At 47.5% G+C, this 64,356-nt stretch overlaps 2 protein-coding genes across 7 annotated transcripts in view; both read left to right on the forward strand.

Annotated features, from left to right (window-relative positions):
- EEF1D (eukaryotic translation elongation factor 1 delta) overlaps positions 1–11,906 on the forward strand; it is a 39,125-nt gene extending 27,219 nt beyond the window's left edge. For all 5 annotated transcript variants that reach the window (XM_063131204.1, XM_063131199.1, XM_063131200.1 and 2 more), the window contains 5 exons: positions 2,400–2,499; positions 3,074–3,177; positions 6,178–6,435; positions 9,568–9,762; positions 11,815–11,906. In XM_063131204.1, coding sequence (XP_062987274.1) covers positions 2,400–2,499; positions 3,074–3,177; positions 6,178–6,435; positions 9,568–9,762; positions 11,815–11,853 — 696 coding nt within the window. In that variant the 3' untranslated portion in view covers positions 11,854–11,906. The remainder of the gene's footprint in view (positions 1–2,399; positions 2,500–3,073; positions 3,178–6,177; positions 6,436–9,567; positions 9,763–11,814) is intronic.
- Positions 11,907–19,879: 7,973 nt separating this feature from the next.
- NAPRT (nicotinate phosphoribosyltransferase) lies at positions 19,880–58,232 on the forward strand. Of its 2 annotated transcripts, XM_063131207.1 has the most exons (13): positions 19,880–20,077; positions 31,676–31,803; positions 32,124–32,206; positions 33,851–33,981; positions 36,540–36,655; positions 37,359–37,552; positions 40,889–41,029; positions 42,224–42,308; positions 44,388–44,468; positions 47,006–47,108; positions 50,473–50,630; positions 52,638–52,745; positions 57,895–58,232. In XM_063131207.1, exons 1-13 carry the CDS (start codon positions 19,924–19,926, stop codon positions 57,952–57,954), a joined length of 1,542 nt encoding a protein of 513 aa, XP_062987277.1. In that variant the 5' UTR covers positions 19,880–19,923; the 3' UTR covers positions 57,955–58,232. The 2 variants fall into 2 exon arrangements, with proteins under 2 accessions (XP_062987277.1, XP_062987278.1); XM_063131208.1 differs by lacking the exon at positions 52,638–52,745.
- The last annotated feature ends 6,124 nt before the right edge of the window (positions 58,233–64,356 follow it).

Consider the following 64,356-nt stretch of genomic DNA (forward strand, 5'->3'; position numbering starts at 1 on the left):
TAGGTTTGGAGGTGTGTCAGCCAGTTCTGGATGGGGCTACACTCCCCCTGAAAGACTGTGTTCGCAGTTTGGGGGTGCTCCTGGATCCGTCGCTCCAAATGACAGCCCAGATAGATGCGACGGCCAAGAGTGCCTACTATCAGCTTCGGCTGATACGCCAGCTGCACCCCTTCTTAGAGTCAGAAGACCTAAAGACAGTAGTGCACACGCTGGTAACCTCAAGGCATGACTTCTGCAATGCGCTCTGCATAGGGCTACCATTGTACCTAGTTCGGAAACTTCAACTAGTTCAAAATATGGCAGCCAGGTTGGTCACCGGTACATCTAGGGGTGAGCATATTACCCCAACATTAAAATCACTCCACTGGCTGCCGATTAGTTTTGGGGCAAAGCACAAAGTGTTGGTCATTACCTTTAAAGCCCTAAATGGTTTGGGTCCAGGTTACCTGCCTTCTCCCATACAGTCCGCCCCGCACACTCAGGTCCTCTGGGGTGAACTTACTTCAGTCAGCTAAAACTAGGCTGGCATCAGTTTCCCAGAGGACCTTTTCTTCTGTCGCCCCCAGATTGTGGAACGGCCTGCCGGAGGAGATTTGTAAAATTAACTCTCTGTGTGATTTTAAGGCAGCTTTAAAGACTAGCCTTTTCCGGCAGGCCTATCCAGATCAATGTAAAATCCAGAATTTTTAAGATGTATTGATTCCTGTTCTAATGTTGTTCCCTGCCTCGATCCAAATGGAGAGGCGGGTAAGAAATAAAATTATTATTATTATTATTATTATTATTATTATTATTATTACATGTGGCAAGGCTGTGAATAGAATCCAGGACATAAGATTCCATAGTTTAGACAGCTGCTTAGGCTGATGTGAACCGCCCAGAGAGCTTCGGCTATTGGGCGGTATAAAAACGTAATAAATAAATACACAAAGGGCTTGTGTTAGCCCAGTGCATTTTTGATGCTTTTTTTCTTTGCATGATCTATATCACCATTTGCTTTTGAAACTTCCCTCGGTGGGCACGGCTGTTCAGGGGAAAGCAAGCCTAAAACTCCCTTAGGCTTGTGGCGCTGTTTGCGTGGCGGCGCTTTGGATCCTCGCCAAGTTCTTTAGAGAAGAATTGAAGCAGTCTGTGCTAGTCCTGTAAAGAAGTTGCCTCCTGTCGTGATTCTCAAAAGCTCCTGCCTTCTTGGGAATATTGTATTTGTATTTTTAACTTGTTGGTTGTTTTATGATGGTTTTAATTTTTGTGAACCGCCCAGAGAGCTTCGGCTATTGGGCGGTATAAAAATGTAATAAATAAATAAATAAATAAATAAATAAATTGGGAGACAGTAACGAGGCCTGCTAAGTAATCTACAAAGCTATATTTAAGCAATAAACATTCCTTCCCACCTGAAGGGAGTCTAATCTCTTGGAACTTTCCCCTAGGCAAAACTATGCAAGACAATTGCCCTTTCAAGGAGAATGGAAAGCCCTTTCCCAAGACGTGTTCAGAGAGACTAGTTCTGAGGCAGCTTCTGACAGGAGGCGAGCCGGGCTGACTTTCTCTTGCCTTCCTTTCACTCCGCCCATTTCAGTCTGTGGCATACTCTAGGATCGGCTAACCTGTCCATGCTCTCTCCTTCGGAAGAATGTTGGCTTCCCACTGACTGTGTATGATTTGCCCTTGACGAGATAAACTCTGGGGAGGGTTCACCACCAGCTGGTGTAGAGCCCGTGAGAGCTTTCTCCCCCACTGGTACAGGCTGGCCTGTGTCTGGCGCCGACTCCTCTACTTCAGAGTCTGATTCTGATTGATCACCTGAAACACCTTCTTCCAAACCAGGGGGAGCAGAGCTAGACATGACACCACCCCTCCCTGAATAGAAAAGTTAATCGGATCGGCCGCCATGCATGATGGTGTGATCCCAAAGCAGAATTCATAACATGCCAGGCACTTTTGCTTTGTTTCCCAAAGGGCAAAGTGAGTCCCTTTTCTGTGAAACACAAACACAGTCTCTCTCTTGACTCATACCTACATACACATCAGTTACAAAGATTGCCATGTTTAAGAGACTGAAAGCTGCCGCATAGCAGGGCTAATGAAGCAGGCACATTTTTATTTCTGTATTACGTTATGACTCTTATTTAAACACCTTTTTAAAAAACTGAGCGAACCCACCCTGCTGTGCACACCAGATCCATCGTCGGGCTTGCAGAAAATAAGGCTGCCGGGCCTCTTGTTCTCCTTGTCTCGTACCTCCTGTTTGAAAACGCTTTGCTCCCTGTTGCTGCCTGATGGTTTCCCCTGTTCGTTTCCCTTCTGTTGCTGCAGCTGTGTTAGGATGCTGCATCTCTTGTTTGACGCAGGTCAGCAATTGACTCGGCCTCACCTTCCTTCATGCTGTCTGTTTGCAGAGCGCGAGCAGCACCTCTTCAGCAGGACCTGCTGGGGATCAAAGTGAGCTGGTCACAAGGATCGCGAGCCTTGAGGTGGAGAATCATAGCCTTCATAGCGGTGAGTGGCCGCACTTTGTAATGAGTTGCATCTGTGCTGGCAGATCCTTTCCGCCCTCGTATAAAAGGAGAAGTCTGCATGTTTTCATAGAATCATAGAGTTGGAAGGGGCCTACAAAGCCATCGAGTCCAACCCCTGCTCAATGCAGGAATCCACCCTAAAGCATCCCCGACAGTTGGTTGTCCAGCTGCCTCTTGAAGGCCTCTAGTGTGGGAGAGGCCACAACCTCCATTGTCGTACTGCTCTAACAGTCAGGAAGTTTTTCCTGATGTCCAGCTGGAATCGGGCTTCCTGTAACTTGAGCCCATTATTCCGTGTCCTGCACTCTGGGAGGATCAAGAAGAGATCCTGGCCCTCCTCTGTGTGACAGCCTTTTAAGTATTTGAAGAGTGCTCTCATGTCTCCCCTCTTTGTGGTTGGACTGCAGCAAGGAGCTAGGTGGTCCTTCAGCTGAGGCCAATACAAAACCAGAAAGGAAGGCGGGGAGGGGGAAGGCAATTGCTGCATGCCTGCTTCTTTGATCCCATTCATTAACGTGTTTTTTCCCCCTCTCCTCTTCTCCCCACACCTCCAGTGGTTGCCGACCTCCAGCTTGCCATCTCCCGACTGGAATGTCGCCTGAGTGTGCTGGAAAGAGCATCTACTACTCACCACCCTTCCCCACCACCACCAACACAGGTAAAAACACAGGGCACAATTCAAAGTGCTGGTTATGACCTATAAAGCCCTATATGGTTCGGGTCCAGGTTATTTGAAAGACCGTATTCTCCCTTATGAGCCTGCCCGTGCTTTGAGATCTTCTGGAGAAGCCCTTCTTTCAGTCCCACCATCTTCACAGGCGCGCTTGGTGGCAACATGGGAGAGGGCCTTCTCGGTGGCTGCTCCGGTGCTCTGGAACTCTCTAGGCTGGCTCCCTCCTTGATGGGCTTTCGGAAGCAGGCAAAAACTTTTTTGTTCCAGCAGGCCTTTGGAGAATAGTCTGTCCCTCCATCTATGTTAATGTCTTATAATTTTGTTGTGTATTTTAAATGTTTATGGTTTTGTTTCCCCCCCCCCCCCATGTATATTTTAAACTTTGTAAGGCCGCCTTGAGGCCCAGCATTGGGCAAAAGGCGGGATATAAATAAATAAATAAATAAATAAATAAATAAATAAATATAATAATAATAATAATAATAATAATAATAATAATAATAATAATAATACCATTTCTAAAGGAGCCCTCCCACCTGTTACGTGTTTCATTCATACCTAGATAAAAATGCCCAGACTCTTTCCCCCGCCCAAGTTCTCCTGAATAGAGTACGCTCTAGCTGCTGTGTCTTCATTATCTGAAAGACCTTATTCTCCCTTATGAGCCTGCCCGTGCTTTGAGATCTTCTGGGGAAGCCCTTCTTTCAGTCCCACCATCCTCACAGGCGCGCTTGGTGGGAACGCGGGAGAGGGCCTTCTCGGTGGCTGCTCCAGTGCTCAGGAACTCTCTTCCCCGGGGAAGCTAGGCTGGCTCCCTCCTTGATGGGCTTTCGGAAGCAGGCAAAACTTCTTTGTCCCAGCAGGCCTTTGGTGAACAATCTGGGCCTCCGTCTGTGTTAAGGACTTGTAAAATTGTCTTGTATTTTAAATGTTTTAATATTGTAATATATTTAATTTTAAAAAAACTTTTGTATATTTATTTTCATAGGTTTTAAAATGTATTAAATTTTGTAAGGCTGCCTTGAGGCCCAGTATTGGGCAGAAGGCGGGATACAACAACAACAACAACAACAACAACAATAATAATAATAATAATAATCCCAAATGGGGCCACCTGTGCGGGATATTTGTATTTAAGTCTCCCAGATACATGGTTCAAGCCAGGTCCCCATGGCATAAATGGCTCATTGTCTATGGAGTCAGGTCACTTGCTTTCTATTGAGACCTATTTCTGCCAATATAAATGAGTCCAATGCAGATCAATTGCCATACTGTAATCCGAACATTTCCAAAATTTCTTCTTTCCTATGTTTACCGCCTTGAGTTGCTGGCCGCAGAGCGGTTGGCCTTTACAGAGCATGTTGCTGTATCGTTGCAACGCTCTCCTTTCGCGTCTCACGGTTTCCTCTTGTGAAATAAAGGATGCACCCTGGAACAGTTCCCGGTAGCTTCATATTGCAGGGAAAGATTGGTAATGGTGGATATGTGGCTTTTGGGAAGGTTCATCCTCCATTACTATCCTTCTCACTAATGAACCTAGGATTTCTCAGAAAGACATTTGCCTTGATTTGAAAACCATTGCCCTAATCTATAAATGGGAGTAATATATAGGGAAGGCTTGAGTCTTGAAGCTGCTTGCTGTAGAGAGGTTCTTCTAAAACTGGAATCCTCTTCTTGCTTCTAGTTATCAGGTCACATCATTTCCTAGAAGTAGATTAACAAATTTGTCTTATACTATGAATGGTTTTAATTTTTGTGAACTGCCCAGAGAGCTTAGGCTATTGGGCGGTATAGAAATGTAATCAATCAATAAATAAAAAGTTAGGAAGATGTCAGGGGAAATCCATTTAAGGAAACGCTAAGGTGCTGTATTGCAAGGCATCTCCGCTAACGTAGGTCTGGCTGTTGGAGAGATGCTAGATAATGCAAAACAGACCCATTCCTATATTTCTTGAGCTGGCAATGAATTTGGTAAGCATAAGAATATAAGAGCCCTGCTGGATCAGACCAGGGATCCATCTAGTCCAGCATTCTGTTCACACAGTGGCCAACTGGCTCCCACCCATGTTCCCCAACAGCTGGTGAAGACAGGTACGCTACGTCCAATACTGGAGGTATCATATAGCTATTTGGACTAGGAACCATTGATAGCCTGATGCTCCATGAATCTGTCTAATCCTATGAGGAGAGGAAGTTAAGTCTCTTGAATGCCTCTAGTGTGGGAGAGCCCACAACCTCCCTAGGTAACTGATTCCATTGTCGTACTGCTCTAACAGTCAGGAAGTTTTTCCTGATGTCCAGCTGGAATCTGGCTTCCTTTATCTCTTCTCGATCCTCCCAGAGTGCAGGACACAGAATAACGGGCTCAAGTTAAAGGAAGCCAGATTCCAGCTGGACATCAGGAAAAACTTCCTGACTGTTAGAGCAGTACGACAATGGAATCAGTTACCTATGGAGGTTGCACTAGAGGCCTTCAAGAGGCAGCTGGACAGCCATCTGTCAGGGATGCTTTAGGGTGGATTCCTGCCTTGAGCAGGGGGTTGGACTCAATGGCCTTGTAGGCCCCTTCCAACTCTGCTATTCTATGATTCTATGATTCTAAGTCAGCACAGTTTATTGCTTTATGCTAAACTATGCTCTTCCGCTGCTCTCATTCATTTCAGTGTGACTTGCTTAGGAGAACTATTTATTTATTTATTTATTTATTTATTTATTTCACTTATATACTGCTCCCATAGCCAGGGCTCTCTGGGCGGTTTACAGAAATTCTAAAATTGAGATAAAAACAAGTATACAAAATTTAAAACTCTAAAACACAATCATAGTGGATTGTGTCCCGTAGGTCCAGTTTGTGTCCACTACTCACTAGAACTGAAAACACACCATCTGCTTTCATTTCAACTCATGTTTGGGTCCCTCTGCTTCTAGGAATTGCTTTTGCTTTCCGTTCGCAGTAGGGCTGATTGTTTCATTTTCTCCCTGAAGAAGGTGGAACCGCTGACCATCACATCGAGGAAAGTTGAGCTGCCTTCTTCTTTGCCTGCCAAGAAAACAGAATCTCCCGCTGCCGCCGCTGCAGTTGAGGACGACGATGACGACATCGACCTGTTTGGCAGTGATGATGATGAGGAAGACCAGGAAGCTGCCCGGCTTCGAGAAGAGCGACTAAAGCAGTATGCAGAGAAGAAATCCAAGAAACCCGGCCTGATCGCCAAGTCCTCCATCCTCTTGGATGTCAAGCCTGTAAGCCTGTCTCATGCCCAGCTGGGGAGTGGATAATGTTGGGGTGATGCTCCAGGTGTTTCTCTCACCTGTACAAGTACATCTTGTTGGAAGTGGAAAGTGCTTCTCCCACCTTGTCTGAGGTTTTTTAATATGCCATCCCTGTTTTGCCTCTCTCCTCCCCACCCCAATCACCGATAAATGGGGCATTGGCAATTGATTGAAACCAGTATCAGAGGGGCTGTCTGGAGTCTGTGTTTGCAGGAATTCACACTAGGTACATGATTCAGTAGCTCAAGGACTGAATCTGCTTTTCTTTCTAAAAAGAGTATATAGCTGTCAAGGCTGACATAGGGTTGACTTGAAATGTTGGGCGTTACCAGGTAGGGACCGCTGAGTAGGATTTCGAGTGGTCTCTTGGAGGGACGTCGGTGTCTAGCAGCGCTCATTGGCTTTCCCCTTGATTACCTAAGTTAGGCTTATGCATAGCTCTACCAACTTGCATCGTTTATATAGTTGCTGGGCTCAGTTTTCCTGAGTGCAGAAATTGATGTTTTTATGGTTATCACATCATTGCAGTTTAAACAAGAGCTGTGCTTCAATTCTGTTCTCCCACTGCATCAGAAACTCTGTTTTCCTGACAGTTCTTAATACCACTTCACTATGTGTGCTTGCAAGACAGAGAAGACAGTGATAGTGTAAGGTCGCAAAACCTAGTTCCCATATACCTACCTATTTTGTCAAGTGATCTGGAAGGAAAGGTGTTGCCTGTTGGAATAGGCATCCAGGAGTACGTTCTCCCTTGGTCTAGGGTCCCTCGAGCTGTCTGACTGGCAGCCACATAGAATCTGCTCTTTATGGAAGTGTCCACATGCAGACTTCAGGCAGTGCAAATAACTTAGTCAGTTTACTCAGTATTCTTCATCTGGAGAAGAGTAAGAAGAAGCAAAGATGAGCCAGTTTATGGACATGTGTATCCCATATGATAAATTGACAAATCAGCTGAAAGCTACATGGAAGCTTCAAGTTACAGAAAACCAAATTCCGGCTGGACATCAGGAAAAATGTCCTGGCTGTTAGAGCAGTACGACAATGGAACCAATGACCTAGGGAGATGGTGGGCTCTCCCACACGAGAGGCCTTCAAGAGGCAGCTGGACAGCCATCTTTCAAGGATGCTTTAAGGTGGATTCCCGCCTTGAGCAGGGGGTTGGACTCGATGGCCTTGTAGGCCCCTTCCAACTCTACTATTCTAAGATTCTACATTTGTGAGCCTGCAGGAAACAATTTAAGAACTGATGTATTATTTATTTATTTATTTTATTACATTTATATACCGCCCCACAGCCGAAGCTCTCTGGGCGGTATTGATGAAACAGTCAAATGACAGATGAGAAGCAGGTTTTTGAGCAAGAAACCTGAACCACATTTTGTGCTCACTGGCTTGCGGGATGTAGTGGAAGCATCCTTGATGCTTTAACTGGTAGAAATAGGAGTTTTAGGGGAATAGTCTTGTTCTTCACTACAATAAAGCATAGGTAAACACAGCCAGAATAATCTCTAGCAAACAGTATCCTTAGGTAATAAGGATACTATAATAAGTAATCTTTAATTACTTCATCAAGCACGCAAGGCCTCTTGTCAAACTCCAAAATTTAGCATCATGTAAGCCTTTTCTAACAAACATCTGACTTTCGATCACACTCCAGGTAGCCAGCTCACAAGGTATTTTAATACCAAATATAAGGTGCATATATGGGGAAAGGATATAAAACCAGATTCATACTCCTATACCACTCAGTGTGTGTGTGTGTGTGTGTGTGTCTGCAATAAAATGTTGGAGTGAACCGCTTTCCGGATCGTCCATTATGTCTTTAATGTTGAGTGCCTGCAGAATGGGTACATCAGGAGTTCAAATGTCAAAATACAGGGAAAGACGCAGTTTGACGAGAGAAAGGGAAGTCAGGTATAGTGGTTATACTGTTAGGCTAATAGTGGGAAAGACCCAGGTTCATGTCTTCACTCAGCAACAAAACATATTTGCCCCATTCCCTTAGACTAGTCACCATCTTTTAGCCTAACCCCCCTCACAGGGAAGTTGGGGGGCAGATACGTTGGGTGGGGCTGGCCTTGTAGGCCCCTTCCAACTCTGCTATTCTATGATTCTATGATCATGTACATTGCCCTGAGGTCCTTGGACAAGTAGGATCAAAATAGTATCCAATATTTTTAGAATCCATCCCTTCTGTTTTAGCTTTAAGGAAAGACAAAGATGCATGCTTGGCTATAGAATGTACCAACTCAGGAGGCCAGTTTCTTGCCATGGCATAACATGCCAAGACATCAGGAAAAACTTCCTGACTGTTAGAGCAGTATGACAATGGAACCTATGACCTAGGGAGGTGGTGGGCTCTCCCACACTAGAGTCATTCAAGAGGCAGCTGGACAGCCATCTGTCAGGGATGCTTTGAGGTGAATTCTTGCACTGAGCAGGGGGTTGGACTCTATGGCCTTGTAGGTCCCTTCCAACTCTGCTATTCCATGATTCAGTGATTCTATGAAATGTTGACTTTAATCCCAGGCTCATTGATCACTGCGCTTTGCTTATATTTGCGCTCAGCCTTGAATCTGCATTGGGCTGCTCACTTGATTGTGCAATTTGAATTGTTCACAACACACTTGGTGGTCACCTGTTCAAGGAAAGGTTTGCAGGGGGTGGATGGGTGTTACATCTGGCACAAAGGTGCTTTATAGAGACTGGCTTGAAGAAAGGTGGAAGATCTAAGATTTCATAAAATTGCTAACTAGATTGTAGGTTAGATAACTGGCCCTGGTGAGAAAAACAACCATATTTGGTTTCTTCATTTTATGGATTTGTTTTCAGCTAATCTCCAGGAAGTTTTTTTTTTTATTTTCATGAGCAGCCTTGTTTTCCCCTTCTCCTATAGCAGCCTTCCTCAACCTGGGGTGCTCCAGATGTGTTGGACTGCATCTCCCAGAATGCCCCAGCCAGCTGGGGCATTCTGGGAGTTGTAGTCCAACACATCTGGAGCGCCCCAGGTTGAGGAAGGCTGTCCTATAGCCTCAGCCTTTTACTGTTTGCCAGTGGTGCTAAACCTTTTTTGTAATTTATTTATTTATTGCCCTTCTTCAGTGGGACGATGAAACAGACATGGCCAAGATGGAGGAATGTGTCCGATCCATTCAGATGGACGGTCTAGTCTGGGGAGCCTCCAAACTAGTCCCAGTGGGTTACGGCATCAAGAAACTCCAAATTCAGTGTGTGGTGGAGGATGACAAAGTTGGGACAGATATACTGGAGGAAGAGATCACCACGTTTGAAGATTATGTAAGTTCCCTGGGAGGACTGTTTCTCTGGACAGTTCTGGCCCAGGTGCCTGGATCAATTCAAGCAAATTCAGTTTTCCAAGCCTCTAAGAAGAAAATACTGATCTTACTAGGGTTAAAAACCCCAAAAATGGGGAGGGGGTGGAATTTCAAGTATGTTTCCAGTTCTATTTCATGAACCCTTTTCTGGTGGGTTTTGTTCAGGGTTTTTTTGGAAGAGGGCTGAAGAAAGAAGTGCTTTTCCCTCCCAGGGGGCATTCAGCAATGCTTTGGATTATTATTGCCAGGAAGAAGTTCTTGTACTCTGCCGAGGCTGCAGTTGATCAGGGATATCAGCAGGAAAATAGTGCAAACGAAAAAAAAAAGGCAGGGACAACACTTTGGGCAACCTGAAAGCCTCTTTCTGCCTGAACATACTGCAATGTTCAGCTCAACCTCTAAGACTTTGCACACTCGTCTTGAGACTGTTGGCACACATTTAACAATATGTTGAGCTTTGGCTGTGGTGTAATGTTCTCCCAACTTCTCCCATCCTTTCTACTGCCTACCTGGGCCCAGTGGTGGACTACAGTGTTCAGATTACTCACTGAACACAGTGCTTGCTGAGGGAGACGCTCCCTTTGTGCACTCAAGAGTTTAAATACTACAGCTGGATTTTCAAGCGACATTAAACCACTGCTAAAGCTAAGCATTGTGTTCAGGCATAGTAAACGTTCATGAATTGAACACATACACAACTTTATGCAGAAACCAGTATCCCCTGGCACCAGCATTCATTGTTTAAAGAATTCATACTGCTTTGGCAAACACCCAAGTTGGAAGAAATGGGGAAATGCTTTGGGGGGGGGGGGGCAGTGGAGACCTTGACCCATAGGAGCAGGCGCTAAAAGGGCAGACATGAGAGCACTCTTCAAATACTTGAAAGGTTGTCACACAGAGGAGGGCCAGGATCTCTTCTCGATCCTCCCAGAGTGCAGGACACGGAATAACGGGCTCAAGTTACAGGAAGCCAGATTCCGGCTGGACATCAGGAAAAACGTCCTGACTGTTAGAGCAGTACGACAATGGAATCAGTTGCCTGCTAAGGTGGTGGGCTCTCCCACACTAGAGGCCTTCAAGAGGCAGCTGGACAACCATCTGTCAGGGATGCTTTAGGGTGGATTCCTGCGCTGAGCAGGGGGTTGGACTCAATGGCCTTGTAGGCCCCTTCCAACTCTGCTATTTTATGATTCTATGGAAAAAGAGGCAAGCTCTGGTGCTTCAGGAATCATATAAAAGTTGTTTTATTAGTTTATATCCAAACGTGCTCTGCTCAACGTTGCGGACTGGTTTTCCTTCGTCAGGAGCTGGAAACAGTTGCTGTGCCAGCAGGAGCTACTGTTAACACAACGGTTTTCTAATCTGCAGCATAACTGCAGATGTATATGATTCCTGGAGCACCAGAGCTTGTCTCTTTTTAGCGCCTGCTCCTATGGGTCAAGGTCTCCACTCCCCCCCCCCCCATTTCCCCATTTCTTCCAATTTGGGTGTTTGCCAAAACAGTATGAATTCTTTAAACAATGAATGCTGGTGCCAGGGGATACTGGTTTCTGCATAAAGTTGTGTATGTGTTCAATTCATGAACATTTACTATGCCTGAATACAAGGCTTAGCTTTAGCAGTGGGTTAATGTCGCTTGAAAATCCAGCTGTAGAATTTAAACTCTTGAGTGCACAACTTTCTCCCTGCACACTAACACCCATAGGAGCAGGGCAAGAATCTGGGTAGGTAATTCAGGCTGTGTCCCAGTTGTATTCCAAGTCCTGCTCAAGGGTTTCTTAAGGCTTCCAGGCCTTCGACAGACATGCCAGCATCCCTCTTAAACAACCATGAAGGTTAGTCTTCATGGTTTTAGATGGATGCCTGGATGAGGTTGTGGAGCCCATTCTTTGCTGAAGGACTGTGAAACAGGGCTTGGATTTTGCCAGGCTTGGGATCTTAGAAGGCTGCTTGTAAGGATCTCCAATCTTTAAAGCTCTTTCTTATGTTACTGTTTTCCCTTCGTGTCTTGCAGGTGCAGAGTGTCGATATAGCTGCTTTCAACAAGATCTAACAGCAAACCTTTACACTTTCTAACGCTAATAAAAGGTCAAGAGTTGGAGAACAGTGCTGCGTCGGGGCCTGTTTCCTTAACCAGTGTGCTGTCTCTTCTGTTTTTAGAGCTGGTGCTGATTGGAGGGAGCAGGGCCTATTCAGCGCTGCCTATACATGAAGTTGTGTCTCCAAAGGCACTCGCTGTCTCACTTGTGCTTGGTTGATCTTACCTGCTCACTGCCTGCCTGGAGATGATGGAATTAGTCCTGTGGCAGTTCTTGTACAAGTCCAGTTCATAGAATCATAGAACAGCAGGCAATCGAATCCACCCCCCTGCTCAATGCAGGAATCCACCCTAAAGCATCCCTGACAGATGGCTGTCCAGTTGCCTCTTGAAGGCCTCGAGTGTGGGAGAGGCCACAACCTCCCTAAGTAACTGGTTCCATTGTCGTACTGTTCTAACAGTCAGGAAGTTTTTCCTGATGTCCAGCCGGAATCTGGCTTCCTTTAACTTGAGCCCATTATTCCGTGTCCTGCACTCTGGGAGGATGGAGAAGAGATCCTGGCCCTCCTCTGTGTGACAACCTTTTAGGTATTTGAAGAGTGCTATCATGTCTCCCCTAAATCTTCTCTTCTCCAGGCTCAACATGCCCAGTTCTTTCAGTCTCTCTTCATAGGGCTTTGTTTCCAGACCCCTGATCATCCTGGTTGCCCTCCTCTGAACACGCTCCAGCTTGTCTGTGTCCTTGAATTGTGGAGCCCAGAACTGGACGCAATACTCTAGATGAGGCCTAACCAGGGCCGAATAGAGAGGAACCAATACCTCACTCCTCATTTCAGCGGAGCCTCTGTAGGAGATGTCCTTGCTGCATTGTCCCATTCCCACATTGCCCCCCGCCCCCCAAAAAACTCTGTTCACATATGCACCACATCAACAATAATGGATAACCTTGCTATGGTTTGCACAGCTCATTTGCTTCAGGATCTTAACCTGTGCCGCTAAAACTATTCTTCTCCACCAATACAGTGCCGCCTTAGTCTTCCTTGCTTGCTATCTATGGGATGCTCAGACTTAAGCTGCATGAATTGGAATCATCCCAAAAAAGGTGTTCATTAACTATCTACCTGTTCCTGAACTGGATCTAGCCAATGGGATTAAAGTAGCAGGAACTTTGGGGGAATGTGAATATGTAATACTGGAATTCATGTTCTTATGGAATGTGAAAGGTGAGCATAGTCAAACGATATATCATGGATTTGAGGAACGCTGATTTTCAGAGAGATGGGTTGGGATTCCTGAAGGAATTACTAAAGGCAGAATTGCATACAGTTCCAACGAGAGAGAGAGAGAGAAATGGGAGACAACTTTTTAAAATGTGGCTGTACAAAAAGAAGGGTGTTGCATGAAGTACAGAGGAGTAGCCCCTACTTCTAGGGTGGTCTTAGGAAAGCTAAGGTTCATAATGAGCTGAAGCTGTCAAGGGATGCTAAGAGAAATAAGGCTTTTTTCAGGTATTCGAAGGAAGGGGAAAGAAACGGTAAGCCAACGCACAGTAAGAGCTTCAGCTATTGGGCACTATAGAAATGAAATTAATAAATAGAAGAGTGAAGTGTTAAAGCAGTGACAAAGAGAAGGTGGAACTGCTCAACTCCTATTTTTGCCTCCACCTTCTTCCAAAAGGAGAAATGTGTTATCTTGTATAAGTAGCATGACAGGTGAGGGTCAGGACTGCGGTTCAAGACTGATAAGGAGTTGTTCAAGAAATACAGTAGCTAACTTAAATTAGTTCACCTCCTCAGGGTCTGATGAATTGCATCCTAAGGTAGTGAAGGAACTCGCTGATGTATTCTCCGGTAGTTCTCAAAGCTGATAGAAGTTCTTAGAACAGGTGAGGTGTCACAGGACTGGAGACAGGCAGATTATTGCCTGAATCTTCAAAAGAGGCAAAAAGGAATGTCTGGGAAACGAACTTCAAACATGGGGAAGACATAAAACAGAAGGTCATCAGTATAGAAAGCAGACAAGTTGGAGCGTGTTCAGAAGAGGGCAACCAGGATGATCAGAGGTCTGGAAACAAAGCCCTATGAAGAGAGACTGAAAGAACTGGGCATGTTTAGCCTGGAGAAGAGGAGATTGAGGGGAGACATGAGAGCACTCTTCAAATACTTAAAAGGTGGTCCCACAGAGGAGGGTCGATCCTCCCAGAGTGCAGGACGCGGGCTCAAGTTAAAGGAAGCCAGATTCCAGCTGGACATCAGGAAAAACTTCCTGACTGTTAGAGCAGTATGACAATGGAACCAGTGACCTAGGGAGGTTGTGGCCTCTCCCACACTAGAGGCCTTCAAGAGGCAGCTGAACAACCATCTGTCAGGGCTGCTTTAGGGTGGATTCCTGCATTGAGCAGGGGGTTGGACTTGATGGCCTTGTAGGCCCCTTCCAATTCTACTATTCTATGATTCAAGTGGTACGGGGAAAGGTTGAGGAACTGGGTATATTTAGCCTGGAGAAGAGAAGCACTCCTCCCTGGGCTCTCTCAGAGGGCAAAGACTTGCTTTCTGTTGCCACAGAGGTAGGCTTAAGTTGCAGGAGGGTAAAACTTGGTTGAACATCAGCTGGAACCTCTTGATGGCAAAGAAGCTGAGCAGTGGGACAATTGCCAACAATGGGGTCTCCCTTGCTGGAGGTCTTCAAGCAGAGGGTGAACAGCCACATGTTGGGAACGCTGTGCCTTTGGTTTTCCTGCCGTGAGTTTGGCCTTGTGGCTTATAGGTCCCTTCCAGCTCTTATGTGATTCTATGAAAAAACAGTTCGTCTGGCACAACACAAAATCTGGTCCATTATCAAACAGCCAGAGAGGACACCATTCTTGTTCAGCAGACAGTTTCAGAAAACAAGAAATTGGGTCAGGCTGCCTGTTGTAAAAAGGGGGCGGGGAGAAGAAGTTGAAGACTCCAGTGTTAGCAAATTGGAATCATGAGTATTTATTACATTTACAATCCCATCTGTCCCCCAAAGTGGAATTCAAGGCAGAGTACATGGGGTTCTCAGGTGGCCCTCCTCCCATCCACACCCTGCTTTGTTCTAATATGGTTACTGTGTGGGGTGCCGTCAACCCATGTTTTGGTCTGGGAATAAATCCACCCACTGAGTTTCTTCTGTTTCCCGAGTAAAATAATCATTGCTGGAGTGGGCAGAAGTATTTATTATGGGGCCCTCTATAAAAAATGTGTTAGGTCTCAAATCACTGGGTGAGAAACAACGTGCAAGTATGAGGCGTCTCTCCAGCACTTATCGTTGGGCAGAATCCTTGTGGAGAAGAACTGGGAAGCCTGGTGTGTGCATAAAGGCAGTTGGCATGCCTTCCCACCAAGTTGGAGATCTGTCCCTCAGTCGGTCCTGATCAATAGGCAAGTGTTCATATCTATTCCAGGAAACAAGAAGACCCTCTTGGTGCTGGATGTTCGGTACAATAGAATCCTGCCTGAACTGACCAGGTGTCCTCAAAGGGGTTCTAATGCCAGATGGTTTTGGTGTTCTTTGGCTAGGAATAGCCCTGCTCATAAAACAACCGTAAGAAAGCTGTAGCGTTAAGAGGTAGTCTGATACAACAGAAGTATACACGAAATTCCATCTTTCTTTGACATGTGAGAAGAGCAATTAGCGTGCGAACATTCTTTAGGCTAAACTGGGCCTGTTTTATCCCCTTAATTAAACACATGCATTTCCTGATGAGCAGAACACTAAGTCCAAATCAACTCAGCAGTGTACAATCGGGGAGGCCCGCGCCCTTGTGCTAGTTCAGCCCTTCTAGCCCTGCAGTTTCTAGGGTGTAATGCAGATACTGTCATCCATCTACTGTTTAGGCAGCTCTCGGGGTCTAGGATCTGATGACTCAACATGCACTGGTGCATTTCTCTAGTTGGGCTTCCTGGTGTATGAATTGCCGAAGCTGTGGCAGTGTAGTTAACCCAGCAAAGAGTGAGGTTAATAGTTGGATCACAAGCTGAAGCTACAGCGTTGGTACTCAACAATCCCAAATGAAGGCTTCACCCAAAGAGTGAGATAATTTCTCATACCCATATTGTTACTGTTGTTAAAAAGTAATGCTAATTACTCACATATCAAAGATGGAATTTTGTGTTTACTTCTGTTGTATCAGGCTAACTCAATGCTACAGTTTTCTCTTATGGTTGTTTTATGAGCAGGGCTATTCCTAGCCGAAGAACATGAAATCTATTACTTCATTTAAACCAAAAAATGTCACTTTGTTTTTCATCATGTTTTTATATGGCCATGAGGGCCAGGATCTCTTCTCGATCATCACAGAGTGCAGGACACGAAATAATGGGCTCAAGTTACAGGAAGCCAGATTCCAGCTGGACATCAGGAAAAACTTCCTGACTGTTAGAGCAGCATGACAATGGAACCAGTTACCTAGGGAGGTTGTGGGCTCTCGCACACTAGAGGCCTTCAAGAGGCAGCTGGACAACCCATCTGTCAGGGATGCTTTAGGGTGGATTCCTGCATTGAGCAGGGGGTTGGACTTGATGGCCTTATAGGCCCCTTCCAACTCTACGATTCTATGATTCTATGAAATCATAGGAGTAAGGGCAGGCTTGATTGTTAATGATTTGCTGGGCGGCCTCTTGGGAGCCGCCTGAATTCCCATTCTGCTGCTGTTCTAGAGTTGATGCCCCATTATGTTCTAGAGTTGATGCCCCACTCTTATTATCCCATAAGAATGAGTGGTTGCTTTCAGTTTTATGGCGCACCGTTGACTGCTGTCAGCCAGGGAAGTTTGTAGCCAGAACAAAATCTCCTATCTTTTGAGTGTAGCTTACTTTAAAAATAAAAAAGCACAGAAAAAGCAAGAGATAGCTGTGTTGGCCCATTAAAAACAAAAATGAAAAATCAAATCCACTGTTGGCAGTAGCTTTAGGACTAATCAAAGTGTCACCAAACAGTAAGCATACTTTCAAGTTCTGCAGAATGTATTCATCAGGCTTTGATGATAAGAGGAAACTCCTTAGAAGCTCAACAATTAAGCAAGATGTAGTCATAAGGCCTTTATTTAGACTTGGCCGCAAAATGGAGATTGCGGACTGAATGAATTCTGGGACAAAGGGGCAATGGGTCCCCTGCCCCCATTTTTGATAACTCAAATCCCAGCTGTTATTCAGATCTGTCTTGCTTTAAAACACGTAGGTTCCTGCATAGATAGCAAGCTGAGCTAATAGGTTTCAGTTGACTTTACCAAGTAAAACAACAGAATTAATATCTGTGCTTGCTTATATAACCTCTCTTGTACTTTTTATTATTTTTCTCTGCTTGTTCAGAACCTGTTGTGCTTTGTCAAGGCTAAAGACAGAATGGAGTCACAGCCTGCCTGGATGTTTTCAGAAATTGGGGGGTTAGCCATTACTTCTTTGCCCCAGAATGCTGGGGAAAATGTGGTATCTACACTCTCCATCTTGAGTCCAACTAAATGCAGACCGTATGGCTATAACATCTGGCCGAATTTTTTGTTTTTCCTCTTGCTTCCATAGCCTATTCTTTTTACCATCTATCCCAATCTTTCAGAATTCAAAATCTTGCCCACTGTTTTGTAATGTTTTGGTGGGTTGGTGTAAGGGTATTGCCTGACTGTGGATTTAAGGTTCATTATTTTCCTGTTTCTCTTCTCGCTCTCTATACACACACCCAGTGCCATAACAAATAACCCTTCCCCCTTGCCCCTAGATGTTGCCTGTCTCGGGTTTATTTTGCTAAGCTTGATTTTTGGCTATGGGTGAGCACCTTGTGGGCCAAAACATTTGGAGTGTCACCACTCCCATAATTCCTCGCAATTAGCTATTTCTGGAGGGCCACAAGCTGCCCACCCTTATAGAATTATTTATTTATTTATTTATTTTATTTATTACATTTTTATACTGCCCAATAGCCGAAGCTCTCTGGGCGGTTCACAAAAATTAAAACCACAATAAAACACCCAACAGGTTAAAACACAATTACGAAATACAGTATAAAAAGCGCAACCAGGATAAAACCACGCAGCAAAATTGATATAAGATTAAAATACAGAGTTAGAACAGTAAAATTTAAATTTAAGTTAAAATTAAGTGTTAAAATACTGAGAGAATAAAAAGGTCTTCAGCTGGTGACGAAAGCAGTACAGTGTAGGCGCCAGGCGGACCTCTCTGGGGAGCTCGTTCCACAACCGGGGTGCCACAGCGGAGAAAGCCCTCCTCCTAGTAGCCACCTGCCTCACTTCCTTTGGCAGGGGCTCACGGAGAAGGGCCCCTGTAAATGATCTTAAGGTCCGGGTAGGTACATATGGGAGGAGGCATTCCTTCAGATAACCTGGCCCCAAACCATTTAGGGCTTTAAATGTCAATACCAGCACTTTGAATTGGGCCCGGACCTGGACTGGCAGCCAATGAAGCTGGAAAAGGACTGGCGTAATGTGGTCTCGTCGGCCAGTCCCTGTTAGTAACCATGCTGCCCTATTTTGTACCAGCTGAAGCTTCCGGACCGTTTTCAAAGGCAGCCCCACATATAACGCATTGCAGTAATCCAAGCGAGAGGTTATCAGAGCATGGATAACTGTAGCTAGGCTATCTCTGTCCAGATAAGGGCGTAGTTGGTATATCAACCTAAGCTGATAAAAGGTGCTCTTTGCCACTGAGTTCACCTGTGCCTCAAGATAGAATCATAGAATAGTAGAGTTGGAAGGGGCCTTTAAGGGCATTGAGTCCAACCCCCTGCTCAATGCAGGAATCCACCTTCAAGCATCCCTGACAGGTGGCTGTCCAGCTGCCTCTTGAAGGCCTCTAGTGTGGGAGAGTCCACCACCTCCCTAGGTAACTGGTTCCATTGTCATACTGCTCTAACAGTCAGAAGGTTTTTCCTGATGTCCAGCTAGAATCTGGCATCCTGTAAACTGAGCACATTAGTCAGTGTCCTGCACTCTGGGAGGATCGAGAAGAGATCCTGGCCCTCTGTGTGACAACCTTTCAAGTATTTGAAGAGTGCTCACACCTCAGCCTTCTCCTCTCCAGGCTAAACATGCCCAGTTCTTTCAGTCTCTCTTCATAGGGCTTTGTTTCCAGACCCCTGATCCTCCTGGTTGCCCTCCTCTAAACACGCTCCAGCTTCTCTGCGTCTTTCTTGAATTGTGGAGCCCAGAACTGGGCGCAATACTCTAGATGAGGCCTAGCCAGGGCCGAATAGAGAGGAACCAGGACCTCACGTGATTTGGAAGCTATACTTCTATTAATGCAGCCCAAAATAGCATTGGCCTTTCTTGCAGCCTACATTATATGCCTTTAGACGCCAGGTGAAGATCTTTTTATTCTCCCAGCATTTTAACAGTTTATAAATAAATTTTAACTTGGCGTTTTAAAGTTGTAATTTTGCATTGCTGCTGTTTTGATCTGAGTATTTTATATTATGGTTTTATACTTTGAATGGTTTTAATTTTTGTGAACCGCCCAGAGAGCCTTGGCTATTCGGTGGTATAGAAATGCAATAACTAACTAAATAAAATAAAATTAGCGTAGAACCGTTGGCGCGCGAATGGCTTGAAGTTGACCCTGCCTCACTTCAATCCCATTCACTTCAAGGGGTCTACTCTAAGTAGGGCTAACGCTGGATGGCACCCTGGACAGGGCAGTGTCCTCCGTTCCCAAGGGCTGCTTGAGTTCAGAACCTCAGTCGGCCTTTCCCCAAGGTCCTGCCGGTGTATTGCACAACGGCGGCTCCCGGGGCGTTGCAGCTCTGCGGCAGGCCCCGGCCTCTGCTGGGCCCCGGCGTGGCCAGGACTGCTCTTGAGCCGCGTGGTGGTGAGTGACCCTCCTCCTGCTGCTCCTCCTCCGGGCGCGCATCCATCTCCCATGCGCCTTTGGAGAGCACTGGAGGCGGCGCCTGCCCGGGGCTGGCCCCGCGTGGGGCCGGGAGCAGCCCAAGGCGCGCGCGTATTGAGCGAGCTCCGTGGGTCGTTGCGCCATGGGGGAGCCGGAGCCGGGGGCCCCCGGTGCCGGGCGGCTGCGGGGCTCGCTGGCGCTGCTCACCGACCTCTACCAGTTCACCATGGCGTACGGCTACTGGCGCGCCGGGCGACACCGCCAGCCGGCCGCCTTCGAGCTCTTCTTCCGCCGCTGCCCCTTCCAGGGCGCCTTCGCGCTCGGCGCCGGCCTGAGCGAGTGCCTCGCCTTCTTGCGCGCCTTCCGCTTCTCGCAGGCAGGTAAGCCGCGGGCGCGGGCTCCGGCGGGTGTTGGGTGCGGAGGAGCTCTGCCTCTGCGCGGCGACAAGGGGAGGAAAAGAAAGGCGACCCCACTCTGCACATGGGCAGAGGTTCTGCTTCCCAAACAGCCCGACCCTCCCTCTCCGCGGCTTTACATCTAAGAGGTGTGCCACCTTGGGGGGTTATAGCCAGTGTTCGTTTCAATGGGTCTACTCTGGGTAGGAGTAGCATTGGCTACAACCCTCGAGTGCGGAAAGTGGCTGGCGGAAATGGAGGCAGTGCAGAAGCAGGTGCAATCCTCGTAAGCGTATTATTATTATTTATTTATTTATTTATTTATTTATTTATATAGCACCATTAATGTACATGGTGCTGTACAGAGTAAAACAATAAATAGCAAGACCCTGCCGCATAGGCTTACATTCTAATAAAATCATAATAAAGCAATAAGGAGGGGAAGAGAATGCACCAAACAGGCAGTAAAAAGTCAGAACAAAATCAAGTTTTAAAAGCTTTAGGAAAAAGAAAAGTTTTTAGCTGAGCTTTAAAAGCTGCAATTGAACTTGTAGTTCTCAAATGCTCTGGAAGAAAGTTCCAGGCGTAAGGGGCAGCGGAAGAAAATGGACGAAGCCGAGCAAGGGAATGAGAGACCCTTGGGCAGGTGAGAAACATGGCATCAGAGGAGCGAAGAGCACGAACGGGGCAATAGTGAGATGAGAGAGGAGAGATAGGAAGGAGCTAGACAGTGAAAAGCTTTGTAGGTCAACAGGAGAAGTTTATATTGGATTCTGAAGTGAATTGGAAGCCAATGAAGAGATTTCAGAAGTGAGCCATCTATCTCCTCGTCCTCCTTCACTTAAGCATAAAGGTCTCCTTTCCTGAGTGCAATGTCCCAAGCCTGAGTATAACTTACGTTAGGACAGCTTGGCGTAAAATCATTGCAGAGTTATTGGGGGTGGACTGAAAAGAGTGGTTAGCCATTGAATGGCATTGGCGCCTGTGAGCTTTTCTAAGTAGCGGAAGGAAAACACTTGAGTTTCTGGCATCATTCATTTTAGTACATTATTATTATTATTTGTTGCATTTATATCCTGCCTTTTTTCCTCCAAGGAACCCAAGGCAGCATACATAATCCTCGTCCTCTCCATTTCTATCCTCACAACAACAACCCTGTGAGGTAGGTTGGGCTGAGAGTCTGGGACTGGCCCAAAGTTTCCATGGCCAAGTAAGGACTAGAACCCAGATCTCCCGACTCCCAGTCCAACACTCTAGCCACTACACTGGCTCTCACCACACATATCTCTGATACATGACAACCCATCATTCAACAACAACACATAGTCTGGGTTGTTGTTACTTGTGAATCAAGTCATATTGTATAGTTTTTCACCTACCACTCTCCTGTCTCTGTTTGGTGAAGGGAGTCGGAGAGGAGATCAAAAGATGGTCCTTAAGAGATACCTCGGCCTCAGATTCCTGCTGTGTAATGTCTAATTGGGGTCCCTGGGTGTACTCCTGAACACTCTTATTTGTCTCTTCTTCTTTCATCTTTTCTAGAACTGTGTGTTAGTATGAACAACAGGTCTTGAGGCTGGATTCCTGCCCAATACTTACAAATGTCTCTTTTTTAAACTACCCTGACAGTGAGGATCAAAAAGAAGGTTAAAGGGTGCAATCCTATGAATATGCCCTTAGTACATTAAGGAGGAGACCTGTTTGTATTTAGAGATCTTGAGTATGTGCCTCTGGTATAGGGCTGCACAGTTTGTAACTGTGCATTTGGCAATGGTGGAACAACAGGCTGTTTGAGTGGCATGCGCTTTGGCTTAGTCACAGGCTTAATGGTGGTACCACACTCTTGCGCAACTTAGCACCCTTTATATGTGCTGAACTCCAACCCATCTCAAGAGCACTAGATTTGAGGACAGCCGTAAACGAGTATGGGAACTAGAGGGCTGTTCTGAAAGCTGGACAGGAAATGTGGCTTTTGAGAAGGGATGTAAGGAAGTCCTGGGCCCAGTGCTCTTCAACATTTTTATTAATGATTTGAATGAGGAGGTGCAGGGAACGCTGATCAAATTTGCAGATGACACCAAATTGGGTGGGATAGCTAATACCCTGGAAGACAGAAACAAACTTCAAAGTGATCTTGATAGGCTGGAGTGCTGGGCTGAAAACAACAGGATGAAATTTAATAGGGATAAATGTCAAGTTCTACATTTAGGAAATAGAAACAATATGCACAGTTACAAGATGGGGGATACTTGGCTCAGCAATACTACAAACGAGAAGAATCTTGGAATTGTTGTAGATCGCAAGCTGAATATGAGCCAAAAGTGCGATATGGCTGCAAGAAAGGCAAATGCTATTTTGGGCTGCATTAATTGAAGTATAGCTTCCAAATCATGTGAGGTACTGGTTCCTCTCTATTCAGCCCTGGTTAGGCCTCATCTAGAGTATTGCGTCCAGTTCTGGGCTCCACACTTCAAGAAGGACGCAGACAAGCTGGAGCGTGTTCAGAGGAGGGCAACCAGGATGATTAGGGGTCTGGAAACAAAGCCCTCTGAAGAGAGACTGAAAGAACTGGGCCTGTTTAGCCTGGAGAAGAGAAGATTGAGGGGAGACAGGATAGCACTCTTCAAATACTTAAAAGGTTGTCACACAGAGGAGGGCCAGGATCTCTTCTCGATCCTCCCAGAGTGCAGGACACGGAATAACGGGCTCAAGTGACAGGAAGCCAGATTCCAGCTGGACATCAGAAAAAACTTCCTGACTGTTAGAGCAGTACGACAATGGAACCAGTGACCTAGGGAGGTGGTGGGCTCTCCCACACTAGAGGCCTTCAAGAGGCAGCTGGACAGCCATCTGTCAGGGATGCTTTAGGGTGGATTCCTGCCTTGAGCAGGGGGTTGGACTCGATGGCCTTGTAGGCCCCTTCCAACTCTGCTATTCTACGATTCTATGAAGCAAGTGATTTGGCCCCTGCGGGTGGTCTGGGAGATCGTTTCTAGCAGGGAGATGGGCTTGGGGTCCACTGAGGGGCAATGGCTTTTATGGCTGGAATGGGAGCCGGCATAAGTGGGGCAGAGAGGGAGCGATGAGCCCAGGAAGTTGGGACCAGGCAGGTGAGCAGAGCACCGTGGCTGGCGCCCAAGGAGTGGGAGGGAGGGGTGTGTGAGCAGTGGGACTTGCCCCAATTTCAGTTTTCCTTGGTTCTTTCCATGGTCATCCTAACCAATGTTACCATCCCCTCCCAGCTGAAATAAAGCAGATTGTGTGCAAAATTAACTCATTTGCTTCTGGCCAAACAGGTGGGCTGTTCTTTCTTTGCTAAATTGCAGCTCTGGGTGGTGGGTGGTGGAGGCCTCCCTACCCCTGGGCTGTCCTTTCTTCCCATGCCGTGGTTCCCATGAAAATGGCCTCCCCACCCCCACACACACTGCTGTGTGATCCTAACTCCAGCTTCCCTCTTGGGTCAAAAGGCAGCTCCAGCGGGAGGGGATCTCCGCCTGGGGCCCGCAGCCTCCTCCCTTTTCTCTTTCTCTCTCTCTGAACTTTGCTCCATCTGGAACAACCGACCTGTGCACCAGCCTTCCCTGGCCCAGTTCCCCCAAGATGGCTTGTGCTACAACTCCCAGCATATCTGACCATGCTGGCTGGGGCTGATGGGAATTGAAGTCCAGAACATCAGGCTGCAGTAGGCTGAACAAAAGTTTCCACAATCTGGTAGCAGCTTCTTTGGACAGAGAGCGATGGAGCTTGTCCCTTGACAGGGCTTTAAAAGGCATTTTCCTGTGCTGTGCAGCTCTTTCCTGACGTCCCTGAATTCTTCAGAGGTTTTGGGCAACTTTCCCTGCTAAACTTTGAGGAATGGGATGACCGGGAGCGGGGGGGGGGGGGAGCGAAGGGAGGCGTTTGCTGGATGCTCTCTGTAAGTCTCCACAATTTGAAATATGGACCCTGTGAAACATTGGCATAAGCAGTGCAGGTGGGGGCAAAGAGAGATCTAGAGCAAAAGGTAACAGAAGGAGATTCTGTGCTGGATAGAAGTATTGGGGGTGGCAGATGGGGACCCTGTGGCTCTTGAACCACTGCTATAATCACAGTCGCACCGCTAAGAATTGGCAGTCCAATGCAGAGAAGTTGTTCATTTCTCGCCATTTGGCTATTGTGTAGTTCACGTACTTGTTATCTACTACTCTCTGGGGTAGAGCTGTTGAACTTCATTCGCCCTGAGGTTCAATGCCCCATTGGGTGGGGGCGGTGTGTGTGTGTGTGTGTGCTTTCCAGTCGTGGGTGGAGCCAAAAGGGGCGGGGTCAAAAGGCCAGCCTATTTTAGCTTAAACCTCTTACTGCCAGGAACTTAGTCCTAGAAAAGGCATTTCAACCTTTTAGATGGGCGCGGTGGAAACTGCACAGGAGCTGGGAGACCGCAAAACAGTTGGAAATCGTGGGGAAGGGGGGGCATTGGGGGAACCCTGGAAGGCCCGACTGGGATGTCAACACTTTAGATCAGGAATGGGGGATTTATACCTGGGCTGCTGGCTTCCACGTTGCACCGGCACGACTTGCAGCCCCATTGCTAGACAAAGAGCCAGTGGCCCCAAAGTGTCAGTGGATGACAGTCAACGGTTTGGACCGGTTGCAGCCTTGCCTTATACCTAGTTCGCCCCCTTCATATATGGGAGGAAGTAAAGGAGTGCACTTGGGAATAGTCATTGGGGGACGGGGTGCTCTCAGGTTTTGCTCCCTCTCAACTCGGTCCCAGATTACACAGCAGGAAGGTGCTGCTACACTCAAGTCTTGCTCGTGGGCTTCTCACAGGCATTAGGACCTGAGGTTCATGGACATCAGTATCTAGGGGATAGAGAACTTGGCCAGCCTTGTTCCGGGAGCCAGCCCAGCTGAGCACTCAGCAAAACACACTTTACTGGGCCTCCGAGAAGTGCGCAATTCTCTCGGCACAGCAGAAGGCTGGCCGGGGGAATTGCACACTTTCTGGAGGCCCCAGAAAGTGGCCATTGCCTCCCCCTCCCCCGCACTAATCGGGGGCTTAAAACTTTGGATCAAGAGGGCCTTTAAGGGCCACAATTGGCACAGGGACGGGGGAATGCGACTTCCCCCCTCCACTCTAATGGCAGCCCTGAGGGCCAGACAGGGCTGGTTGTGTGGGTGTCCGCTGTCCTCGGGGGCCCAGGTGGATTTTCACCCCATCACTATCAGTATCTAGTGCTTTACCCCTTCTGACACTTAACCATCACCCTGACTCTATCGCTGGCCTTGAGCCTGAGCTCTGTGTTTTCTCAGTCCCACCTTGGTTGCAGGACCAGCCCTGCTGCCACCATACTGAGCACTGAGTGTGCTTAACTCCAAGGGCCGATCTCTGTTCACCTAACCCTGACAAGCCCTGGATTCAATCCTTTCAGAGCAAAACCTTTCAAGGAGGACCTTGCCCAGTTACATGCCTGGTCCTTATACAATCATAGAATCATAGAATAGCAGAGTTGGAAGGGGCCTACAAGGCCATCGAGTCCAACCCCCTGCTCAATGCAGGAATCCACCCTAAAGCATCCCTGACAGAGGGTTGTCCAGCTGCCTCTTGAAGGCCTCGAGTGTGGGAGAGCCCACAACCTCCTTCGGTAACTGATTCCATTGTCGTACTGCTCTAACAGTCAGGAAGGTTTTCCTGATGTCCAGCCGGAATCTGGCTTCCTTTAACTTGAGCCCATTAATCCGTGTCCTGCACTCTGGAAGGATCGAGAAGAGATCAATCCTTCATCCCCTCCACCCTGGGCTGCTCTTACAACTTGATTTGTCCCCCCTATTTTGAATTGCTTTTGTAACCTTTAGCAAATGCTCACAGAACCCAATCCTTGACTGCTGTCCTCCCTGTCTCCGTCTCCTTGGGACCTGACCACTGCTGGTTCCTGACCCTAGGGAGAAATGTTCACAATCTCAAATAGGACTGTAGGAACCAGAGTCACAAGCAAAGACCAAGGATGTTTTTCGGCTATTGGGCAGTATAAAAATGTAATAAATAAATAAAATAAATAAATAAATATTGGGCATGGTTCCAAAGCTCAGATCTGTCCACCAGCTGGTCTCTGTAGCACAGGACAACCTGTCCAGGCAGGGCTGTTGATTAGAAACGGTCATAATTCTCAATATTCTGCCTCCACTTCTGAGAATTCCTGATCAGAGGAACAAACCTATTGTCCTCTTGAGCTGCTCCCGGGCTCTGGCACCTCTTGCGGAGGCAGGCCAGGCTAACTGGGTTGCTGTTACCCTTCTGCCAGCAGGCAAAGACATCTTTATTCAGGCAGGTTTTTGGCACTTAAACTTGTCGTTCGACTGGTTTTTTAATCCGGTGGGTACTGATATTTATTTCTTATTGATGTGCTTTTATTCATGTTTCATCTGAAGTGTTTTTTACGGGGTGTGTTTTAATGAATGGATTTTAATGTTGTTGTCTTTTCTGTATTTTATTATTAGCTGCCTTGAGCACTATTTTTAGTGGAAAGGCAGGAAATTAAAGACGCGAATACATTGTCAGTCTACAAGCCTTCTTTGAAAAGGCAGTGAAATAATAATAATTATTATTATTATTATTATTATTATTATTTATTTATTTATATAGCACCATCAATGTACATGGTGCTATACAGAGTAAAACAGTAAATAGCAAGACCCTGCCGCATAGGCTTACATTCTAATAAAATCATAATAAAACAATAAGGAGGGGAAGAGAAAGCAAACAGGCACAGGGTAGGGTAAACAGGCACTGGGTAGGGTAAAACTAACAGTATAAAGTCAGAACAAAATCAAGTTTTAAAAGCTTTAGGAAAAAGAAAAGTTTTTAGCTGAGCTTTAAAAGCTGCGGTTGAACTTGTGGTTCTCAAATGTTCTGGAAGAGCGTTCCAGGCGTAAGGGGCAGCAGAAGAAAATGGACAAAGCCGAGCAAGGGAAGTAGAGACCCTTGGGCAGGTGAGAAACATGGCGTCTGAGGAGCGAAGAGCATGAGCGGGGCAATAGTGTGAGATGAGAGAGGAGAGATAGGAAGGAGCTAGACAGTGAAAAGCTTTGTAAAGTAAGAGGGTGTGTTTGCTTCGTGTGTGTGTGTGTGTGTGTTACTCTGCCGAAGTGCCACATCCGTTGATGGTGTTGAATGAGCATTGTGAGGAATCCTTCTTGACTACCAGATATAGGAAACCATTGATCCACTTAGCCCAGTTTTCCAGGCTGTCAAATTGACCAGAAAAAGCCAGGATTTATCATAGAGTCATAGAATAGTAGAGTTGGAAGGGGCCTATAAGGCCATCGAGTCCAACAACCCGCTCAGTGCAGGAATCCACCTTCAAGCATCCCTGACAGATGACTGGCCAGCTGCCTCTTGAATGCCTCTAGTGTGGGAGAGCCCACAACCTCCCTAGGTAACTGGTTCCATTGTCATACTGCTCTAACAGTCAGGAAGTTTTTCCTGATGTCCAGCTGGAATCTGGCTTCTTGTAACCTGAGCCCGTTATTCCGTGTCCTGCACTCTGGGATGATTGAGAAGAGATCCTGGCCCTCCTTAGTGTGACAATCTTTCAAGTATTTCAAGAGTGCTATCGTGTCTCCTCTCAATTTTCTCTTCTCCAGGCTAAACAGGCCTAGTTCTTTCAGTCTCTTGTAACCATCTCTTGTAACCAAGACTGCAATTTGCCTGTGCTGCAACGCTGTTTTTGAAGAATAAATTAAGCGCACTCACAAACACAAAAGCAGAGGAGGAAACTTGTGTTGAGAAGCCCCCGCTTCAAAATGTTGGGAGAAGAGGTGTGTGGTGACCATGAAGAGTCAGGGGAAGGGGACAGCACTGCCCACTAGACTGTGTTGCACCCATTGTATGGATGGGACACTGTGAGGCGCACACTCCCAAAGAGCACTAACGCTCCTGAAGTACGCCAGTCACTGGGCATCTGCTTTTAGTTTATTTATTTATTGCATTTTTATACCGCCCGATAGCCGAAGCTCTCTGGGCGGTTCACAGTGAAGGACCAACTCTTGACAGTGCTAGAAGCTCTGCAGTCTGGAAGCACTCTCTGTTTCCAGAATTCTGCCAACCTGTTCTTCCAGAAAAGACATTTTTCTCCCTCTCTTAGAATACCAGAACCCATGAAACTGATTAGTGGGAGATTCAGGACGGATAAAAGGAAGTACTTTTTCACACAGCACATAGTTCAGCTGTGGAACTCACTACCACAAGATGTAGCAATGCCCACCCATTTGGATGACTTTAAAAGGGGGTTGGATAAATTCCTGGAGGAGAAGGCTGTCAATGGCTACTAGTCTTGATGGGTATGTGCTTATGGGTTTCCTCTTGACAGCTGGTCAGCCCCTGTGTTAACAGAGTACTGGACTAGATGGACCCTTGGCCTGATCCAGTACGGTTCTTGAAAGCCACCCAATTGCCTACATCCTCTAAAATCCCTCTGCAAATTAAATTGCTGCATCTGGCTGCATTTTCCAATCTGTCATATCAGCTCATTTTTTCTGTAGTCTAAACCAGGTGTGAGCAGAAGGTAGCCCTCTAGACGTTTGAGAATTCAATTCCCAGATCCTCCTGCCAGCATGGCCAGTGGTCAAGAATGCTGGGAGCTGAAGTTCAAAACATCTGGAGTCTTGCCTGCTGCCCATCCCTGTTCTCAACCATTTCCCCCTTATTAAAACATGCTTCGTACATCTCTACTATTTGTATTTAAACTGATTTGTATTCCTGTTTGCTCTTTCCACCTGTCTCTTGATTATATCAAGCTCTTTTACTCGTGCTCCATAACTTGGCATCCGATTCCTAGCTGGTGTCCTGCGGTTGGTTCAGCCGTGGCTCTTGGTGGCAGCGTTGTGAGGGCTGGGCGGGGTCCTTGGGCTGGGACCTTTTAGCGTGAACTGGATTACGCTTAGTGCTGCCATTAGCCCATATTGCAGGGCGGCTTCTTTCCAGTTCCCATGTGACGGCTGCTGTGAGCACTCTATTTTGTCAGCTGCAACTGCTTTGCGTCCAAATGGCTCCCTGTAGGGCAAGATCTCCTTTCTAGATGACTCAGCTGAGATTTGTCCTTCTGCCGATGGCATCACATCCAAGCACGAGTCCCTTTCCCTTGCAACTTGCGCTGTTGTTGACTTCTAGTTGAGATGGACTCTGGTAACGAAGGACAGGGACTGAACAGAAATAACGAGGTTATGATGCGTAAACACAGTACATCAAGAGACGCATCTTAAATCCCCGAATGCAGACCTAGTAAATGCAGGACTTCTGGAATCCCTAAACATATTTTCCACAAGGGGAAAAGGGGGGTTGTGTGTCTTCAGACCACCTGATAGCACGCGCCCTATTAATGAAGGAAGTGTCCCGCTTGCAAGGAGCCCTGATCCCAATGGGAGCCAGGGTTGGAGTGGGGTCCTTGCATATTTAGGGGAAGTACAAGATATTTGGGGAAATGGATTGTTATTATTTTTAAAAAATTATTTAATACTTCAAACATACATCAATACAATAAAACAATACTACATAATACATAAAATATTGGATAACATTTGATAACATATATTCTAGCTTATTCTATTAACATAATCATACTTAATATAAAAGTACTCCCCCCAACCACGGGATCTTATTCCTGTTTCCAAAATCTCATTGCTTCTTCTGGAGGTGCTTTCCCACTCCCCTTTGATAATACAAATTCTAGGAACTGTTTCCATATGGGGAAATGGATTGTTAAAGCGTCTCACTTTCCAAACCAGCTGGAGCTGAGAACGGGGCAGTTGCGCGCTCTCTCTCTCTCTCACTCTCTCTCTCTCTCTCTCTCTCACACACACACACACACACACACACACACACACACACGTCCTGTAGAAGCCTTTAAACTGCAAGATAGAAGGGGTGCGACTTGGACTCGGAGAATGCATACCTTAATTTTGAAAGAATATGGAAACTCTTTCTTTGCTTCTGGTGCCAATAGCCTCTCTCTCTCTCTCTCTCTCTCTCTCTCTCTCTCTCTCTCTCTCTCTCTCTCTCTGTGAATATGTGCAATTTTCTTTACGTTGAGCCTCCTGTTGTTTTTAACGAATGTAATGCGTTGATCATGGCATACTGATCAGTAACATTTGTGATTTCATTTTGTTTTTAAAGAACTTTGGAAGGCAAAATTTATATCCCCACCCCTTCATCTTGCAATTTAAAGGCTCCTTTAGGGTGTGTGTGGGGTGTGTGTATGTGTGTAGAGGGAACCCTGTCTCGGCCAACAACCCCAAGTAGGGTTTAAAAGAGGTTTGATAGAGCTTCTTAGAAATATGTGGGAATTGGTGACTCTCCAGGAAAAAAGGCATTCCAGTGGTTGGGTGCACCAGGAGAAAGGTTCACCAGTAGAATCATGGAATCATAGAATAGCAGAGTTGGAAGGGGCCTACAAGGCCATCGAGTCCAACTCCTTGCTCAATGCAGGAATCTACCCTAAAGGATCCCTGACAGAGTGTTGTCCAGCTGCCTCTTGAAGGCCTCTAGTGTGGGAGAGCCCACACTAGGGAAAGGATAGGGTAGTTTTAGGGGAAATCAAAAGATTACTACTTACAGACTGCAGGAGTGGGTAACTTACGGTTTCCCAGATGTTTTGGCTGAAAACTCCCCACAGCCATAGCTAGCATAGCCAGTGATGGGGGTTCATGGGGGTTATAGGCTAAAACATCTGGGGGACCATAAGTTGCCACTGCTGCTATAGAGAAAAGGGTTCGAGTTGGTAGAGCAGCGTTGGACTGGGTCTCCCAAAAGTCCTTTCCCGCACAATAGAAAGAATGAAACATTTCCCCTCAAAGTGAAGTTGGCAGGTTGGGATGACAGAAAAATATATGGTAGAACTTACTTGGCCTGGTATCTGTCAATCTAGCATAGTATTGATCTCCTGGGATCTCAGGTCGAGAAGGATCTTCCCTGTTAACTGGAGCCTGATCCTTTTAGCGGGAGATTTCAAGGACTGAACCTGGGACAATCTGCAGGCCAAATATGTGCTCTGGAGCATCTCTGCTCAACCAAGTTCAACGTCAGTTTGTGTGATGATGGATGTGCAAACCAGAAAAGTAGGTCAATGTAGGAGAGAAAGGGAATCGAACAAAACACAAGGAATTGAACATCTGTATGCAAAGTGAATACAAGCAAAGAATTAGAACAGTTACATATACTTAAAAGAATCTATGGCGGGATTGTCCAAATATTGCTGACCAATACAGAACAAGAAACATTTCTTCTTATAGACATTTCTTTGTTTACCAGTTGAAACGGATTTGGTTTTACTGTCTCAAACTTTGATTGCCACAACAAATATATTATTTTTATAGCCAACCAATCAGTGAAGTATAATATTGAAATAATGCATTAAAATGGTTAACTTTTATAGCACATTTGATTATGTTGATTGATAAAATCTGCGTGAAATGTTGCTGGCAAAGTATTTTTGGTTTTTAAAAAAAGGCTTTTAACTTTTCTGTTGTTCTTCTGCCTTTTCTCAAATTGTTGCTTGAAAAGTTTCCCTGACGTTTGCGATTTGTTACTTTGGATTCCTTTTTTTTCAGACATTGAGTATCTCAGGTCAGTCCTTCCCATTACCACCGAGAAAGCCTTCTTTGAATACCTCTCCACTGTGGACGCATCTGAAGTTTCCATCTCGTCTGCTCCAGAGGGCTCCGTCGTCTTCTCCAGGGTATTTCAAGGAGTAACCTCTAGCTGGGTGATATTAATCCGATGAAAGATTGTATCAACTGTATCAACCCTTATTTCCCCGCTAAGTGAAAAGGAAATTCAGAATATTTTACTGTGTTTTAATTAACTACTTTATCTACTGTTCTTTAACCTAACATAAGGTGGGTCTTTAACACTCCACTTTAAGAAGCCCTCTACTTCAAGGCACATAGAGATTGAAGGAGGCCTCTAAAGTTGTAACAAAACTAACAGGCCTTCCTGATCAGTTGCAAGGGAGTTCGTACCACAAAACGCTTCTTTTTCCTGCCCCTCTTCCTGTAGGTACCGTTACTTCAAGTGAAGGGTCCTTTGCTGGTGGTACAGCTTCTAGAGACCACCCTGATATGTTTGGTGAACTATGCCAGGTGAGGATGTGAGAGATGTCTTAGGTTTGGTGTGCATTGGTTCATGTGTGATGACAGCATGTCCTGATCTGAGTCTGCAGTCCTTGTACCTGAACTCCTGGACTCTCCATTGAGGGCTGCTTGATTCCCATAGAGGCCGCTTGATAGATTACCAAATTCTTGCACGGAAGCCGCTTCCGCATGTAGGGTATAAAGCATGAGGCTGCTTGAATTGTTCGGTGTACACAGTGTTTGTAGGATTGCTGTGCATTACACTTGACATGCAGGAAGTGAATTCCACATAGGAATTTATGAGAACCCTGTTGGGTCAGACCAAGGGTCCATCTAGTCCAGCACTCTGTTCACACAGTGGCCAACCAGCTATCGGCCAGGGATGAACAAGCAGGGCATGGTGCAACAGCACCCTCCCACCCATGTTCCCCAGCAACTGGTGCACACAGGCTTACTGCCTCAGATACCGGAGGTAGCACGTAGCCATCAGAGCTAGTAGCCATGGATAGCCTTCTCCTCCAGGAATTTATCCAACCTCCTTTTAAAGCCCTCCAAATGGATGATCATCACTACATTATATCTGTGAAGCAGATATAAATAAAACCTAGACAATCACGTGAAATTTCCTAAACTTAGAAAGGAAAGGAGACAGACAGGAAGAGAGAAGTGATACTTGAAAGGTCTCCTTAAGCAAAGCAGGGTGAGGGTCAGGTTAGGAGCTCAAAGAGTGTAATTGTGCCGTTTTCCAGAGCTAGAGAAGACGTTTCAGAGCACTTCCAAAACATTAGTCTATTTGAACTCGAAGGAAACCGGTTTGGTGGACGTAACATCCAGTCCTTTCATACTTTCCCTCTTGGAGACATTCTCCTTCACACTGGCCTGGTAGACCATGCTGCTTAACCACAAAATGGTTAAAGGAATGCATTAAGATTAACCACGACACTGTGGATTCTACAATATAAACTGCTGCTTTTTTGTTGTTGCTGTGCCCATTTTTGGCAGTGGTGCATTGGGGGGGGGAGCATAAAAAAGGCTGGTGGGGGGAATGCACATGCGGGCCACTTGTCGCCCAACCCTGCTGTAGAACATGCGTTGACTGTTTCTGTTCCCATCCAGAAAATGTGGCTTTTAAAACGTTTTCGTTTTGAAGTACTAACGGTCAAGAGAGCTTAAATCATGTGTAAGGGGTTGGTTTTCTTGAACAAAATACAGCGTTTAATAACCTGGCCACTTAGAATAAAATAAATTCTTGGGTATGTCTAGAAGGATGGGGATTTGGACAAAACATGGCCCCCTGTTTCAGTGGGGCTGAATACACAGTTGGGTTGCCCCATGTGCCCCATACAGCGGCCAGATGGATGACAAATGCTGATTGCTGTCACTGCAAAAGCATCGTACAGGTGGCTCTGTGGCCCTTCCTGAAGGTTAGATGATGACATACCCAAAGTAAATGTCTCCATCTTTGAGCAGATAGGAGTCATTTCCCCCCATCCCCCAGATCTCAGCAACACACAAAGAAGTGCCAAAATTAAAAAAGGAAAACATCTAACCAACCCTAACGATTTCCTCCTTGACCTTACTGCTCTGGGATGGGTCGGTGGTGAGATAACAAAATTAGTGGTAAATGACCAACCTTGATTTTTCCCTCTGCAGCCTTGTGGCTACAAATGCCGCCAGATTCCGGCTCTCAGCAGGCCCGGACAAGAAACTCATGGAGATGGGGCTGCGGCGGGCCCAGGGCCTAGATGGCGGGCTGTCTGCCTCCAAGTATTCATACATGGGGGGTAGGTTCAGCCTCACAATTTACCTTTCGCAGGCCGCTAGATGACGCCACCTTTTTTGCCTTTGCTATTACTGCAGTAGCTGTCTCTTTAAAGTTGCGGAGCAGAACCCTATTCTGGTGATGGGCCCAGTTGTCCCCATCACACTCACTGATGTCATTCCTTCCCCCCCCCCCCCCCGGCCCATTTTGCCTTTCTCCAGGCTGAGAGAAGCACAGAGTTCCATGCCACTCTCATCAGGCACACTTCCTAGTGCTGGCTGAGTCCCCAGCTTCACGTGGCCAGTGCTGGGAAGAGCTGTTATCTCCAATTGCTGTTATCTCCAATTGCAGATTGGAGATAACAGCAGGGATTGCTCGGGGGGCTTCCCGGGTTGAACGAAGAACTGCCATGGGCCAGGTTAGGCCTGTGGGCTGGAAGTTCCACATCCCTCTTTTAAAGCCTTGACGCTCTCCCATAGTCCTTACAGAATTGCCAGGTCTCCACAACATAGGGGGAAGAGCCTGTGACATGACGGGTGATGCTTGGAGATTGAGGATGGCAGCTAACGGCAGCAGAGGGCGGAACCTGGTTAGCCCTGGTGGCTCGAGAGGTGGAGTCCGATGGACGCGCAGAAGAGCTCATGGCAGAAGCCCTCATTAACAGAAATATAACTTCCAAATCACGTGAGGTCCTGGTTCCTCTCTATTCGGCCTTGGTTAGGCCTCATCTAGAGTATAGCGTCCAGTTCTGGCCTCCACAATTCAAGGACACAGAAAAGCTGGAGCATGTTCAGAGGAGGGCAACCAGGATGATCAGGGGTCTGGAAACAAAGCCCTATGAAGAGAGACTGAAAGAACTGGGCATGCTTAGCCTGGAGAAGAGAAGATGGAGGGGAGACATGAGAGCACTCATCAAATACTTAAAAGGTTGTCACTCAGAGAAGGGCCAGGATCTCTTCTCGATGCTCCCAGAGTGCAGGACACGGAATAACGGGCTCAAGTTAAAGGAAGCCAGATTCCAGCTGGACATCAGGAAAAACTTCCTGACTTTTAGAGCAGTACAACAATGGAATCAGTTGCCTGGTGAGGTTGTGGTCTCTCCCACACCAGAGGCCTTGAAGAGGCAGCTGGACAACCATCTGTCAGGGATGCTTTAGGGTGGATTCCTGCATTGAGCAGGGGATTGAACTCGATGGCCTTGTAGGCCCCTTCCAATTCTGCTATTCTATGATTCTATGATTCTAAGTCAAGCGAAACGTATCTTGCTCCTCTTGGTTCCAGCTGCTCTCCTGGAGATGTTACTCCTTTCCCTTGAAATTCTGAGAAGAAGGTCTGAAACACGCCAATCCTCAGGTCGAACTGCAGGACTTGGCGACCGTATCTGCATTCCCTGTTTCGACCAGGACTGCTTCTTCCCAGCCGCATTCCCCCTGCTTTACTGATACTGCTAAATGTTATTTTTAAAATTGTACTACTCAGTCACAAAATATCCACGTGAAAATCCCTAGTTTATTTGCCAAATTTGTGGAACCCTACAAAATTAATGATAGCTGATCCCCATGAAGGTTGATGGTGAGCCAGCCGCTGGCTCCATTTCCACAAAATCTTCAACTGGCACCAACATAGGAACGTAGGAAGCTGCCTTAGACTGAGTCAAACCCGTGTTCCATCATGCCCAGTATCACCTATGTTTCCACACAATGCATCTTCAAGGGCTTCAGACAGGAATCTTTTCATGCCCGACCCGGAGATACCAGGGTTTGAACCTGGGACCTTCTGCTGGCAAAGGAGCTAAATAAACTGCACATCAGTGATGTCCCCGTGTTGTCCTCCCTGTGTTGCCACACGCTTAAGGCTGCAATTCTCTGCGTCCTTGCCTGAGAGTAAGCCCCATTGGACACCATAGATTTTACTTTGGAGCAAACATGCATAGAGTTGTACCGTTTAAAAAAATGTGATAATAAACCTGCAGTTTCTCAGTGTTTGCCATGAAATCAAGGACGGCCCAGCTCTTAAGATCTGTGGTTTTAAGAATTCTTGTAGGTAAGGAACCAAAAGAAGAGGCTTCCACCAGAAGCAATCTCCAAAGCTTAAAGGATCCCTGAATCTTTTGTGGAGAAGATTTACATAAACGTTAGAATCACAGAATAGTAGAGTTGGAAGGGGCCTCTAAGGCCTTCAAGCCCAACCTCCTGCTCAGTGCAGGAATCCACCTGAAAGCATCCCTGACAGGTAGCTGTCCTGCTGCCTTATGGTGCGCCTTCCTCAAGGAACCAAAATGCCAGCTAAAAATGAAGCAACCTGTGCCAGCCTTCTCCAAACCAACTCTCTCTCCAGATGTGTGGGACTATGAAGCCCAGCCAGCATGGCCGTTGGCTGTGCTGGCTCGGCAATGGATGTGCGTTGTAGTCCAACACATCTGCAGGGAGTCAGGTTGAGGATGGCTGAGTTCTGTCCACACCTGGAGGATTTATCCCTCTGAGGTTCACTTTAATTTGGTTCAGGTCTGGCGGCGACGGTTCCCGTGACCAGCCCAACACCGCCGCCCACCTCTCGTCACTCGCACCTTCTGTGTTCCAGGCTTTGATTTTACCAGCAACGTCCTCGCTGGGAAACTCTACGGGATTCCAGTGCGGGGAACGGTAGCTCATTCTTTTGTGTCATCGTTCACCTCGCTGGCGGAGGTGACCCCACGGGTAAGTACTGGGGGTGGCAGCTTCGGGGAGACGTTGCAAGGGCGGCTTGCAGAGGTGTCCTTCTTTTCTCAGAAGGATAGCTTTGGTTCGGGGGGGGGGGGTTTAAGCTTGGTTGCCTCTCCAATTGAAGATCACCACTGCCTTGCTGAGTTCTGATAGGCTTATTTATCATTATTTAAGATGATTATTACCCTACCTTTGTGTCCCATTCCCGGGGACCCCCCACCCGCCACATCCCAGCCAGCTTACAGGCTAGATGAAAAGCAGGGTGATAAAATGTCAACACAGTTTACTAGCAAATCGCAGCACAGTAAATAATAATAATAATGGAAGGGGGATCGAGAATAGAAATTCAGTTACTGTCTGTGCCGAAAACATACCTGGCCTTTAGGCACTGTCAGGGATGGAACCAGCCAGACCTCTCGGTGTAGGGTTCCACAGTCTGGGTGCCGGTACGGGGTAGGTTCTGTCCTAGCACCGGGGCCTGGATCAATGCTTGTATCAAAGACCTGAGCGAGTATGAAGGGTCATGAGGGAGGAGAGAGATGTCTTATAACTAGGCTGGCTCCAATAGCTCAATTGTGACAATTGGAATCTGGGGATAAATCCCTTCTGAGTGGCAGATCCAGGGTCCCAAGATGGCGGCCGAAGCACTTCAGGCTGTCAGGAACAGATCTTGTGGCCTCTCTGGTGTCCCCTGCAGAGCCTGCTGCCCCTGGGTGGGACGGAGCCCGTGGACTTCCCACCCTTAGCGGAGACGTGGCTCAGCCGGGTTTGCCAGTTACTCCAAGTCCCGCTTGACGGGGTGAACCATGGGGAACTGGCGGCTTTTGTGTCCTACGCCATCACCTTCCCGCACAATTTCCAAGGGCTGGTGGACACCTACTGCGTGATGAGGTAAGCCAGAGTTTGAAAGCATTGAGCGCCGATCCAAATGCACAGTTACAAGATGGCGGACACTTGGCTCAGCAATACTACATGCGAGAAGGAGCTTGGAATTGTTGTAGATCACAAGTTGACTATGAGCCAACAGTGTGATGTGGCTGCAAGAAAGGCAAATGCTATTTTGGGCTGCATTAATAGAAGTATAGCTTCCAAATCGTGAGAGGTACTGGTTCCCCTCTATTTGGCACTGGTTAGGCCTCATCTAGAGTATTGCGTCCAGTTCTGGGCTCCACAATTCAAGAAGGACGCAGACAAGCTGGAGCGTTTTCAGAGGAGGGCAGCCAGGATGATCAGGGGTCTGGAAACAAAGCCCTATGAAGAGAGTCTGAAAGAACTGGGCGTGTTTAGCCTGGAGAAGAGAAGATGGAGGGGAGACATGATAGCATTCTTCAAATACTTGAAAGGTTGTCACACAGAGGAGGGCCAGGATCTCCTCTGGAAGAGGAGGTCGGACTCGATGGCCTTGTAGGCCCCTTCCAGCTCTGCTATTCTATGATTCTATGATCTCTTCTCGATCCTCCCAGAGTGCAGGACACGGAATAACAGGCTCAAGTTACAGGAAGCCAGATTCCAGATGGAAATCAGGAGAAACTTCCTGACTGTTAGAGCAGTATGACAATGGAATCAGTCACCTAGGGAGGTTGTGGGCTCTCCCACACTAGAGTCCTTCAAGAGGCAGCTGGACAGTCATCTGTCAGGGATGCTTTAAGTTGGATTCCTGCCTTGAGCAGGGGTTTGGATTCAATGGCCTTAGAGGCTCCTTCCAACTCTACTATTCTGTGATTCTATGATCTCCATTTTGAAGATGGACCTTTATGATTTGGGGCTGTGTTGGGTTTGGTTGTGAAGCTTCCACTATGGTGACAATATGAAAAGGAAGACAGGACTCCTGTATCTTTAACAGTTGCAGAGAAAAGGGAATTTCAGCAGGTGTCATTTGTATATAAGGAGAACCTGGTGAAATTCCTTCTTCATCACACCAGTTAAAGCTGCAGGAGCTTTACTACAGAGGCCAGATACGAAAGAGGGCAGGGCACCTGCAGCTTTAACTGCTGTGATGAAGAGGAAATTTCACCAGGTTCCCCATATATACAAATGTCACCTGCAGAAATTCTCTTTTCAATACAACTGTTAAAGATACAGGAGCCCTGTCCTCCTTTCCATATGGTCACTGTAGGTTCCACACATATGGAAACGCTGCAGTTTGCCTCGCACAGAACCTCTTCCAGCTGAGGGGCCAAATTCCCTTCAGGAGAAGGTGGGCAGGGGCCAAAAAGGCCACGGCGGCTCAAAATACCAGCACCTTTTAACTTCCACCTCTGACTGACGGTGACTAAGGCTTCGGAGAGGCCTGTGAACTTTTTAGAATGGGGGCAAAACTGTGTAAAACCCGGGAAACTACCCAAAAATTGGCAGGAGAAATGGGGAAAGGTGGGGGAAGGGCATCTGAGCTGCCCCCACAGACCCCGATGTGTCCCCCAGACTAGGTCTTCTGCATCCTTATCATAGAATCATAGAATAGCAGAGTTGGAATGGGCCTATAAGGCCATCGAGTCCAACCCCTGCTCAATGCAGGAATCCACCCTAAAGCATCCCTGACAGATGGTTGTCCAGCTGCCTCTTGAAGGCCTCTAGTGTGGGAGAGAAACACAACCTCCCTAGGTAACTGATTCCATTGTCGTACTGCTCTAACAGTCAGGAAGTTTTTCCTGATGTCCAGCTGGAATCTGGCTTCCTTTAACTTGAGCTTGTTATTCCGTGTCCTGCACTCTGGGAGGATCGAGAAGAGATCCTGGCCCTCCTCTGTGTGACGACCTTTTAAGTATTTAAAGAGTGCTCTCATGTCCCCCCTCAATCTTCTCTTCTCCAGGCTAAACATGCCCAGTTCTTTCAGTCTCTCTTCACAGGGCTTTGTTTCCAGACCCCTGATCATCCTGGTTGCCCTCCTCTGAACACGCTCCAGCTTGTCTGCATTCTTCTTGAATTGTGGAGCCCAGAACTGGACGCAATACTCCTTTTTGCCCTCCTTGTGGGAGATGGCTGGATCTGAGCCACACTGAGGGCCAGCTCCCGCTGGAAATTCTGGCTCCTGCTTCTTTCAGTGGAGAATTTCCCAGGAAGCTTCTGCCCCTGTCAATCATTGGGGGAAGGGTGCCCTATTTTCCACCTTGTGCAGCATTATCGTGCATATAAAAGAGTGTTTCTTTTAAAGAGTCCCCAGCCTCGGTTGTTTGCTGAAAGTGAGAAACGAGGTCTTGTGTCGAGCACAAAGAAAAAGGCGTTGGCAAGTCCAACCGTTAACCTTTGTCTGGCTCCGCTCCTTTCCTGCCATCTTGGTGTGACGATGAATTGCTGATCACCCCCGGAACCTGCTTAGATTTTTATTTTGTCCACCCTAAAGGAAGGTGGGTTGTTTTGGGGGTGTGTGTGTGTGTGTGTGTTGGCAGTCAGCACCCTTCGGTGGCTGTGGCCTTCCCTGCCAAAGGAAAAGGAAAAAAGGCCTTTCAAAGAATGCAAGCATCAGTATCCTCTCATAGCGAACTCAGCTGATTGGAGCCAAACCGCGGGGCACTGAGGGACAAGAGGGGGGCATCAGCATGCCTCGGCCTTGTGGAAGTACAATTTTGAAAAAAAGGAGCCGAAGGAGGCAAAACCTTTGAAGAGCAGCTCAATAAGCACTGAGCATACTCAGTAAACACAGAACGTTGCATGTCAGTTGGGAAAGCAAAGCAAACGTACTGGAATGCACTTCTGGAGCTCCAAACAGTTTATAATATCTTGGAACCCTGCAGAGGAGCGCTCCATCTAAGGCAGCCTTTCTCAACCTGGGGCGCTCCAGATGTGTTGGACTGCATCTCCCAGAATGCCCCAGCCAGCAGAGCTGGCTGGGGCATTCTGGGAGTTGTAGTCCAACACATCTGGAGCGTCCCAGGTTGAGAAAGGCTGATCTAAGGGGTTATTATTTATTTACTTTATTTATTTATTTATTTATTTATTATCCTCTGCCTTTCAACCCCCCCAAAATGCACTCAAGATGGCTGTGATGTGCTGCAACATTTTGTTGCAGATTCCACTTGGGCTATCTAAATGGAACCTCCCTGTTGAGGGGCAGTGTAATTGAATAATGGGTTCTGGGGCAAAGTGAGGATGGCTAAACCCCTTCATGCCCGAGTTGTAAGCTTCCCAAGGCTGTCCACTGTTGGAAACTGGGTGTTAGGCTAGATAAGCTTTTGCTTTGATCTAGGAGGGTGCTTCTTATGGGCTATTGTGGTCCTGTTCCATCCTCAGGAGCGGCATCCCGAATTTCTGCGCTGTCGCCCTTGCACTGAACGAGCTGGGATACCGCGCCATTGGAGTACGTCTGGACAGTGGGGACCTGGCCAAGCAATCAGTGGAGATCCGCCGGGTGTTTCGGATCTGTAGCAAGCAGTGAGTGCTCACACCATTCCCACTTTTGATGACAGGGGAGATGATGATACCCAGACCTGCCTGGCTGCCAGTGGAATGGACATCACTGGCAGAATGGGTTCCCTATTTCTCCTGGATGCCCCCCAAATCTGCTTCAGTTGGGGGGCTTTCCAGAGCAGATTTCATACGTGGGGAGGCAGCTGCACAGGTCAGAGAGCAAGAAGTCCCTCCATATATGAAGAGATAAAACAGCCATCATTACAAGGCTTAAGGCAACGCACGTGCACTGCTCTGTAACACTGGCAGCTGGGAAAGGAAACCTTTTCTCGTATTGAATTCCCCCTACCCTGCTCTTCTCTGCTCAAAGGGTCCATTTGGGGTGGGGTTGATATGAACAATGAGCCTCGTGTGGCGCAGAGTGGTAAAGCAGCAGTTACTGCAGCTGAAAGTCTCCCCACAGCCTGAGTTCGATCCCAGCGGAAGCTGGTTCTCAGGCAGCCGGCTCGGGTCGACTCAGCCTTCCATCCTCCCGAGGTCGGTAAAATGAGTACCCAGTTAGCTGGGGGGAAGGTAATAATGGCTGGGGAAGGCAACGGCAAACCACCCCGCTATAAGGCCTGCCAAGAAAACGTCAGCAAAAGCTGGCGTCCCTCCAAGAGTCAGTAATGACTCAGTGCTAGCACGAGAGGTTCCTTTCCTTTCCTGATATGAACAAATCCCTCCTCCAAGGGCTCCTTACGTCCCGAAGGGGGCTTGCAGGGGTGGGCTACTTTTAGGGTGGGGTGAGGTGGGGTGATGGAGCCTTTAGCTGAAGATGCTGCACCTTGGAGCCGTGGCTGTGCTGTGCTCAAAGCCTGGACTCTCGTCCTCTAAGCTACAGCTCCTCTCCTTCCTAGCTTTCTACGATATCCCTCTTGCGAAGCGGGTTCCAATTCTGAAGAAGTACAGTAGTTGCATTTGAGACTAGTTGGCTGAAAAATGTTTTGAAGGGCTGCACTCTGGAGAGAATTGCTTTGCCTGTTGAAGGCCCCAGATCCAGTTCCCAGCGTGATGAAACGGATCTCGGTGGGCAGAGCAGGGCTGGGTGAGGCCTGCCTCTGATGAGGCGGCCGTGGCGGGACTGCCGTCGGTCGGAATGGAGAAGATCCTGGCCTGGGTGGGCTGGACAGACTCAGGAGAAGGTGGCTCCTTTTACCTGTATGTCTTCCCATCCAGCTTTCAGGTCCCCTGGTTTGAAAGGATTCCCATCGCCGTGAGCAACGACGTGAGCGAATGGAGCCTCAAAGAGCTGGTGCAGGAGGTGAAGATGGGTGGATGGTTGCTCAAGGTCGTGGAGGTGTTGGGGGTCTGGGTGGTGTCCTCAGGGTCGGATTAAGGCCAGCTGATGGATTTAGGATGGATTCCTGCATTGAGCAGGGGGTTGGACTCGATGCCTTGTAGGCCCCTTCCAACTCTGCTATTCTATGATTCTATGATGCCCTCAGCACAGCCCAACAATGGTGCCCCCTTGGCCTTCCCATGGCTTAGCCGGCAAAACACAAAGACTCAATAAGTGCTGAAGGTGAAATAAGACATTAAAAACTCAGTTTTCTTCAAGGCCGTCCCCCGCGCCAGAACACACAACCATAATAAATATCAACTGTTTTTTATTATATTTATTTAACACTAAATAGCAGCAAGCAATATAAGCCAATGACTTACTTATAACTAGGGCAACAGAAAAAAATGCAAATTTTCATCACTGTTTTATGCATTTTTTTAATAAAACTGTTATAAGGGGGGAAATGCAATTGCAAAAATTCATTGAAAATGATCTTTTATCTGGAATTCCTTAAAATTAGAGGGCTACAGCTATGGTACCGGTACTCCATGGTGCCTGAATCACGTGCTTATATTGCTTAAAGGTTCATCCAGGGCTGGGTGCACTTGGGGAGCGCCTCTACGCCCTCCTTATCCTAAGGAACACGTTTATTATTAATATGAATAACATGTAATGAATTGTAGTAATATTAATAGTGATATTAAAATAGTGCAGGACACGGAATAACGGGCTCAAGTTAAAGGAAGCCAGATTCCAGCTGGACATCAGGAAAAACTTCCTGACTGTTAGAGCAGTACGACAATGGAACCAGTGACCTAGGGAGGTTGTGGGCTCTCCCACACTAGAGGCTTTCAAGAGGCAGCTGGACAACCATCTGTCAGGGATGCTTTAGAGTGGATTCCTGCCTTGAGCAGGGGGTTGGACTCGATGGCCTTATAGGCCCCTTCCAACTCTGCTATTCTATGATTCTATATTTCAAGTGGACTCTGTAACAAACTGTTGCAGCGTGGAATGTCCCTGCTTGGGATTACAGTCATACTATTCTATCCTGCCCCAGCCCAGACTTTCAGGTTTCCCCCTAACAGTCAGTATTTATTTATTCATTTTTATTTATTTATTACATTTCTATACTGCCCAATAGCCAGAGCTCTCTGGGCGGTTCACATTCCGTGCCCATTCTCTTCTCCTTGGGCTGTCTTGGTATTTTATTTCATCCTGCACCGCCACAGAGTTCACACACACACACCCTAAAGGTGTTTTGTACTTCTACCAACCTCGGGGTTCCTCCTTGCACCCTGATGGAAAAGACTGTCCCTTGGAGACTTAAGATCACTATATACAAATGGAAACTGCAACAAACTCTTGCAGCATGGAGTGTTTCGTTTTAGGATTCCAGCCACTCCATTTAGTTCCCCTATCGGTTTTCCTTTCCTCCCCTCCCCCCCCCCCCCGAGCATGCTCAGTTCTCGTTGGGTTGATTGCAAGATGGGGATCCCACACAAGAGGGGTTTTTTCTTTAAAAAATGTACTTCTGCAAGCCTCAGAGTTTTCGCCAAGCCCCTTGTGTATGGATGGTGGTGTTTCAGCTTCTCGAGGCCTGTTACTTGGGAGAATTGAGATCAGAATTCTCTGATTCTATAAGGTATAGAATCAGAGAATTATAGAATCATAGAACAGCAGAGTTGGAAGGGGCCTATAAGGCCATCAAGTCCAACCCCCTGCTCAATGCAGGAATCAACCCTAAAGCATCCCTGACAGATCTGAATTGTTATCCCCATAATAGGTAGTGTTGCAAATGGTCGGGGGGGGGAGTGAGGCTGAGGAATTGTGGCTTGCCTCAGGCCATCCAATAAGCAGAGAACCGAGGGCCCTCTGGCTCACAGGGCAAGCTCTTAACCTAGGCTCTAGCAACCCTTTCACGGCCAGGGAAAGCCGCTTAGATAGTTTCCAAAGGTTTGACTTGCTATTGACGTGGGTGACTGCATGGGGCGTAGTGAGGAATTTCCCATACGAGAAGGGTGGATCATTTACCGATCTGTCTTGCTGTGGTCCTGACAGGGGAGTGAAATTGACATGATTGGAGTTGGGACTCATCTCGTCACCTGCCCGCTGCAGACTTCCCTGGGCTGCGTCTACAAGGTAAATCAATGTCTCCCCCCCTCCCCATGATGCATTTGGATGGGCAGACAGGTTGGATCTGGTATCCCTTTGGTGTGACTGTTTATGTCAGAACTGTCCCTTAATTAACTGAGGGCAGAGAACAACGTTTGTTAGCCTGCTGATGTGGCATAAAGAAACTGTTCAGGAAAAAAAGGGGGGGTCCATTTTGTCTTGCCAGGCAGCAATTCTCAAGTTTGGTGCAGGATTTGACGTCTTAAGGATGCCAGATGTCTTTTTGGGGGCAGACAACACATTTCTCAACGGTGTTTTTAGAACTCCACGGTGGAGTTTTTACACCATGGTTAAGAAATGTGTTGTCTGGCGGGAAAACTCCATGCAACGGTAGTTTCTTTTTTGGAAAACACTCCACGCTGTGCAGAGGAGAGTTCCTGCATAACCGTTGTGTTGCGTGTTGCGCTGCGTTGTCTTTTCCCACTGGCTACAGAGTTCTCTGGCAAAGAGCGGCAAAAGGAGCGAGTGATTTTTTTCGCAGCAATGGCTGATGGGATACCATTGGGAGGACCGGGGGAGGAGAGAGGGCGGTTTACTCAACTCCACAGTAGCCCAGAATCTCACAACGGTGGAGTTAGAACTGCCCCCTAAAAACTCAACCATTGAGTGGAATTTTCACACTGCGTTGACTAACGTGTTGTCTAAACTGAACCAATCTCTGCTAGCGGTTGAGGCCCAAGGGCACCAGTCCTATCATTGCCCTGGTCCAATACATAGACTGGAACGGAGTCCGAGCATGGGCCAAAACCTACTATGTGAGTGAATGCACACTATAGAAACCACAGTTGTCGGCATTGTACATTTGATTCCTTTTCTTGGGGATCATGGAGACTGACACTTGTGCAGCACTCAGATGCTTTTACCAGTAGCTGCCTGTACATTTCTTGAGGCCAAGAGAGTTGCTTTTTTAAAAGGTCAAATCTTCCGGCTGTCTGCAACTTGCACTAGCTGCATAACAGAGGAGGGCCAGGATCTCTTCTCGATCCTCCCAGAGTGCAGGACACGGAATAACGGGCTCAAGTTAAAGGAAGCCAGATTCCAGCTGGACATCAGGAAAAACTTCCTGACTGTTAGAGCAGTACGACAATGGAATGTTACCCAGGGAGGTTGTGGGCTCTCCCACACTAGAGGCCTTCAAGAGGCAGCTGGACAGCCCTCTGTTAGGGATGCTTTAGGGTGGATTCCTGCATTGAGCAGGGGGTTGGACTTGATAGCCTTGTAGGCCCCTTCCAACTCTGCTATTCTATGATTCTATGATAATTCCACTCTTTGTAGCGTGCGTTCAGCTGGAGTATCTCCCCTAAGAGGGAAGGTTACATCAACTGGGATTGTTTAGCTTGGAGAAAAGGAGGCCGAGGGGAGACATGATAGAGGTCTACAAAATAATGCCTGGTGTGGAGAATGTGGACAGGGAGACATTTTTCTCCCTCTCTCAAAATACTAGAACCCAATGGGGTCATCCCATGAAGCTGATGGGTGGGAGATCCAGGACAAATAAAAGGAAGGCTTTTTTCACACAGCACATAGTTAAATTATGGAGCTCGCTACCACAAGATGTAGTGATGGCCACCCATTTGGATGGCTTCGAAAGGGGGTTGGATAAACTCCTGGAGGCAAAGGCTATCCATGGCTTTAGCCCTGATGGTTATGTGCTATCTCTCCAGTATTCGATGCAATAAGCCTGCGTGCACCAGTTGCTAGGGAACATGGGTAGGAGGGTGCTGTTGCACCATGTCCTGCTTGTTCATCCCTGGCCGATGGCTGGTTGGCCACTGTGTGAACAGAGTGCTGGTTTAGATGTACCCTTGGTCTGATCCAGGATCAGGGCATTTCTTATGTTCTTATGTTTTTAGTATATAAACAAGAACTTTGCTGCCACCCTCTGATTTCATGGTAACCATATGTAGAACCATCTTGGGAACCAGACACCCCAGTTTCCTCCTCCCCACTTCACCTACCTGCTTGCCATCATCCCCACCATAATCACCCCCAGACAAAGGCCAGGTTGCTTTAATGGTCCAATAATCACAAAAAGGAGGAAGGAAAGGTACCTCTCGTGCAAGCACTGAGTCATTACTGACTCTTGGAGGGATGCCAGCTTTCGCTGACGTTTTCTTGGCAGGCCTTATAGCGGGGTGGTTTGCCGTTGCCTTCCCCGACCGTGATTCCCTTTCCCCCAGCTAGCTGGGTACTCATTTTACCAACCTCGGGAGTATGGAAGGCTGCCTGAAACCAGCTTCCGCTGGGATCGAACTCAGGCCGTGGGGAGAGTTTCAGCTGCAGAAACTGCTGCTTTACCGCTCTGCGCCACACGAGGCTCAATCACAAAAAACATTGATCTAATTATTCAGATCACTGTATTTACTACGGTAATCCACAGAACCTTTCCGCCCTGACACTGCCACTTACTTACCTGCCTGCCACTGTCCCCTCTCCCTATCAACATTGCTGTCCTAAATACTGGCCGGGTTGCTTTAGTTCGTTGTCTGCCTCCCCATCTTTAGCTGGTGGAAGTGAACGGCTCCCCAAGACTGAAAGTGACTGAAGACAAAGAGAAGGCAACCGTCCCCGGAAGCAAGATGGTCTACCGGCTCTGGGATGATGCAGGTGAGATTTATGAGCCACGTTTGAACATATGAAGCAGCCTTAGATCAATGTGGGGGGAGGGGGGGGTCATATCTGGTCACGTTCCCGTCTGCTTTGATTGACTTTGGTTGTAGTGGCACTTGGGTGGTCTTTCCTAGCTAGCTCTGCTTCCTGAGATCATTGAACTGGGACTGAACCCACCCAGCTGTGGCTCTATATGGGGCAGCCCTTGAAGACTGTCATGAAATGTGAGTGTGTTCAAAATTCTCCTGTCTGACTTTTGGCTGGTATAAATTGCATCTGTTTGTACAACAGCTTCATTCATTGGCTACTAGTACATTTCAGGGCATATTTCAGAGATCCGGATTATCTCATGAAATCTCTTGTCTTCTGTGAGCTCTGTGCCCACTACTTTTAAGATCCCTTAGTGAGGCCTTCCTTGCTTTGAATCATAGCAGAGTAGAGTTGGAAGGGGTCTCCAAGGCCATTGAGTCCAACCCCCTGCTCAAGGCAGGAATCCACCTTAAAGCATCCCTGACAGATGGTTGTCCAGCTGTCTCTTGAAGGCCTCTAGTGTGGGAGAGCCCACAACTTCCCTAGGTAACTGATTCCATTGTCGTACTGCTCTAACAGTCAGGAAGTTTTTCCTGATGTCCAGCTGGAATCTGGCTTCCTTTAGCTTGAGCCCGTTATTCTGTGTCCTGCACTCTGGGAGGATCGAGAAGAGATCCTGGCCCTCCTCTGTGTGACCACCTTTTAATTATTTGAAGAGTACTCTCATGTCTCCCCTCAATCTTCTCTTCTCCAGCCTAAACATGCCCAGTTCTTTCCGTCCCTCCTCATAGGGCTTTGTTTCCAGACCCCTGATCATCCTGGTTGCCCTCCTCTGAACACGCTCCAGCTTGTCTGCGTCCTTCTTGAATTGTGGAGCCCAGAACTGGACGCAATACTCTAGATGAGGCCTAACCAGGGCCGAATAGAGAGGAACCAGTGCCTCACGTGATTTGGAAGCTCTACTTCTATTAATACAGCCCAAAATAGCATTTGCCTTTCTTGCAGCCATATCATACTGTTGGCTCATATTCAGCTTGCGATCTACAACAATTCCAGGATCCTTCTCGTTTGTAGTATTGCTGAGCAATACTACAAACGAGATATTATATTGGCTGCAAGATTATATTGGATGCAAGATTAGCTTTTGCTTAAGGGCAGGGCCTTTTCAGTACTTGCCCCAGTATTAAATGCAATCCACCACCATGTTTCATTCCTCCTTTTGAAGGCTGACCTCCCCCTTTCCCCACAAAAGAAATATTCTGCCAGGCCCCTGAGAAGGAATCCTTCACTTACTGGGAACTCAGAGGGTGGACTTGGCTGATTACTTTTTTAAAAATTTGGCTTGCTTTAATTGATTTGTATTCTTTATGTCTGATGCTATTATTGGCCTTGAAAAACTGTTATTAAGAGGCAGTGCGTAAGTAGACTAAATCAGTCTTTCCCAAGTTGGTGCCCTCCAGATGTGTTGGGACTATAGCTCCCATAATGGAGCAGTCAGCACATCTGGGGGAGAACAGGTTGAGAAAGGCTGGAGTAAATAAACCAAATGAAACACACGCCCAGACTCCAGGCGTCTTTCCATCAAAGTCCGTCGAAGCTCCTCCGCCTCCAGAAAACATGACAGATGAGGAGATTTTGCTGAGGCAGGTTTCTCCCAAGGACTCATTGATGAATGCTGACTTATTAACTTCTTGCTGTTGGGTAGTAAAGTCCACTGGGCTGGTTCAGCCCCCATGGGAAAGTGGCGCCTCTGGTCTGCCTACCCTCCAAGAACGTAAGTAAAGCCATGCTGGATCAGACCAAGGGCCCATCTAGTCCAGCACTCTGTTCACACAGGGGCCAACTAGCCATCGGCCAGGGATGAACAAGCAGGACATGGTGCAACAGCACCCTCCCACCCATGTTCCCCAGCAACTGGTGCACACAGGCACACTGAGGTACAAGGCTGGTAAGCATCCAAGTTGGACACTAAAAAAAGAGAGTAATCTGAGGAAGCTGTAAACAACAATGTTTATAGTACAGGACCACCTGTTATAAGAATATCTGCAGACATTTTTATAATTCTTTGAAGAGGGCCTAATCCTACAGAAAGAGGCCGAAACGCGTCAGGCTTTTCATCAATAAAGTCGTTTATAGCATCCTCAGATTGCTCTCTCTTTTTGTGCATGTAGTCATACTGCCTCTGATACCAGAGTTAGCATAGATCCGTCAGCATTAGTAGCCGTTGATGGCCTTCTCCAGGAATTAGTCCAATTCCCTTTTAAAGCCATGCAAATTGGTGGCCATCACTACATCTTGTGGAAGTGGACGCCAGAGATTAGCTGTGTGAAGAAATACTTCCTTTCATCTGTCCTGGATCTCCCACCAATCAGCTTCATGGGACGACCCCAGATCCTAGTATGATGGGAGACGGTAAAATGTCTCCCTAGACACATTCCCCACACCATGCATCATTTTGTACACCTCTATCAGCAGCTGGACAACCCTCTCTCAGGGATGCTTTAGGGTGGATTCCTGCCTTGAGCAGGGGGCTGGACTCAATGGCCTTGTGGGCCCCTTCCAACTCTGCTGTTCTATGATTCTATGATTCTATCCTGTCTCCCCTTAGCCTCCTTTTCCCCAGGCTAAACAATCCCAACTGTTGTAACCTTCCCTCATAGGGTAGATGCTCCAGTCCCTTGATCATTTTCGTTGCCTTTTTCTGCACTTTTTCCAGCCTTATGGTTTCCTTTTTGGGGTGCAGTAACCAGAACTATAACCAGCATTCTAGTGTGTCACAGATCCAGATTATAGAATCATAGAACAGCAGAGTTGCAAGGGGCCTACAAGGCCATTGAGTCCAACCCCCTGCTCAATGCAGGAATCCACCCTAAAGCATCCCTGACAGAGGGTTGTCCAGCTGCCTCTTGAAGGCCTCTAGGGTGGGAGAGCCCACAACCTCCCTAGGTAACTGATTCCATTGTCGTACTGCTCTAATGACAATGGAATCTGTTACCTAGGGAGGTTGTGGGCTCTCCCACACTAGAGTCATTCAGATTTAATTGCAGCTCTAGTTGGTGTCTACATAAATAAAACACCACTCCTATGGGGGAGTGTTGTTATTCAGGAGAGTGTCTCTCCTGACCGAAATGTTCACGCCACCTCTTACATCTGTTCCTGCTTTTGGGAATTGGGATTTTCAGGCTGCAAAATGTGAGTGGATCCTTATTACAGAATGTGCAGGCGTCGCCGTGACGTGTGCAGCTGTGGGGCTCCTGAACAGATGGGCTGAGCTGATCCTGGGTCTGTCGTGCTCCTGGTCATGCTTGCCTCCTCTCCTTGATGTCTGCAGGATTCCCATGTCTGGATCTCATGGCGTTGCAAGATGAGTCTCCTCCAAGAGCTGGACAGGAGGTTGCGTTCTGGCCGCTGGAAAGAGCCGTGAAAGCTGGGACGTTGATTCCTGCAGCAGTGCAAATCCTGCACCGCGTGTACTTCAAAGATGGGCAGGTGTGAGAGCAAGCCTTTTTTTGGGGGGGTCTTCTGTTTCCCCTTCTGCCCTAATGCCTGTGATTTGATGTCGTCGGTCTGCTTTCTTCACTAGCCTGTAACACAGAACGTTCTGCCTTTCTCGGAATAGTACAAGACAGGGTCATCCAGTGAAATGGATTAGCAACAGATTCAGGTTATACTGAAAGCACTGTTTCCCCAATCTGGTGCCCTCCAGGTGTCTTGGACTACAACCCCCATCATTCCTGGCTGGTGTGGCCCATGGGAGTTGTAGTCCCAACACAACTGGCACGCACCAGGTTGGGGAAGGGTAACAAAGCATGATTAACGTACGGAATGCAGAACTATATCATCATCATCATCTAATTATTTCTTACCTGCCTCTCCCTTTGGATCGAGGCAGGGAACAAAATTAGTACAACAATACAATATAAATCAAATATGTAAAATTAATTAAAAGTGCATATAAAAACAATACAATATCAAAATAACAATCAAGACATCTTAAAATTCTTGCTTTAAAATTCATCTGGGTAGGCCTGCCGGAAGAGGCTAATCTTTAAAGCTGTCTTAAACTCAGAGAGACAGAATTAAGTTGACGAATCTCCTCCAGCAGGCCGTTCCATAGTCTGGAGACAACAGAAGAAAACATCCTCTGGGTAACAGTTGTCAGCCTTGTTTTTGTTGGCTGGAGTAAATTCTTCCCAGAGGACCTGAGTGTGTGGGGCGAATTGTACGGGAAAAGGCGATCCCACAGGTAGCCTGGACCCAAACCATGTAGGACTTTAAAGGTGATAACCAACACTTTATACCTCACCTGGAAACTAATTGGAAGCCAGTGAAGAGATTATAAGACTGGTGTAATGTGGTCACCCCTAGATGTACCGGTGACCGACCTGGCTGCCATATTTTGAACTAGTTGACGTTTCCGGACTAGGCACAATGGTAGCCCTATGTAGAGCGCATTGCAGAAGTCGAGCCTCGAGGTTACCAGCGCGTGCACTGCTATCTTTAGGTCTTCTGACTCTAAGAAGGGGCACAGCTGCCGTATCAGCCGAAGCTGATAGTAGGCACTCCTGGCCGTCGCATCTATCTGGGCATGTATGGTTGTAGTAAACAATACTGTACCTGCTCAGTGTTGTAGGAAAACACAGTAGCTGCTGTGAATAGCAGGATGAAGTCAACAATGTGGAGATGAGGAAAGAGGTAGAAGTTGGGCAGGCTACTTGGGAGGGCCTTTAGCAGCCCGTGGGCCACCGTTGAAGAACAGGGCTCTTGAATCGCTGTTGCAAGGTATGGTGGTGATAGTGGCTCACTTGGGGGACTGCACAAATTTTATGGAGGAGGAGGAGAGAACTGTTGATGGCTACTAGCCACGAGAGCCAAGTGGACCTTCTGTTTTAAATAGCATGTACCTCTGAACGCCAGGTGCTGAGTGACAAATCATGTTAAGAGGGCTGTTGTGTTGACAGTCTGCTTGGGGTCTTCTTGGGAGGCATCTAGCTGGCCACTGCTGGAAACAGGAGATGAGGCTAAAATAAGTGTATCCAAACTCTTTCAACTCCATGGCCAAATTCAGTTTTGGAGACGCTCTCTGTGTCCACATTCTGGTGCTGGGCGGGGCCAAAAGGCGAAATGGGATGGGACCAAATATGAAACATACCAGCCTATTTTAGATTTATTTATTTTATGCCCCATCCTTCTACTCAAGGGCTTAAAGCTCTTACTGCCAGTGGGAGAGGCACACCCTCCTTTTAGAATGGGGAAAAAACGGCACAGAGCCCAGAAAACCACCACACGGTCAAGGGAAAGGAGGCGGGGCCATCTGGAGAACCTTGGAGGGCTGGGTTCGGCCCGTGGGCCTAAGGTTCTGCATCCCTGGGCCAGATGGACCTTTGATCTGATCCACCAGGGCTCTTCTTCTGATTCCACTCTCGGCTTAGATTCAAGAGTCTAGAAAAACCTTTGATTTGAGCCTTTTTTCCATCTGTCTTTCCCACCGCAAAGGTTTGCCAGCCGCTCCCCAGCCTCGTGGAGATCAAGGACCATGTTGAGACCTCCTTGAACAAACTCAGCCCTGCCCATAAAAGGCTGCAGGATCCAGAAACCTACCAGGTAGGGGCTAAGGGAATAGAGCCCAATTCGCTTAACGTGGATTAGTTATTCTCATTTAAATTGTGTCTAGGCCGGGCTCTGTAGAAAGACTAAAAGCCAAGCTTAGATGGGCGCTTCTTTTGTTTTGTCCCATGTCAATATCAGAATGGTATTTTAAAAACCGTTGTGTTTGTATGAAATTCATGGCCCGGTTCGGCTGTCACAACAACCCAGGATTATTTTAAAACCTGGGCTGTTGTGAGAGAGGTGGGACTGAGTGAGCATGCTGGCTCTTGCCACCTGATTCCTCCCGCTGCAGCTGAGCGGAACTAAATAATCCATGGACACCCTGATTCAAAGCAATAGATCATGGTAATAGGGATCAAATGCAGACACCCACCTGCTGTCAGACCTCCTGACAATGTTATTTTTGGCATGGAAAAGGAGCCCTTCATCCCTGCTTGGGGAAAGCGCAGCACACGTCTTCCACCTTAAAAGCGAGGCCTAGCACTCAGCGTTGGCGCCAGGCAAGCCTCTGTTGGGAGAAACAAGTATTGTTGTACAAATTCCTCCGCAGCTCGCAAATAAACGCAAGCGTGCTTTTTGAATCTTCAACGCAGTTTATTTAGAGAAGTTCTTCAAAAACAGAACAACCAGGCTTGTAGCAGCAAATTATAACAAAGCAATTGTCTCACCATAAATCAAAGTAAGCATAACAGCTTTACGGTTCTCCTTGGCAAAAGTTGGCTTTTATTATTTATTATTATTATTATTTATTTATATAGCACCATCAATGTACATGGTGCTGTACAGAGTAAAACAGTAAATAGCAAGGCCCTGCCGCATAGGCTTACAATCTAATAAAATCATAGTAAAACAATAAGGAGGGGAAGAGAATGCAAACAGGCACAGGGTAGGATAAGCAGGCACAGGGTAGGGTAAAACTAACAGTATAAAGTCCGCACAACATCAAGTTTTAAAAGCTTTAGGAAAAAGAAAAGTTTTTAGCTGAGCTTTAAAAGCTGCAATTGAACTTGTAGTTCTCAAATGTTCTGGAAGAGCATTCCAGGCGTAAGGGGCAGCAGAAGAAAATGGACGAAGCCAAGCAAGGGAAGTGGAGGCCCTTGGGCAGGCGAGAAGCATGGCATCAGAGGAGCGAAGAGCACGAGCGGGGCAATAGTGTGAGAGGAGAGAGGAGAGATAGGAAGGAGCTAGACCGTGAAAAGCTTTGAAGGTTAACAGGAGAAGTTTATATTGGATTCTGAAGTGAATTGGAAGCCAATGAAGAGATTTCAGAAGCGGAGTGACATGGTCAGAGCGGCGAGCCAAGAAGATGATCTTTGCGGCAGAGTGGTGAACAGAAACCAACGGACTGATGTGAGAAGAAGGAAGGCCAGAGAGAAGAAGGTTGCAGTAGTCCAACCGTGAAATAACCAGCGCATGAACAAGCGTCTTGGCAGAAGAGATAGACAAAAATGATCGAATCCTGGCAATATTATACAGGAAAAAACAACAAGATTTAGCTACTGCCTCAATATGAGGAATAAAGGAGAGCGAGGAGTCAAATATAAAGCCAAGGCTACGAGCTTCCTTGACCGGAGTAAGCGTAACATCATTGACAGTAAGAGAGAATGAGAGATGAGGAGAAGGTTTAGGAGGAAAAATGAGCAATTCAGTCTTTGCCATATTAAGTTTCAAACGACGATGAAGCAGCCAAGCTGAGATATCTGAAAGACATGCCGAGATACGATCGTGAACATCAGGAGAAAGTTCCGGAGATGACAGATATAGTTGTGTATCATCGGCGTACAGATGATATTGGAGGCCATGAGATTGAAAAAGCTTGCCCAAGGGCAACATGGCTTTGCATCAATGCAGCATACTCCTTTCTCTGGCAGCGGCAGTAGCTTACGCCATACCCTCAAACCTCCACTGGCTGACTGCATATTGGTGTGAAAGAGTGAGCTTTTTACTCCCTTCATTCAAACACCAACAGGTGTGCTGAGCTTGCAAGTCTCAGCAAATAATCTAACCTTAATTACTGTTAAGGTTAACACGAAAACCTGACAGCCTCATCGGGGAGATCATTCCATAATTGGGGGCCACCACTGAGAAGGCCCTCTCCCTTGATGCCATCCCCTGAGCATCTGTGTAAATGAGCACTCACTTGGTAACACACCCCAAGACCAGCTTCCTGTTAAACCTGTTTTGCCAGCACAAACCCCATCGATGCAAAAAACAAACACAAGAACAAATCAGAGCTGCTTGGGACACGAAAGAGACCCCAAGCTATTCGCATGAGATGTGTATGTTTATTGTGAGAACTCCCCTGTAAACTTTGGCCCCGGCTTACGGAGAAACACAGTAAAACCGAAAGGAAAGCTCTGGTCTCAAAAGTTCATTTATTTTTATAGCAGACATTTAGCTCTTGTGCTCCTTCCATAGTTGGCAGTGTTGCAGGGAACATCCTGTACCACCCAGAGAGCTTCGGCTATTGGGCGGTATAGAAATGCAATAAATAAATAAATAAATAAATAAATAAATTCTCCCTTGGAGGTAAGGGCGGGTGCAGAACAGCAGCAGTGTGGTCCTGAAGGATCAGATCCTGAAGCACATTTGCAGGTTGTTGTCTCTGGGATATGAACAGTGGTTATTTGTTTATTTATTTATTTATTTAGCACCATCCATGTTCATGGTGCTGTACATAGTAAAAGAATAAAACAGCAACACCCTGCCACATAGGCTTGCATACTAATAAAATCATAATAAAACAATTAGAAAGGGAAGAGAATGCACCAGATAGGCCCAGGGGACAATAAAAGTAACAGCGTGAAAGTAAGGACAAAGTCAAGTTCTAAAAGCTGTAGGAAAAAAAAAAGTTTTCAATTGAGCTTTAAAAACAGTCATTGAACTCGTGATCCGCAAATGCTCTGGAAGAAAATTCGAGGCATCAGGGGCAGCGAGAGAAAAGGGACGAAGCCGAGCAAGAGAAATAGAGACCCTTGGGCTGGTAGGAAACATGGCATCAGAGGAGCGAAGAGCACGAGTGGGGCAATAGTGTGAGATGAGAGAGGAAAGATAGGAAGGAGCTAGACTGTGAGAAGCTTTGAAAGTCAACAGAAGAAGCTTATATTGGATTCTGAGGTGAACTGGGCGCTGTAATGCCACCCTCTCACACATAAGGCTTTTGACGTGCACACCTCCCTCAGGCTAAGCACCACCACTTAAACACCTGAGGAAGGGGTAAAAAGAAACCCATAACCTTTCCCTTATAGCGGAGGGAAAAGGTAAGGAGATTTGGAAAAGGCTTTTCTGTGAATATAGCAGGCTGAAGGTTTAATGTAATGTGTTTATTTAAAAACCAATAGAGCAGGAGACACAGCCAAACTGACACGTGGTTTTATGGTAACAAAATAAAGAAAAAGTTTATTGTTGTATACAGTTCTTAGTTCCTTCAAATTCTATTCCAATCCTGCCTGTTCTTAAGAATACTGGTAGTAACAAATCTACCCTATTTCTTTGATTCTAAGACGCACTTTTCCCCCCATATAAACATCTCTAAAAACGGGGTGTGTCTTAAAATCGCGGGTGTGACTTAGGGTTTTTTTTTCTGTTGGTGGTACTGAAATTAGTGTGTGTGTTACAATCGATGGCGTCTTACAATTGAAGAAATATGGTAATAACAATCCTTAGTCCGTAGGATCTTATTTTCGCTCACTCCTCACACAACTCCTGACAAGAAATCACACCGCTAAACACATCCACCCTCCAAACCCAACCACTATCTGAACCCCTCAAACCATTCAGCTCCCCCATATATAGACTCCTCCCCTTTCTACCGCATCATCAGCCACACCCACTCAGTCCAACATTCCGTACTCTCTAGACCAGCCTTCCTCAACCTGGGGCGCTCCAGATGTGTTGGACTGCATCTCCCAGAATGCCCCAGCCAGCTCTGCTGGGAGTTGTAGTCCAACACATCTGGAGAGCCCCAGGTTGAGGAAGGCTGCTCTAGACATACTCAAGCAGGCATACCTGAGGGAATAGAAATGTGGGTAACACCACAGGTGCCAATGAAAGGATTTCAGAATTGGAGTAACATGATCAAAGCGGCGAGCCAAGAAGGTGATCTTAGCAGCAGAGTGGTGAATAGAAACCAACGAACTGATGTGAGAAGAAGGAAGGCCAGTCAGAAGAAGGTTACAATAGATAGGAAATCGGAAGCCACAAGGGAATATATGAAACTACTTTGTAATGAGTCAAGCCGAAGGGCAGCCTTCCACAGCCTGGCGCCCTCCAAATGGGTTGCACTACAACTCCCATTATCCCCAGCCTGGGTTGAGGAAGCTGCCCGTGGTCCATCTAGCCCAGTTGTGTCTAGCAATTGCCCTCCAAGGTCTACTCTCTTGGATAATAGGAACAACTCCGCATGCTTCCAGACAATACCAGAGGACGATAGACAATATCCCGTAGCTTGATCAGTTCCTTTTTCCTTGCTCCCTTTCATTCCTCTCCCTTGTTTCCTTCTGCTCTCTCTCGAAGGAAGCAAGTAGTCCTCTCATGCCTTCAATTATGTACGCTCATGCACCCAGCTTTAGTGCTTGTAATAAAACAGTATTAGATAGCCTGCTCTAACCATGGGCTCATCTACACCAAGCAGGATATTCCACTATGAAAGCGGTATATAAAAGGCAGGAGCCACACCAAGCAGGATATAGTGGTATGAAAGCAATATATGGTATGTGTTAGTGGGCCCCAACAGTTTTCAGTGCACTTCCATACGGCTATAAAGCAGTCGTGTGGCTACTGCCTTTTATATACCGCTTTCATAGTGGAATATCCTGCTTGGTGTAGCTAAGCCCCACGTGTATAAAGCGCTAATAAAGTAAGTTGATTTGGACTTCTTCTAAACTGGGTCTAGCCTACATTTATTGCCTCCCATATTAAATGTTGTGTTGCCACGCTTTTTCTATCTAAGGCAACTCTGCTGTAAGTCACACCAGACTTTCCAGTGTCCTCCACCAGCAGTGTGGCTGTCTCAGATCCTTTTGATTGGAATTGGCCCTCGGACTGTCCACACGTAAACCATGTGCTTGGTGGGGTAGCTCTTCCTCTTAAAAACACAACAACAACCCACCCATCATTATTTATTGACTTCCCCCGTTCTCAGGTAGCTGTGACAGAAAAGCTCCATTTGCTCCTCACCGACCTCCAGAGAGACTGCCAATGAACTGCGGAAGCCTTCGTCCGTGCCAGGATCGAGGCAAGCAGTCCTGACCGCTGTGCACTGAATCCTTCTAGGAACCTCTACAAACAGCACCTTGGACGATGGCGATGGGTCAGACCAAGTCAAGATTGTATTTGTGCGCATTCTCTCTCTCGCCTTTTCCTTTTTTAAAAAGCTAATCGATTAAATTGCACATGCTGCTTAGGGAAAATAATGCTGCAAAGATCTACGATTTTAAAATAAATGGATATAAATTATTTGAACGCGACACAAAAATAAAAAGATGCTAAACTTTATGCAGGACTTCAGTGTGCTGCTGGATATATCAGTCTTTTGTCAGTTTCAATATAGGTTGGAATATAGGACTAGACGGACCACCTCTGATACTGTAGACTGGGCTCCTGGAGAGCTGATAAGATAGCTGGAGGACGGAGATAGCTGAGAAAAAGGCAGGAGAGTAAAGGGTATCTGTGGCTACCAGCCATCATGATGGCTGTATGCTACTGCCAGTGTAGAGGCAGCGTGTCTCTTGAGTGTCAGCTCCTGGAGAACATGAATTGGTTCATGGGCGTGTGAACGCACTTAAAGCCCAGATGGTCACCATGGCAGGGGGGAGTTATTGTCCCTTTTGAGGCACCTACTTCTCCCGGTCCCAAATTACAGTGCACAAATTAGCCTAGATGCGGTCTCACGGTGTCAATTTCTTCGTACGTTTCATTGCTCCCTTCACAAGGTAAAGCATACAAGGACGTTGACAAGGCAAGGCTGCACAAATTGGATGTCTGAAAGCGCACAGTGGTGTGCTTGTGAACGACCAACAAAAAATAAAGAAATTTCAAAAACAGTTGCCCCAATTTCTGAGGCTTAAAAATGTGTGTGTGTGTATATATACACAAACACACACACTCATTTGCTCCAGTTTCTGGGGCCAAATTATTATTTTAAAAACCGCAGAACAAAAAGGTATTGTGATTGGAGTGGGGAGAGGCACAGGATGGGATCAGCCGCACAGGACACTGGGATACCAAGCTGGGGGGACTCATAATCTAAGTGAGTCCAATTGTCTGTTGGGTGTTCTGTGAACAACCCACACTGCATAGCTTATTCACAGGATAGCTTAGCGTGTCAAGTGAACCCACTCTTAACTGTATTGCTAGAGGAATCCTCCTGTGAGTTGAGCCATGACTGTTTGTTGCTTATAAGCAAGCACAATTTTTCACTTACGTCAAGCATCGGGTTTGAAAATCTCAGTCTCCCCTTTGCAGGCTGTTCCCCCACCCACCTGAGAATCTGGCCTGAATAGGGCCAGATTCACACAACCATCTTAACAAGTGCACCGGGAGACTAAATACATGTTCAGCATAATGTCTGAATGGCCCATATGTGACACAATCCTTGCACGTCCTTTTCCTACCACACCAAAAAGAACAGCAAAGATTGAATCAGAATCAGAATTGTTGAGTTGGAAGGGGCCTATAAGGCCATCGAGTCCAACCCCCTGCACAATCCAGGAATCCACCTTAAAGCATCCCTGACAGATGGTTGTCCAGCTACCTCTTGAAGGCCTCTAGTGTGGGAGAGCCCACCACTTCTCTGGGTCATTGGTTCCATTGTCATACTGCTCTTACTGTCAGGAAGTTTTTCCTGATGTCCAGCTGGAATTCTGGCTTCCTGTAACTTGAGCCCATTATTCTGTGTCCTGCACTCTGGGAGGATCGAGAAGAGATCCCAGCCCTCCTCTGTGTGACAACCTTTCAAGTATTTGAAGAGTGCTATCATGTCTCCATCATGCCCAGCTCTTTCAGTCTCTTCATATGGCCTTGTTTCCAGACCCCTGATCATCCTGGTTGCCCTCCTCTGAACACGCTCCAGCTTCTCTGCGTCTTTCTTGAATTGTGGAGCCCAGAACTGGGCGCAATACTCTAGATGAGGCCTAACCAGGGCCGAATAGAGAAGAACCAGTACCTCATGTGATTTGGAAGCTCTACTTCTATTAATGCAGCCCAAACTAGCATTTGCCTTTCTTGCAGCCATATCACACTGTTGGCTCCTATTCAGCTTGCGATCTACAACAATTCCAAGATCCTTCTCGTTTGTAGTATTACTGAGCCAAGTATCCCCCATCTTGTAACTGCCTTTGGTTTCTTTTTCCTAGGTGTAGAACTCGGCATTTATCCCTCTTAAATTTCATTCTGTTGTTTTCGGCCCAGCGCTCCAGCCTATCAAGATCACTTTGAAGTTTGCTTCTGTCTTCCAGAGTATTAGCTCCGCCACCCAATTTTGTGTCATCTGCAAATTTGATAGGCATTCTAAATTTGATTGGGGCTTTCGTACTGTCTCTCTGACTTTAGAAAGTCAGTATATGGGCCCCAATTCCCGTGCTTCCTTTACCTACTACGTGGAAAAGATCAGGTACTGAGACCTTCGGAAAGTGTGAGGCCTGGATCCTTCTGTTTTTCCCACCTGTACATTACACACACATTCCCCGAGGATCAAACTACGTGGTATTTTAAAGATGTAGCTATTTTCTTTTCTTTATATAGATAGGCGTGGAAAGGGGTGGAGTGATCATCCAAACTGGGACCACAGCGGGGGAGACTGTTAAAAGCCCCTAACCCCTACTCCCGCCCCCCCCATGCTAGAATTCCAATCTACGTAGTAATGTGTAGCCTGACCTTGTGAGGTCACATTTCATAGCCTTTGAAGCGCGGCTCAAAGCCTCACAAAAGGTTCTTGAGCCTCCTCAGCAAGACTGAATGAAGTTCATCAGTAGCTTTCACCAGAATTTGAAATATATGATATGCTGTGCAAGAGACCGGAGGAAAAAGGCTAGAGGTGCCAATTTTCAGCACTTTTTAAAGTCCTGGACCAGTGGCAATTTTTATTGTTGCAATTTAGAATTTTGCACAAACGTGGACCTATTAAGTAGATAACAGATTCCAATTTTCAAGTTATTCTCTCAATGAGTATCATTGTTATAAGCAGTAGAATTTCAAGGTTTACAATTTATTTGTTTACAATACGTATATAACACTCTGTATCTAAAAAAGATTCTGGAGCAGTAAACAAGAAATGAAATAGTAAAGGGATAAAAATAGTGTATCACAATTGTTCATTTTAAAACAGAATAACAATAAAAACAGTGGCTGGTTAGTTGAGGAATGCTTCCTGGAAGTTTTCAGGAGGTGCCAGAAACTAGGGCTTTGCACAGACACCCCCACCCCGAATCGCTTTGTGGCCTGATCCAGAACGTCCGGATCAGGCCCGAACTGCTTTGAGTCGATCCAACCCTTCCCCACTCCATGGAGCGAGATCCAGAGGGGCAGATCGGGATTTTGCCCCCCCCCCCTTACTTGCCTCCGCAGCGGACAGCAGAGGCAGGTAAGGGGGGATAAAATGGGGGCCGAATAAGCCCCCCCAACCTGGCTTTTTCGATGGACACAGGTAAGCCCCCTCCCCCCACTTACCTGTGTCCGTCATGGTCTTCAACTGAGGCCCAGGCTTCAAGCCACGGCCTCTTCCAGCTTGAAGCCTGGGCCTCAGTTGAAGCTGACGACGGACCACGACCGAGGCAGGTAAGCCCCCCTCACCTGGTTCTGCTGCCGCCGCCACCAGGTGACCCCTCCACTTACCTGCGTCCGGATCAAGGCAAACCACTTCGTCTCGATCCGCAGCTCCCCCGATCCGATTTGGATTGGATTGCTCCGCTCTGGATTCGGGGAACCAAAACGGAGCGGAGCACAGCCCTACCAGAAACAGCAGTGTTGGCACCTGCCTGACCTTCAAGGGCAGAGTTCCAAAGAGAAGGGGCCACCACAGGGAAGGCTCCTCTCCTGGTGGTCTCCAGCTGATCCATAGGTCCATCTGGAACCATCAGAAGCATGCCCTCTGATAAATCATAGCAGAACCTTTTGTGTGTGTGTCTGTGTGTGTGTGAGACTCACCTTAACTAAAGGGGCAGTGTCTTGCTTCTTTAATAATTGTACGGAATAAACTTGAGCAGATGCAACTTGCAACACAAGGAAGCCAGATTCCAGCTGGACATCAGGAAAAACTTCCTGACTGTTAGAGCAGTACGACAATGGAATCAGTTACCTAGGGAGGTTGTGGGCTCTCTCACACTAGAGGCATTCAAGAGGCAGCTGGACAACCAACCATCTGTCAGGGATGCTTTAGGGTGCATTCCTGCATTGAGCAGGGGGTTGGACTTGATGGCCTTGTAGGCCCCTTCCAACTCTGCTATTCTGTGATTCTATGACGATATTCATGCGCTGGAATAACAAGCAGTCTTGTGCTCTACTGCAGTGTAACAGCCAAAACAAACCTCCTCGCTTTAAATCTTGCAGCTACCTCGTTTTCATTTTTACTCAAGTGTAGGCACAGCCCGCCCCCCACAAATCTGGATCTCAAAATCCCCACCCTTATGCCACAGTCCCTGTTTAGATTCGCTTCCCTGCCTCTACTCGAAAATGAAAATGAAAAAGAAGTAGCTGCTAAACTGAGATTTAAAGTAAGGTCTGCTTTGACACCTGAAGCCTGCCAGTTCGGTTACCCCAACCCGCTCCAGCCTCTCCCTTGCTAATGGGACTTGTTTTGAAATGTTAGACGCCCCAGGGAGCCTTCTCCAAACTCAGGCCGGCAGTTTGGAGCGCAACCTTATCCGTGTCCTCTTAGAAGAAAATTCCAATGAGTTCAATGGCGTTTACACCCAAGTCTAAGATTACTCTAAGAAACTTGGGCTGCAATTATGAATCTTTTTTAAAAAACACACCAAGCAGAACCAGATGCAACAAACGGGGAGTTTATTGAAACCAACCAACCCAAGACGCCTACCATTTTGCAACCTTTTCACTAAAAAAACAGTAAGAAGCGTTTTTCTTCTTGGCAAACTTTTCAGCATTAAACCTTCTGCAACAACGGCCCCGCCAACAGCATCCTTCTTTCCCCTTCCTTGCGCTTTGGTGGACGGTTCCGCCGTGCAATCAAAACGAACCAAACCCAGAAACGGTTCCGAGAGCAACTGCAACAACGAAGGAACGCGCGCGCGAGGGGGCCGCCGCTGAAGCCCTGCGCAAGAGCCCTGCCCAGCCGGCCGCCCAAGCCTTCGGCCAGGCGGCTCGTTTAGTTGGGAGGCGCCCCCTTCTCCGGGCTGCCCGGGGGCGTCTTTTCCCCCGCCGGGGGGTTGTCGGGGGCCGCGTCGGCGGGCGCGCGCTGGATGGGGATGGCGATGGGTCCCGCGGCGTCGGCCGGCAACGGGGCCAGGCGCGGGGCCTCGACCAGGAGGCGCCCGGTTTCCGGGATGAAGTTGCACGCCAGCCCGTCGAGCTGGGCATCCTGGGGCAGCAGGATCTCCTTGCGCACCTCGCGGAACTCGTGCGAGACGCAGCCGTCGGGCGCCTCGGTGCGCTTGCTGCTCTTGCCGCTCAGCGTCAGCTTGCGCCCGTCCAGCTTGGCCGCCAGCTGCTCGGGCGCCCAGCCCGCCACGTCCAGCGAGAAGCGGTAGCGGGCCGCGTCGTGCTCGTCCCGGTCGCGCAGCTTCGGGCGCGGCGTCGGGGCCGTCTGCGGGCAGGCCGGGTAGGCGTCGGCCAGCGCGGCGCGCAGCCGCGCCATCTCGTCCAGGTGGCTCTGCATGTCGGCCACCAGCTGGTCCAGCAGGCGCGGCGGCAGCGGCGGCGGCGGGGGCACAAGACCCCCCGGGCCGTACTCGCCGGGCTCCCGGCTGCCCGAGCCCCACGTGCTGGAGGGGGCGCTGGCGCGGCAGAGCCTGAAATGCCCGTCCCGGTGGTAGCTGGCCATGCCCGGACGGCCGCGGTCCCTCGCCGGAGCTGCTCCACGAAGCGGCTTCGCGCGATTCGGAGCCGCCGCGGCGCTCCGCTGCGCGTTGCGCCGCTTCTGGTTCGACGGGGTGGGAGGGGTGGAGCAGCTGCTGCAGCCTCGAGCGCCCTCCCCCCCCCCGCTCTCGGCTCTTTCGCTTTCTCTTTGCGCGCGCGTGGGGACCGGCGCTCTCCAGCCCCCACCGGGCAGCCGAGCTACAACTCTGTCGTCGGGGCGCTGCCGTTGCAGCCGCTCCGAGCGCGTTCTTCTAGCCAGCCAAATTTTTGTGAACCGCCCAGAGAGCTTCGGCTATTGGCCGGTATAAAAATGTAATAAATAAATTAATAATAAATAAAACGCGCGGCGCTTTGGGCTCCCGTCGTTTCCCGGTGAGGGCGTTTCGCGCGGGTGATTGCCCCCCCCCCCCCGGTTGAAGTCTTCGGGACGCCGGGTCGGCCGCACGTTTCGCGATTTTGCAAAAATAAAATGAAACAATCCCAGACGCTTGCTTTGCAAGGGTTTGGAAGAAGAGCGGGGTATGAATTAGCCAACCCGGGGATTTGCTCGTTGCTGGGGTGGGTTTTTTTTGCA

This window comes from Elgaria multicarinata, chromosome 7, assembly GCF_023053635.1.
Source record: "Elgaria multicarinata webbii isolate HBS135686 ecotype San Diego chromosome 7, rElgMul1.1.pri, whole genome shotgun sequence".
In the NCBI taxonomy this organism is placed as follows: Eukaryota; Metazoa; Chordata; class Lepidosauria; order Squamata; family Anguidae; genus Elgaria; species Elgaria multicarinata.

Bases quoted from the DNA above. Each gene is read 5' to 3' on its own strand.
- NAPRT (XM_063131207.1), top strand. From the start codon at position 19,924: ATGGCGTACGGCTACTGGCGCGCCGGGCGACACCGCCAGCCGGCCGCC. The intron at 36,656-37,358 runs GTAAGTACTGGG...TGTCCCCTGCAG, and splicing joins TGGCGGAGGTGACCCCACGG to AGCCTGCTGCCCCTGGGTGG. The intron at 47,109-50,472 runs GTGAGATTTATG...TGATGTCTGCAG, and splicing joins CCGGCTCTGGGATGATGCAG to GATTCCCATGTCTGGATCTC.